Below are 72089 nucleotides of genomic sequence, written 5' to 3' on the forward strand. Positions count from 1 at the left end.
TATAACAGCAGGTTCTTGCATTTGGCTTATTTTAGGAAGCAATTGGCATTTAAAGGCATCTGTTGATTGAAATATCAGCTATCATTTGATTTTTACATATACCATGGGTATAATTCAGATTTCTTACCAGCTTTCATGCCTCTGGCAGACTTAGGCTAACATTTTACTTGAGTTAGCCCAGTATCCAAATTCTTTCCTCTATTGCTGGTCACTTCAAATTAGAATTAACTTATCACTATTTAACTTACTTATATTGTCCCTCAATTTTTCTTTTACTTCTGTATACCCGCTAGTACTTCCACTAGATAAGCAGACTCTTTTTAGTGTTCAGACATTAACACTTGGGATGGCACCAAATTTGATCCATGGTAAATAGTCATGATATAGCGTTTAAAGAATGATTAATAAACTGTATCCTACAGAGTGAAAAAGCATTCTCATAAATTTATGGATGTTCTGACCACTTGAGTAAATAAATTATTGAACTTATTATTAAATTCTATTCTGTGGATTTCATTAAACATCATTCACGAATAAAGAGATTTGCTATTTTCTTCATTCTATCTCACTTCCCAAAGTCTCAAACACTGTGGGCATTGTATGACAAGCATGAGGAATGAGTGAATAAATGAATGGTTTCCTTGTAACTGTTGTATGTTTTATATAAAATATCTTTTTGTATCAGATTATCTATTAAAAAATCCTTCATCGTAAAGTGTCCTTCTGGATGGTCAGAAACTCAGGTACACATACTTGCAAGGCAAGCACTTTACCTACTTAGCTAGGTTCCTAGCCCCGCTTTTGTTTTCTTTCTTTTTTTGATGTTGAAACTCTTGTAGAGCTTTCTGAATTTATGCTGCCATACAAGACACTTTATAATATTCTGGCCAGCTATAGGAGTGTTTGATTATACTCATTCTCAAAGTATTCTGCTTTTAACACCCAGAAAATGTTTATTTATTTTGCCTTCAAGATCCTTATTAGCACTTGTAGAAAGTCAAGATTTATTCATCAACACAATCCAAAGACTCCATTTACCAAATTTTTCTTCCTTACCTTAATGAAATTTGTCTGAAGGGCTTTAAAAATCATTATAGTTAGAAATATATTCAGGTCTGCTGTCTTGTAGATAGATGACCACATTATTACTTGTCCATCAAACATAAGTAGGGTTTTAATAATATAGACACTGCTACTAAAGATTCCAAACAGGAACATTTCCTTTAGAGGAAATTGCAATTCTAACCTCTCAATTCCCTTTGGAATCAATTAGCTGACATTTCCTGCACCATACAATTACTTCTTAGTTTAGGGAATAAGATGCAAGTCAATAGTCTTCAGAATATCTACCCCCCCCAAATGGCAAATGAAGATTAAGAATAGAAATAGGAAGATAAAATGATAGTGAATAAGCCAAAATGCCACCCTTATAAGGCTTACTCTCGTCTATCAATTCCATAGGACAATACCATTTGGGGAATTTTGTCCTCTGAGCTAACCTGATTTGGCACATTAATTAGCATAATCTTTATCACCTGCAAGAGATCCTCAAGATCAGGAGCACTTTGATGGCCCCTCCCAGAGGATAGGGTTAGGGAGAGTCATTAGAATTTCACCTTGAAAACAGACATTTCCTACCTTTTGCTCACTCCTCTCCAAGAGGCATGTAATCCTGTTCCAGCTGCTTGTAGCCTCAGGAGGTGCTAGAGGACTTAGAAAGTAGAAAGGCATCTGAAATGTGAAGCTTATAGGGAAGTCATAATACATATTGGGGTGAAACATTTGGATGATATGATTGGTTACTCACACTCTGATAAGTAACTCCTCACCAATGCTTCTGTAAATCAGCCCAGTGAAATCATTGGCAAGTCATGGTAAAAGTGGGTAAAGTTATTCCTATGGCCACGTTTTGGCATTGCAGTTGGAGTGAATAGACATTTTCTCTGAGAAAATTCACTTCAGATTCTTTGTTTCTTCATGTCTGCATCTATTTTTATATACACATTAGTTGGAATGGAAATTTAACAGTCTATCAATCAAGTTTTTAATCTAGCTGTCCATTACTATCATCTCTCTCTATTTCTATCTACTTATCTAGATGATATACAAAGATAAAATATAAAGAAATCTAAATTCATGTATATTTGTTGATACATATTGAAAAATAGATTCTGTTTTTGGTTCAACAAGAGAATCCAGAAACAACAAAATCATAAACAAAATACTAGTAAATATGTAAGAATGGATTTTCTGTATCAAGTTTTCTTATTTCTTCAGTGTCCCCAAATGAGTACAATATGTTAATATAGGTATCTCTGCCTATCTATCTTTGGAAGAACCATGGTACAGAGCAATTGCACATCATTCAGTCACTAGATCATTGTAGACTAAACAATACACTTTACAGTATACTCTTACTGTGTTCTCTTCTTGCTGAGAAAGCTACAGCAGTAACACTTCATATCTCAAATTGAACATTAAAGTGTTTTAAAAATACAGTTTGACTATTCAGACACTGTCACCATGAAGGGAACCTACACTTCACTGAATTAAATGTTAGCCCCAACAAAGATCCTTCCTTCCTTCCTTCCTTCCTTCCTTCCTTCCTTCCTTCCTTCCTTCCTTCCTTCCTTCCTTCCTTCCTTCCTTCCTTCCTTCCTTCCTTCCTTCCTTAAAATTTTTCTTAAAAATTTCCACCTCACTGAGCGGTGGTGGCACACGCCTTTAATCCCAGCACTCCGGAGGCAGATGCAGGCAGATCTCTGTGAGTTCGAGACCAGCCTGGTCTACAAGAACTAGTTCCAGGACAGGAACCAGAACCACAGAGAAACCCTGTCTCGAAAAACCAAAATAAAAAATTTCCACCTCCTCCCCTCCTCCCCTCCTCCCATTTCCCTCCCCCTCTCCCCCGCCCTTCTCCAGTCCAAAGAGCAGTCAGGGTTCCCTGCCCTGTGGGAAGTACAAGGTCCTCCCCCTTCCATCCAGGTCTAGGAAGGTGAGTATCCAAATAAACTAGGCTCCCACAAAGCCAGTCCATGCAGTAGAATCAAAACCCAGTGCCATTGTCCTTGGCTTCTCAGTCAGTCCTCATTGTCAGCCACATTCAGAGAGTCCGGTTTGATCACATGCTCCATCAGTCCCAGTCCAGCTGGCCTTGGTGAGCTCCCATTAGATCAGCCTCACCGTCTCAGTGGGTGGCACCCCTCGCTGGAGCATTGGGGTGGGAAAAGAAGGTAGAATGGAAGGAGAGGAGGAGTACATGAGGAAATGGGATGGTTGAGATGGGGGAAGGACAGAGAGGGAGAGCAAGGAAAGAGATATCTTGATTGAGGGAGTCATTATGGGGCTAGGCACTAAAGAGATTCCCAAGAATCCACAAGCATACTCTAAGCAATTGTGAAGGGGGTGCCGGAATTGGCCTTTCATTGTGATCAGATTGATGACAACCTTAATTGTCATCATAAAACCCTTCTTCCAGCAACTGATGGAATCAGAGGCAGAGATCCACAGCAAAGCTCTGGGCTGAGCACCCAAGGACCAGTTGAAGAGAGGGAGGCGCAATAATATGAGCAAAAGAGACAAGACCATGTTGGGGATACTGACTGAAACAGCTTACCCGAGCTAATGGGAGCTCATTGCCTCTGGACTGACAGTGGGGAAACCAGAATAGGACCAAACTAAGCTATCTGAATGTGGGTAACAGTTGTGTGGCTGGAGCAGTCTGTGGAGCCACTGACAGTGGGACCAGGATTTATCTCATCTGCTTGAGCTGGCTTTTTGGAGCCCATTCTCTTTGGACAGGTATAGTGGAGAGTGCCTTGGTCCTGATCAAGGTGTTGTGCTAGACTTTCTTGACTGCCCAGGGGAAGCCTTTCCCTCTCTGAAGAGTAAATGCGGTAGGGAGAAGGGAGTGGAGACTAGGATTGGTATGCAAAATGAGAAAAGATTGTTTTTTAAGAAATAAATTAATTAATTAAAAAATAAAAAATATGCTTTGTTATATTCAGAAAATTGTTTATAGATTTTATTTTCTCTATTTACCCCTACTTTGAAATGCTTTTTATAAAGTGTTTCATTTTTAATGACACGTATGTTTGTGTGTCTATGTGTAGGTCTCTTCTTACATTTGAGGGTAGATATAGAGGCCATAGGATCCCCTGGAACTAGAGTTATAGGCAGTTGTGCACTTCCCAATTTGGGTGCTGGGAAATGAATTTAGGTCATGTGCAAGAGCACTAAACGCTCTTAACCAACAAGTCATTTTCCCAACTTCCTATTTCCTCTGGTTTGATTAAACAAAAACATCATTTTTTTATTCTAAAATAGTAAACTCAAACCGATTTTCATGCTTGGTGGTTCTTATTGTAAGGTTAAAAGTGCAATACTAATAGGCAATAAGATCTATTTTACAGGAGTGTCTTGAAAATCGTATGCAATAAGATTTCCACTATGGATTCCACCTTTAGTGAACTGAAAGCATTTGAAAAATGATTGTACTTACATTGTTCAGAGTAAATTTTATGCACTAAATGAGTAAGCTTTGTTTTTGTCCTTATTTTATAGGAGAGTAATACAAAAACTATTTACATGACATTTCTATAATTGTTAGACATATATAATCTAGCAGTAACTTAAAATATTCAGGACTAGTAGACATATTTTATGCAAATATAATCTTATTTTGTATGAGAATTGACCTACAAATTTCCATATGGGTGGAGTCCTAGAAACTGAGAGTTGTGAACATGGCACATAATCTCAGAAGAAATCTTATCTCCAAGCAATTATATCTTGGCCATAAACAATGCTTGGTAAGCACAAGAGGAAGAATTTCTTACATTTTAAAAACAATGAAGTATTTTGTCCAATTTAGTGTTTTATAATTGTAGAGGCAAGGGGGAAGATGGTTTCTCAGTTAAAAAGCAATTTATTAGCAATGAAAAGGGTGCATGGATTTAGCATTCTAATTTCATCTAGAAAGATGAAATTATGAATGAAAATGTGGTAATTAGATTTTCTTAATTCACTACCTCAAAATTAATACATTAAAATTGAAAGAATCTAAATAAGGTCTACGCTTTAATTTAAAAAAAGAAATCAAAGAGATTACTTTTTATACCACTTGTTTTACTAATTAGTCAGGCAAAAGTCATAATTAGAATCTTAACAAACTAATTAAGAAAAAGTTCAATAGTCACAGAGAAGCAAATATTTAAAATAGCTTTACGGCCCAGACATGGGAAAGTGCAGTAGAGCTATTATTCCATCTACACATAGTGTCACTGAGAGTTGGCATCACTCCCTTGGAAAGCCATGTGAACCATAAAAACAAATATCTCCTTTGATGCAGCAATCCTATTTCTGGGAATTGGGCCAAAGTAAATAAAAGAAGCCAAATGCTGCTTGAACAAAAGAAAATTCAGTGTCTAATATTTTATTAAGTGTAAAACATGAGAAGATGATAAATATGCACAATTAGAAAACACACGACAGAGTTCTGACTGAATAGAATATTAGGCTATCATGGAAAGAAAATGGAAATGTTTAATATGTTTGATGCAGAACGCTCAGAAAGGTTGGGTGTTTCAAGTTCAAGATGACAGAAGACACGCAGTTATTGCCGTTGCTTCTAAAAACTCACTGGAAAGAATTACAAAAGAATTATTCATATAATATGACTGAAAAGGGAAAATAGGGCCAATAGCAAATCAGAAATATGATATGTATTTGAACTGTGGACAACATTTGGAGTGACATAAATAAAAGAGTGCTATCCACAGTTGGGTCTGCTTTTAGGAAATGGTATGCAAAGTTGTAAGAGCTACCACCTTCTGAAGTTTCCTAAAGTAAGCCTAATCAGTTTACACAAATAAAGGATAGTGAAAAACAAGACAGAGATCAGTATCAGATAGTGTAAAATGTCAGTCATTATGAAAGTCTATACACATATACAAAGAACAACATGCATTCATGCACACATGCACAATATAGAACATTGCTTTTCCGTGTGAGCTCTTTTCACAAGTTTAAATGTGGTGGTAACTGAACACAAGAAGTGTCAATATTGCCGCTATCTAGTGTTGTTACCAGGAGTCAAACCTTCCTCCTCTCATATGTGGAGACAGCATAGTGTTATTTCTTGCTTGCTTCCCAGTTGTGTATCGCAGGCTGACATTTCCAATTGCCAGAAGTTTCTGAATGGAGGAGAACTTACAGCCAGTTCATTTTCTCAGTCGAGACCGGGGGAAGGAAGACAACCATAGAGTTATAGAATACATTCTGAGTAACCTGTAATAGATGTGGTCCTTCATTCATACATGTGAGCAGGAAAATCAAAGTTCTTCCAGCAGCTATGGTGATACTGGAAGATTCCCCACCATACAAAGATGAAGAAACAGAAGGGGCTTAGTTCTCCTATTAGCACCAAAGAGAGAATGAAGACAGTGCTTCCATACACAGAAAGAAAACTGTAATTAAAATTGCTTCAAAATTACAACCCAATGCTTAGAATCTTTGTAAGTTTAAAAGTAGTCTTATATGTTTAATGTTTTAACTTATTGTGATGTGTTTTGTAATTTTTGTAATTGATGTCACTGCAATTAAACCACTTTTAGAGATGTATTGGAAAATCTTCAGTGGTGTTTGAAATCATGCTTCTACATAACATGCTGTAATGACTAGGATTGATTATCAACGTGACAAGAGCTAGAATCCCCTGGGAGACAAGTCAGGGCATGTTCTAGATATCGTCTAGATTTGGTTGAGATAAGAAGATTCCAACCTGAATGTGCATGACGCCATTGCATGGACTGGAGCATTGGAATTATTGGGAAGGTAAGCACAGCAGCCTTCACCTTACTCTGCTTTCTGGCCCTGGGTGCAATATGACACCTGCCTCACTTTCTTGCTCCCATTCCCTGGGAATAAAAATAAACTAGCCTGTCTTAAGTCGCTTTGGCAAATATTTTGTCATGGCAATGAGACAGCTATTAGTACACCTGTATTCCATGACTTTTATCCTTGTTCATTTACAGGTTAAAGAAATCTCAGAAGTAAACTGAAGTGTAAGTACACTTATCAAAGTTTGTGGGATGTAGTGAAAGCAGTGCTCAGATGGAAATTTTTAGTATGAATAATGTGTTAGAAAAGAAGACAGAGAGATAAGATCAATAATTTGTTTGCCTCAGTAAAGCATGAAAAAAAAACTAGAGCAAGCAGAAGAAAAAGAAAATAAGAACAAGGGTAATGGAATGGATAATATGATACTAACTCAGAAAATCAAAAGACTCAATATGACTCTGAAAATATTAATCGATATGATAAAATTTTAGCTATGTTAGCAAAGAAAAAATTAAGAGATTGTAGTTGGTTTATTATATTATTATTATTATTATTATTATTTTACTTTTGGGTGTTTGGGAGCCTGCCACCGAGTTCCCTAATAAATGCATGGAGACTTATTCTTACCTATGAATGACCAGCCTTAGCCTAACTTGTTTCTAGCCAGCTTTTCTGAATTCCTTTTGCCTCTAGATTATTTCCTATGTAATATATATATGTTTTCCTTTACCTCTTATTTCATCTCTGGTTGTGTGGCTGATTTCTGGTGCCCTCCTCTCCTCCTTTTCTTGATCTCCCCCCTCTCTCTTTCTCTCCTTTTATTTATTCTCTCTGCCTCCCAGCCCTTCCCATCCCTCTTCTACCTAGCTCTTGGCTGTTCTGTTCTTTATTGACCAATCAGGTGTTTTAGACAGGCAAAGTAACACAGTTTCACAGAGAAACAAATGTAACATTAAAAAATTCAGCACATCTTGCACCATTAACTAAATAGTCCACAGTACAAAAGGATGTAGCACATCTTTAAATAATAATCTACAACAAAAAATGATTCACACTTTTTGCATCAAAAATCCCCATCCTGAAAAATACCTGTGTCAGTCCCATGCAGGCCTAATACATGGGGAACTACTTAATCTTACTTCACATTGATATGGCATGTTTTGTTACTACTTACGGGAGACCTGCCTTTTCCTGAACAGAAATGGAGAGGGAGTGGATTAGGGGTAGGAATGGAAAGGGGTGGGAGAAGGAGAGGAGAGATTGGAAACTATGGCTATGATGTAAAATAAATAAGTAAATAAAGTTATTAAACAAAGAGAAAATGCCACTATGGGCCCATTATTTTTCAAAGGAAAGGGAGGGGTTCTTATGAAAAACATTCTGCCTAAAAATTTGATTACATTTATAAAAGAGATCATTTTGTTGAAAGAGAAACAATCTGAGTAGTCATAGTATCGATTGGAGAGTGATGTTGACAGTTAATCACACTCTAATCAATCAATATTATCTAATGATAAACAAAAGACTCTATTCTATCTTCATAGGAGTCTTCCAAGTAAAGCTTTTATTATGAAGATGTAAATTTCAATACATATAACTTCCTTTTTAAAAAAGAACCCAAATACCTCTTGAAATGTAGCTCTACTTTTAGTAACAATCTTACTTTTTTTCCTGTGAAAATTTTTGTTTCTTCTTGTCTTTCAAAGAAAGATTTCACTGAATTCAGAATTCTAGGCTGCCTCCACTGTTGAAAGACATCTCCATCTTCCTTATGCTATCTGAAGAGAAACTCAATGAAATTATTAGAATTTTCAGTTTACACACAAGGTTTCTGGCTTCCCTAGAAATTTCCTTCAATTTAACTTTGTTATATCTGACAATAGGTATATTTTGGTATCTGTTTGGTCTCAGGCTTCCTGACCCTCTGGCATACTGTCCTTCTGATGTCTGTTTTGTTTAGTTACATGTTTCTGCTTCCTTTGGTAACACCCCATATCCTGATTGTTTTAATGGTTATGTTTGGTAGGAAGGAATTCTATGTTTTAGAATCCAATGCTCAGGTATCAGTATTTAAGAGTTTGTGTGCTCTGCCTGGACTATGCCTTTGAAAACTGGGTCCTAAGAGCATTTCTGCTTTTAGAAAAGAAGCTTAGAAGTAGCAGAAGTAGATTTTTCTTTTTGGTTATATATGTTTCTGTCTGCTAATGTGTCAATGTATTGGGCTCAGCTCAAATTGTTTCTCGTAATGGCAGCATAGGAAAAAGTAATAGCTTCTCTAACTTACTTGAAAATGGCTACCGTTCTCTTCCTCGTACGAAAGCACGGCAGGGTAAGTGATTTTCTATAGCCTTTATTGTGAAAACCTTGGAAGCCTCTTCAAGTAAACTGCAGATCTCAAGAACACTGTTCCTTTGAAATATTGACTCTCTCGTACTTGTGCACACTGAGCATGCAGCTGCCTACCTATGATGAAGCAGGTCTTCCTACCTGCAGATCAGATCCCCCACCTCCTTTCTGCTGGTCATAAACTTCTGTTCTTAGACATTTGCTTCAGGAAGTTGTGATTCAGCATGTCTTCGCGCTCCATTTTCTTAGTCCCAATTTGCCATGTTAGACAGTTTCTGCTGGATCTAAAAGGAGAATTTAATTTCTGTCTCCTCCAGGTTTTATATCAGCTAGAGAAAAGAGACAAAATCAGCTTCCTTTTATTCCAGTCCAGAGAAATTCGTTGTTTAAAGTTTATAAGTCTCAATTAAAATGTATTTCAGAAAATCACATTAAAGGAATTGAAGAAAACATTAAGAAAATTGCTCATATTTTGGGCAAAATTTTAAAAGTCAGATTGTGACAAGGCACTATGTAAATAAATGGGGTAATAGAACAGTAGCTTAAAAGAGCCAAGAAAAGAGGAAATAAAAGCAAAGGTCACAATATAAAGTAGAATTTTCTAGAGTTAAAGAGAGACAATGGGCTTTGGAGTAAAACATCTTATTTAATGGTTGAAAACGAATAATCCAGAGATAGGTCATCTTAGATGTTAGCACACCATGGACAAAGGATTGGACTTCAAAACTTCTGAAGAGATAGAAGGTGAATTTTTTAGTAGCTTCAAAGGAAAATCAGATGGACAAATACTCTGGGTTTCTCAGCAGCAGTAAAGGACAGGTGGGAGACAGCAGGTCCTTGCATCAGAGTTTTGAATATAAATCAATGTACAATCTCAATGTGAGTCATATGGGACAGTAAGAGACACTAAATTTCATATGTGATTGCAAATGGACACGTCTGTTGTAAAAATGTCACAGCTTAAAAAAAAAAATCAGCCAGAATACAAAATGCCCGGAGATCAGAATGGGGGAAAGAAGAAAATGTATTGTACCCACTGAAGAAAATTAAATCAAGAAAATTGCATAAAACCCAAGTCATACAAAGCGAATTTGCCTTCATATCAATAGCTGAGCTTTAAAACGTCTATAGACTAACCCTGAGAGAATAAAAATAGTCCATCAATCAAGCTATCTAGAAATAAAGAGTAAATAAATGCGAAGACCTCACAGACAAGGCTTAAGTACTTAGTACCCAAGTGTGTAGCATATGATTCAAAAACAATTAGAGTAGGAAATAAAAAAGAACCAAAGAAATTAACGTGAGGCAAAGCCTCTGCAATAAATATAGTAGCACAAAATTACTGAGGAAGTGAAAGTACACAAAGTAACAAGTCTTTTTTGTTCCCCCAGCTCCCCACTTACTAATCATGAAAGCTCAGCACAGCTGTGTGGTGGTGGCCAATACCTTTAATCCCATAATCCCAGAATTTGGGAGGCAGAGTCAGGCGGATCTCTTGAGTTTGAGTTTGAGCCTACAAGAACTAGTTTCAAAACAAAACAAAACAAAAAGGCAAAAAAGAAAGAAAATAAAAGAACTAGTTCTAGGACAGGCTCCAAAACTACAGAAAAATCCTGCATTGAAAAACAAAAACAAAGACAAAAACAAAAAAAGAAAGAAAAAGAAAGCTCAGCCTAGAGCTTAGGCTTCTATCTAACTAGTTCTTATAACTTAAATTAACCCATTTCTATGAATCTACATTCTGCCACGTGGCTCTCCTCCAGCACATCCTGCCTGCTCTGTGTCTCTTGGAGTCTCCACCTTTCTTTTTCCCAGTGTCCTCTCTGTCCCCGGAAATCCTGTCTATACCTCCTGCCTAATTATTGACCATTCAGTTCTTTACGACACCAATCACAGCAACACATCTTCATGCAGTGTACAAATATTCAGTAACAATGCATTGATTTTCTTAATAAAGAGGAAAGGAAAAGGAGAGAGTGTCAGAATTTGCAAGACCGCTCATTAGGTAAAGGTGCTTTCAAAGAAGACTACCGACCTGAGATCCATCCCTGACAGACCCAGAGAGTGTAAAGCCATAAATAAAATTTCCAACTTATACTTTTTTCTGGTTTTCACAGTGGCACACACATATACATTATACATACATATATACTTGTAGTGGCATTTCATTTGTATTTTCATAAATAAAATTTGCCTGAAGATCTGAGAGTAAAACAGCCCCACTGGTCAGCCTTTAAGACCAGGCAGTGGTGACACACGCCTTTAATCCCAGTAGTCACACTACTTTGCAATAGAAACCAGGCAGTACACGCCTTTAATTCCAATGGTGAATGCTTTTAATCCCAGCCTTGGAGAGGATTATAAAATGGGAAGAGACAGCTCTCAGACACAGTTTTTCTGAGATTACTGGAGGCAGGATTGCCATTTTTGGACTGAGGTAGAGGTAAGAGCCAGTTGCTGGTTATTTTGCTTTTCTGACCTTCAGATTGAACCCCAATTCCTCTCTTTAAATTTTTATTAATCATGCTTCATATACTAAATAAATGAGTGGTAAAACAATAAGGCACATCAATGTATACAATTAAGTTAATCATAAAACAAATCAGAGATGTTATACACTAGTGCAAGATCTAGAAGACAGACTCACAAAGACAATGCTCTACATTTAGCAGAAATGATGGTTTTGAGAAAAATTAATAAGGGACAGAGAGCTTCATTGATGCCTGTTGATTAATATGTTTTTACAGTATTACCATAGACTTAGATAAACCTATTCTGATATGTATGTTGATGTTGTTAAGGTTGTGAAATTATTAGGTTATTCCAATTTCCTAGCTTGCTCTTCTGTGGTTTAGATAAAAATATAATTTTTAAGAAATGGCATTATAATTAAAAAGTGAACTGATTCCTCCAGACTTTAAAGTATTTGATAAGATTTAATTATCATGTGTGCAACAGCCACACCTGTTGTATCATGTGGATGCCAAGAAGCATCTTGAAAATGTGCAAATGAATCTGCTACCATGGTTTGACAGAGGCTGCTTTGAAGCTACAGGTGACATCATTTAGTTTTATGGTTGCTGCGGTGAAAGGTAGGGGCTTGGCTGTAGGTGGTCTGCTCCTGAGATGTTCTTCAGTGTTCACACTGTAATTAAACACCTCCTAATCCCATTCTCCACCACTGATGCTATCAAGCCAATATTGAGCAAATATAATTTTTATAACATGAAAAATACATTAGCATATATTTGACAAAAATAAAATGTTATTACTCTTTAGAAAGATCAAAAAGTACCTGCTAATGCATCTAATCTATATCATTTTATATCTGACTCCACAGAATTAAAGGATATAATGGATATAAAATGTAATATATAGGATATATATATGTACATATATGCACACACATATAGAGTGGAATAGAAAGGATACAATGGAAATGCAAATGGATAACTACCCCACCTATGCATATAGCCTCAATGAAATAAGGTGGCATTTGTCAAACAGAAAAATATTTTGAGACTTGGGATCTAAATCTTTATGTTTTCCTAACCATCTGTGCAGGATCAGAGAAAATAGCTTAGATCCATTCCTCTTGGGCAGCTCTCTAAGAAAGCTTCTGCAAATCCATGAGGCAGATCTCAAAATGGGGGCACCTGTGACTTCCTCTAAGCCGTGCTCTTGCATTTTCAGTGATGGGTTGCCTCCTACAGGAGGGGGATTTTACTCTGGTTACTGCCCCAGTGAATCTAGCACCTTCTCTCGATGTTGCCCCTCTAGTCAGTGGAATATGGGACAGGGTCCACCACTTAGTGTAAGCAGGTCAGCGACTACAGCGATTAGGACTTCACAGCTGTTCATTTATGAGATTCATTTTTCTGGATATGATGAAAAAGTAATCAGTGAATAAGAGCCCTTTTTACCCTTGTAGAGGACCTAGGTTGGACTCCTAGAACCCCAATCAGTTGGCTCACAACCACATGTAACTCCAGTTCTAGAAGATGTATCAGCTTCTGCTGGACATAGACAAGCAAGTACACAGACATACACACCGAATAAAAGGAATCCTGAAAGTCAGTCTTAAGTGAACAAAGTAAATTGAATTACTTCAGATAATATCCCTATGTAAACATATATTTGTAAAATTACTCTTCTTTTTATTTTTATTTTTTTTCTATTTTTTTGGCTCCCCGTCGGGGAATCGAACCCCGGTCTCCCGCGTGACAGGCGGGGATACTCACCACTATACAAACGAGGATGTAAAATTACTCTTAACTGTGAAATTCTACAGATAGTGACTTATTATTGTGATTAAAATCCACCACCTTATTAATAATGATATACAGATACCTTTATATCTATCATTTGCATATGATGTGCATATAATTTATATAAGGTTTTAGTTAAAAAACAGTAACAGGCTGTGCATTTCCCAGATTACATCTTCTGTCATTTTTAGTACAAGAAAAGAATTTTCCTTTTCTGTGAAATAGGAACAAAAATTATTGAGAGATAACTATTCACGGAGTGTGATCATATGGCATCCAATACACTCTTTCAGAGGAGACAGAACCAACATTGCTGTAATGTGGTGTCACATTTAGTCTCTGGTGCCTCGGATCACTTTTTTGTACTTGACTCTCATTTCCAGCATTAATTTCATGACAATTTTCCCAATTGTTTTCTTTATTTCCTTCACGTGTCCTACCCAAGAATCTCTCTTTCCTTCCTAGTTTCAGTGAAAGTTGTCCCTGCACTTGATTTATATAAATTTAACAGCTATAACTAAAAAAGCTAAACATTTGCATTCATATGGAAACTTCCATTGAAAATGTATACAAAATCCACCTTACTTGCTAATGGAGAGGTCTCGAGGTTGCAGGCTTTTTAAATTTTTTAAATGTATGAAATCCACAACTGAGACTGTTCAGTGGGTAAAGGCACAATCTGAATAATTTGGTTTCAACCTCAGAAAGCCCACCTAATAGAGGGTGAGAACTGAGTAATTCTCAGACGACCTTGTGTGCATAATGGAATACATCACCTGCACTCATACACACACATAAATCTCAAACAGCCACATGTGCACCATGGCATAAACCACCTGCACTCGCACACACATATGACATGCACGTGTGCATGTGCATACACACGCACACACACACACACATGAGATAGCCACATGTGCATACACCACCTGCACTCGCGCACACACATAACATGCACGTGTGCATGTGCACACACACGCACACACACACACACACACATGAGATAGCCACATGTGCATACACCACCTGCACTCGCGCACACACATAACATGCATGTGTGCACATGCACACACACATAACATGCACATGTGCATGTGCACACACACACTCACACACACGAGCTAGCCACATGTGCATACACCACCTGCACTCACACACACATAACACATATACACACCCCCAAAAACACACACCACATATAAATGCACACACTTACTGCTAGCAATAATAAACAAAATGAAATCTTTTTCTAAATGGAAAAAATCAGTCAATGCATTATTTGAAAATCTATTAAATTTTGCCTTCAGTTAGGTGATTAAGGTCATTTCAGACAAAGATTTTTAAAAATAGACTTTAAAAAAACCTCTTTAATCATTTCAATAAGTCATTTAAGATAAAAGCCTATTTTTTTTTATGTGGGAAGGAGCCTCTGAGATTGTAGTCTAAGAATAGAAACCCATGTTCATCTACATTTCTAAAATCTTACCCTACATGAGGAAGGAAGATCTTGCTCATCTACATCAACAGCCACATCAGTATAAAGTACGAATACTCAAGGAAACACGGAGACCCATTTCTGCTTTGCTATTTGGAAGATGCCATGGCACTAATAACGCAAAAATGCACCTCGTGAATAACTTAAATGAGAGATATGTCGTGAAATAAGGGATTGAGCATATAAGTCTGCACATAAATCATAACTACCGGTAACTCTAAAAGATCTGGAGATATCAGCAAGAGGAAATCACAAGTGGACAAGTGGATATAGGTAAATCTACTAATAAAATCTTTTAAAAAATGTTAAAATTTCATTTGTTATGTATTAAAGTTTTAATTGTCCACTACATTTTTCTTACAAGTCCTCATGCATAAGTTACACTTTAGAATCCTGTGATTACTTTAAATATATAAATATTCATTAATGTATTTGCATAAAGTGATAGTCACTATCCTCTCACCTACTATCAAGGCTTGGAATTGATTTTATTAGATATAAATGTGAAAGTGACAGTTATTTCAGTTATGCATTTTAAGGAGCATTCAGAATATGTGAAATGCATTCCTATTTTAAGAATGTCTCTGTTATGAAAGATGAGGCCATCTAATACAGCAAATACATGCAGGATTTGATTGCGAAATAGCTTAGAGCAGATATAGTTGCTTTCTGTGTTATCCCTAGAGAAATCTGTTTAGTAGTCTCTGATCTGAAGAGTTTGCCAGTTAATGTTTCCTCGCATGCAAAAACTGGTGTTATATCCACCTGGACAGGGCTCAAACCTGAACATATTTTCTATGAGTATAGGTACAGATACTTACACACATGTAAACTTGAATATGTATGTATTGCCGTCACAATGTGGCTAGTGCTGGACCAGTAAGGAGATGGAGCAGCTGAGTTCTCAGTGAACATTTCTATGCCTTATTCAAGCTTGGGGCTTCTCTATTCAGTCTTTCCACATGATCTAGTCTGGAATTCCTCAGAGCAAGGCATCAGTAGTGCTGTTCGACATGGCACAGTGCTCTGCAGATGATGCTGTGGAGAGCCAAGCCTCTTAGTAAAAGAACATCCTTATTTCAGGGATAGACAATTAATTGACCCATGTCTCAGCAGGAGGAGCGTTGAGGTCAACAATACACAGAAGCAGTTGGGATAACATACACGGCTGCAATTCTGTAGGAAATAATGAATGTCTCAGAATGAATCGTCAAAGTGAAATTATAAAGCTAAGAAAAGAACTTAATTTACCTAATATTTTTGTAAAATGCAATGTATAAAGTGTTTAAAGTAATTTAAATAAAATGCCGCAGAAGTAAATCAAGAAAGCAGCACACTGAAGAAGTGTTAACTAAGGAGTGAAACAAATTCAAATTAAGATATCCTACATGATTACTGCATAATCAAATGTTCATCTAAACCCACACTGGCTCTGGAAATGGAAGCTCACTGACTACAGGAAGATGTATTTTTTTTACCCCTTTCCTTTCATCATTTTGCTTCAGTGAACATAGCAAAGATTGATGCAATTTCTTTTAAGCATTAAAGTGACTGAGCTCAGTCATGACAATAATCCCTCTGGCATAGGCTCCGGGCTCTTCCTAAGTCCTGGTAGCACACAGTCACCCAGAAGAAAGACCATATGGCTATGTGTTATAATGTATCATGGTGTGTAGTCTTTTAAAACCTATGCAATGCAAATGGATAGAAATAGAAAACACTATCCTGAGTGAGGTAAGCCAGACCCCAAAAGATGAACATGGGATGTACTCACTCATAATTGGTTTCTAGCCATAAATAAAGGTCACTGAGTCTGTAATTTGTGATCCTAAAGAAGCTAAATAAGAAGGTGAACCCGAAGAGAAACATATAGTTACCCTCCTGGCTATGGGGAGTAGACAAGATTGCCGGGCAAAAAACTGGGATCTTGGGGGTGTGGCGGGATGGGGTTAAGGGGAGATGGGGAGAGAAAAGTGAGAAGGGGAGGATGGGGGGAACTTGGGGAAACAGGATGATTGGGATAAAGGAAGGTTGGATAGGGGAGCAGGAAAGCACATATCTTAGTTAAGGGAGCCACCTTAGGGTTGGCAAGAGTCTCAAACTTAGAGTGGCTCCCAGGTGCCCCGGGCAATGTCCCCAGTTAGTTCCTTGGGCAGCTGGGGATAGGGAACCTGAAATGACCCTATCCTATAGCCATACTGATGAATATCTTGCATATCACCATAGAACCTTCATCTGGCGATGGATGGAAATAGAGACAGAGACCCACACTGGAGCACTAGACTGAGCTCCCAAGGTCCCAATGAGGAGCAGAAGGAGGGAGAACATGAGCAAGGAAGTCAGGACCGCGAGGGGTGCACCCACCCACTGAGACAGTGGAGCTGATCTACTGGGAGCTCACCAAGGCCAGCTAATCTGTGACTGAAAAAGCAAGGGATAAAACCGGAATCTCTGAACATGGCAGACAATGAGGGCTGATGAGAAGCCAAAGACAATGGTATAAGGTTTTGATCCTACTTCATGTTCTGGCTTTGTGGGAGCCTAACCAGTTTGGATGTTCACCTTCCTAGACCTGGATGGAGGGGGGAGGACCTTGGATTTTCCACTGGGCAGGGAACCCTGACTGCTCTTTGGACTGGAGAGGGAGGAGGAGAAAAGTGGGGGGAGGGGGAGGGAAATGGGAGGCTGGGAGGAGGCGGAAATTTTTTTTCTTTTCAATAAAAAAATAAAAAAATATAAATAAATTTCACCAGTTTAAAACTGTCAAAAAAAAAAAAAAAACCTATGCAAACACAACCCATGCAAGTGATTCCACCATTCTGTAGTCACGAGCAAGAAGATCGGCGAGAAACCATTCTTCTCAGAATTTTTAATCCAATAACTACACTTCATGTTTGAAGTGTTCAGATTAATTGACTCTTCTTCAAAGAGAGTAAAAGGAATATTTATCCAAACCACCATTATGTGTTAGTTCAGACATATTGAGAACAGAGTAGATTGTAATGTCTTGGACCAGTCTTATAACAGCAGGTTATAATAAATCTGGTCAACTAATACCAACTGATCAGACAATAACAATGCTTGCTTACTTATGTCACTAAACACTAAAGATTAGTATATCCAGATATACAGCTAATACTATCTTAACCAATTTTGAATCTTCAATATCTAAAGTATTTCACTAACGTCACTAATGTGTGATGTTTGGGTTAGAATTCTGTGCCAGCAGCTCTCTGAAGGATTTTCCTGAGCAATCTTTGGTTCTCCAGGGCAACATTTCACAAACTGGTATGGCCAGAAGCTCCTCCCACACGTATTAGCGGGTGCATCCCAGTGGTGTCCTTACTCGTGAAATTTCATTTCCACAGAGAGAAATCATCACATCTCTGAAGAAGTTATAAAGCACATCCAGATACTAAAACTGATGATCGGATTTAAGAGGAAGAAATATGTTTATGACTTAAGAAGAAATTTCAACGTTTCATATCCTCTTTATTTTATTTGGTATTTTTGGTGGTGTTGGGGAAGTGGAATGTCTTTTTATTCAGTTGTCTTTTCTACCTTTTGTTTCCCAGCTTGAAGAAACTGAGTTTTAGATACATGATTTCAAACCCTAATACTCTCCTCTAAAGCTGAATCCAAGAACCGACAGAAATAGCTCAGCTGGTTAAGTGCTTGCCTTGATCCACTCTGAGCTTTATTCCCACCCTCGGTTGTTTGATTAAGAAAATGGGGAGTGGTAATGTGCATTTGTGACCTTATTATTGTGGAAGAAGAGATATGTGTATCTGAAAGCTGTGGCCAGTCAGCCTGAGCTGCTTGATGAACTCCAGGTAGGCCAATGAGAGATCCTGTCTCTGAAACAAAACAAACAAATAATACTAATTCAAAAAACAAAACAACAACAAAATAGATGGATAGCACCTAAGGAATGACGCTCAAGGTTGTACTCTGGCCTCCATGTACACACCCACCTACCCATCCACACACCCACACTGAGAAAGAGGGGGGGAGGGAGGGAGGGAGGGAAGGGGATAGGGATAGGGAGGGAGAGAGAGGAGAGAGAGAGAGAGAGAGAGAGAGAGAGAGAGAGAACTCAGCAGTGAGGTCAGTATCACATGCCCAAGTCTGTTTGCAGAAATTGTGAGTCCTGGGAAGGCATCAACTTCACAAGGATAATTTCCCTATATACTGAGATCTCAAGAACAATCGCAGTGGGTTTTTGATCCTACTGCACGTACTGGCTTTGGGGGAGCCTAGGCAGTTTGGATGCTCACCTTAGGAGACCTGGATAGAGGTGGGCGGTCCTTGGGCTTCCACAGGTCAGGGAACCCTGATTGCTCTTCCAGCAGATGAGGGAGGGTGACTTGATCGGGGGAGGGGGAGGGAAATGGGAGGCGGTTGCGGGGAGGAGGCAGAAACCCTTAATAAATAAATAAATTAAAAAAAATAAAAAAAACAATAAAAAGGAGCGAATATTGCAAAAAAAAAAAAAAGAATGGAGACAACCAAAGACACCACGATGCTAGTGTTGTTTTGCTATCCTTTAATGGACAGATTTGCCCACAAATAGCAATGAAAAAGAAAAAACATCTTGGCCTCTAGTGACTTGAGCTTAGTAAGTTACAATGGGATCATTTCAGTGGGTAAAGAATAAAGTGAATTAAAAACAAGAAAACAGCTACAGTAGAAACAATGTAACACCACATTTATTTTGACACTTTAACCTTAACAGGAAAAGGTCTAGGGGCAAAACCTGACTGCAGAACTGAAAGATGGAGCTGCCATATGTTTCGCAGATCTGTCCAGAAACTGAAATAGCTACTCCACTACCCTTAGGTCTGATAGGACCTAGACCAAGTAACCAATAGAGAAACAACAGGAAAACAAAATGTTGTTATCTTAACCACACACTTTATGTGGTGGAAAGATGGTTCCATTTACTTTCATTTTTGGTAATATATATTTAATAATATGTCCTTCCCATTATACAAATTCTCCTTTGGCAGGTGCTCTATGAAAAATTCCAAAAATAAAAAGGAAAATACTTGTTTATGGGCTCAGATGATCTACACTTCAAATTCGGATCCTTCATGACTTTCCTTCGTATGTCTGGGAAAGCCCTGACCAGTGTCAACTTTAGGGACTCAGTTTCACCAGCAGGGCATAAAGACACTCTCCAATGCCTTGTAGTCTCATAAGTCTGCAGTTTCAGGAACTGTTCTGAAAGCCTGGTCAATTGCATGAAGGTCTTTAAAAAGGAAAAATAAACATTCTTTTACAAAATTGGGTAAAATTTATAGAAAGGATAAATTCCTGTCTCACATTGGCAATGTTCCAAGTAATCTTTTACTTCTTAATCTCAATTTACATTTTAGTGGTCTCTGGTAGAAATTTCATTTGATTACACGCTGTAGAGCATCTAGCTGTGTGAATATCTATACGATTCAAACATTTCACTTCCATATTCAAACTTGTTCCACAGTGTCTTCCAGAGGTTTGCACTAATTGTCATTGTGACTTTACTAAGTAGCAAAACCACTGAACCGAAATGTGATCTGTTCTTTCCTTAATCTGATATAATATAAATCTTAGAATAAATGCCTAGAGTAGTTAAGAGCTATTTAATGCAAATCAATACAATTTTAAACGACATTTTAATAGACATGTGTATGAACTCTTTTTATTATTTTTTTCTATCCGCAACTTCCAGTAAGAGTTCTTAGATATGATATTTGATATTTTCTCATGCTATGTTAGTGTACCTGATGGTTTCCAAATAAGTAATAACACCGGAAAGATGGAGATGACTCCATGAACTCACCTGTAACATCAATTCTGTATCTTGTTTGTGTAAATATTCATATCTTTTTCTATAAAGGACAAAGAATATATTCTCCCAAGTCTATCAGTGTTTTGTCTCCAAGTTCAAATGGCGATGAGACCCTTTTGATCTTACCTAGTTTACTTCGCCACAGTACTTGAGTCAGCTTGTTCTGTGAAGTCAGAACAGATTTTACAAGATGATTTTATGTGCTAAAATGCCATAACATGTAATTAATGAAAGATGTGATAACTGACTGAAAGATAGAAAAATACAGTAAGGAAATTACAGTTTAATAAAATAAAGTTTTACATTAGTATAGAAACATTGGGTTTTACACTGAAAGAAAGTTAAATTTAGTGACTCTATTACATAGCAGTTTTGATATGAGTCACTTCCTTTCCATGAAAGCAACCCAAACCCTAACTTCCTATGTTGGTGTATAATTTGCATCCACCAGCATATTTCAGATCTCAATTCTATACATCTTTGTTCCAGAGAGAGAGAGAGAGAGAGAGAGAGAGAGAGAGAGAGAGAGAGACAGAGAGAGACAGAGAGAGAGAGAGACAGAGAGAGAGAGAGACAGAGAAAATAATCTATCATCTCAGGGTACATTTGGACTTTCAGAGGAATCTTAACTAATTCTAAGAATGAAAACGAGCACTAAACACCAAGCAAGCAACACTGGTCAGAAAGACTTCCCTTTCAGAAATGGAATGAGATCTCAGCTATGCTCTATAGATACCATGAAAAGGAAAGTTAAAAAGCACTTTCCTTTAGCAGAGTAGAATAACTTGCCTTTAACTGAGGACACCACACACACACACACACACGACAGGAAGACTTCTTTGTTTTGGTTTCATAATGACGTACAATAACCTTGTATAATTTTAATAACATAGCTCACTTTGGATCTGAAAGAAAAAGGAGCAAACTATTGTCACTGTTTTTAAATTCTAGATTCTTTTTCAGTCTTAATAACATGATTTTTTCTGACATTTTAATTTCTTCCAAATATTTATCACAATTTCTAATTCTGATTGATTCCTTTGTTCTGATGAAGGATCCTAGTGTGTGAAGACATCCCCACAGCTTTGGCCTTTCTCACTTGCTTGGTATTTCATCATTCTACCTCCTGACCTGGAAAGAATGGACTGGTAAAAAATAAACTGTGACATCACAACTTGTAGCATCCCCTCACTTCCAAAGAATATGAGGGAACAGAATGTAAATGGAAAATTTTGGACATTGAAGTCACACTTTGAGATAAGAGGTCGCAAGAAAAGTAAGAACAAGCAATGTCTTGGGAGGCAGGATCAGTGAGCTCATGGCAGAAACCTTAATCTGGGGGAAATTATAGTGTATAAGTCAGAAAAGTTCTTGAGAAGTAAAAAAAAAGCAACTGTCAAATAAAGACTGGAAATTCTGGGTGATCTTGTGCACTAGAAAAGAGCAGTTTGGGTGGATTGTTCATTGGGATAATGGGAAAATGTGGTATGAAAAGGCTGAACAGAGAGTATAAAGAGAAGCCAGACAAAGGCATAGACTATGAACAATTGTAAAAATAAATCCTAGCTGATCTGAAAAGTAGGTTCACAAACTTAATGACCAAGGCGATATAAAGAGGATATTTATTTTGCTGTAGTAATGACTGGGTACAGAGATAAAGTATAATGAGAAGAGAGAAAATGGAAACTTTCAGGAACTTTTGAACGTGAGAGAGGAGGTGAGAAGCACAAATTAGCAGACTGACTGAGATGACCTAGAAACAGGTGACTGATTAACAAAGAAGGATAAACAAGAACCAATAGTGGGTGGCTTGGGATAGTGGCAGAGAGGTAATCATGATATGTGCAAGTTCTCCTCTGCTTCCTCCAGTTTCAACGTAACAGAAGGTGCTATTGCTAACCAAGGATGAAAAGAAGGGCAGAAAATATTAGGGAGATTTGTGTTGAGAAGGGAAAGTGGGTAGTCGGTATGTAGAGCACAATTTTTCCAACTGTGGGGTCATGTACTTCAATGTGGGACTTGAAGAGAAACTGGCAACGGTAATGACTTCTTATTGTTGACAACAAAATTTAATTAAAAGCAAACACTTAAGTAATCGCATGTCTTTCTGGGAGGTCTCATTGGTACTCCACTGCTGTCTTTGCTCCTGAAAATACAGCATGGGCAATTTGCACAGTGTATGTGGTGTTACCATCCTAACCTGGATCATCCCAGCTCAGATTCAAGACAGTCATCTGTCATGAATTGCAGTTTTGAAAAATTGTTTTCACTATCCATGCAAAGCTTTATGCCATTAGAAAAACCATATTTGATTAAGAGAAAAAAGTTTATTGATTATTTTCTATTATTATTCTTTAGCATGTAAGGATTTGTAAGTCTTTGTTAGGATGTGTAATTTCTTTCATTTGTCTTTTTTAAATTAATTTTATTGAGCTATACATTTTTCTCTTCTCTCATCCCTTCCTCTCCCTTCCCCTTTAGCCCTCTCCCATAGTGTCTATGCTCCCAATTTACTCAGGAGATCTTGTCTTTTTCTACTTTCCATGTAGATTAGATCTATGTATGACTCTCTTAGGGTCCTCATTGTTTTTGGGTTCTCTGGGATTGTGATTTGTAGGCTGGTTTTCTTTGCTTTATGTTTAAAAACCACTTTTGAGTGAGTACATATGATAATTGTCTTTCTGTGTCTGAGTTATCTCACTCAATATAATGTTTTCTAGCTCCATTCATTTGCAAATTTCAAGATATCATTACTTTACTGTGTAGTACTCAATTGTGTAAATGTACCACATTTTTCTTATCCATTGTTTAGTTGATAGGCATTTAGGTTGCTTCCGGGTTCCTGCTATGACAAACACTATTGCTATGAGCAGAATTAAACACGTGTCCTTGTGGTGGTACGACTGTGCATCCTTTGGATATATACCCAAAAGTGGTACTGCTGGGTCTTGAGGAAGGTTGTTTCCTAATATTCTGAGAAATCACCATACTGAGATCCAAAGAGGGTGTACCAGCTTGCACTCCCACCAGCAATGCAAGAATGTTCCCTTTACCCCACAACCTCTACAGCGTAAGTAGAAGAATGAAAATAGATCAATATCTATCACCATTCACAAAACTCAAGTCTAGATGGATCAAAGACCTCAACATAAAGCCAGCCACACTGAACCTCATAGAAGAGAAAGTTGCAAGGAGGTTGCTTGTTTGCCCAGACTGCCCAGAACTGAAATAATCACACAGAAACTGTATTAATTAAATCACTGGTTGGCCCATTAGTTCTAGTTTCTTATTGGATAACTCTTACATCTTAATTTAGCCAATTTCTAGTAATCTGTGTGTCGCAACTTGGCTGTGGCTTACTGGCTAAAGTTCTGGTGTCTGTCTCCAGCAGGGGCTACTTGCCTTCTCTCTGGCTCTGTCTCCTTTCTCCCAGCATTCCTTTTAGTTTGTCCTACCTAGCTCAGTTCCCCCATAGCTCTGCTATAGGCCCAAAGCAGTTCCATTATTAACTAATGCTATTCACAGCATACAGAGGGGAATCACACTTCATACAAATGAACGCATTGGCACAGAAGACTACTTCCTAAATATAACCCCAGCAGCATAGACGCTTAGAGAAACAATTAATAAATGGGACTTCTTGAAACCGAAAAGCTTCTCTAAAGCAAAAGACATGGTCAACAAGACAAAACAGCAGCTTATAGAATAGGAAAAGCTCTTCACCATCCCCACATCAGACAGAAGTCTGACATCCAAAATATACAAAGAACTCAAGAAATTGGTGATCAATAGAACAAATAATCCAATTTTACAAATGGAGTACAGAGCTAAACAGAGAACTTTCAACAGAGGAGTCTAAAATGGCTAAAAGACACTTAAGTAAATGCTCAACATCCTTAGCCATCAGAGAAATGCAAATCAAAACAACAGTGAGATTCCATCTTCCAGCTGTAAAGAATGGCCAAGATAAAAAACAAGGATGTTTAATTTTTAAAATTGCTTTTAGAGTTGCTGACCTCACTTTCAGACACATATAAATCATTCGATGAATCCTGGCTTCTAATTAAGACAGAAATTCCAACCATTTTTGAAATGACTCTAAACATATGTTTATTTGCCATTTTGTTTCTATATACAAAGTGAGATACTCAACAATGGCCTTTATAAAACCATAATTTCAATCAGCACAGAAAGTAATAAAGTATTCATCCAAATACTTTTCAGTATCAAGTATTCATCCAAAATTCCATCCCTTACGTAAATATAAATAAGCACAAATATCTCACTACTATATAAATTTGATTTTGCCAAAGGAGTTCCCTTAAAATAAATTCCAATTTATTATCAGCCAAATTATATTAAAATGCCAATTATATAGATAGATACACACATGTACATTCAAACACACACAGAGTGTATATCTATTTAAGCAAAACCAACTAGATTTTGAAAGACAAGTACTGAACTTTCCTCATATGTGACATCTACATAAAGGACGTTAAAGTAAAAAGAAACTATTTGGAAAGAGTAAGGTGGCAAGAATGATGATGGGGGAAAGGGAGGGCAATGGGATGAATGTGATAAAATACATCCTGTGCACATATGAACTATCAATATGAAATACATACAAATATGTATAATTAATACATGTTAATGATAAAGTGAAAAGGTTTAAAAAGCGACATGGATGAAATAGAAATCACAGAGAGAGAAACCAGATAATTCAGCATCTTAGTTGTGAGCTCAGAAGCATATATGTGATGACATAAACCTTACTGAAGAGGACTGTCTCACAGTCCACAATTTTTTTTTTTGGAGAAAGGAGAAAATAGAGTAGTTTTATTTAATTTCAAAAATAAATTATTTTATTAAAAAATGGTCTTTTTTATAAAAACCAAATACTAACTAAAAAGAAACAAGTTTATATATATATATATATATATATATATATATATATTAATGATTTCTGTTTCCTCCCCACTACTGCCTCCCATTTCCCTCCCCCTCCCCCAACCAACTCCCCCTCTCTCATCAGCCCAAAGAGCAGTCAGTGTTCCCTGCCCTGTGGGGAGTCCAAGGACCTCCCACCTCCTTCCACGTCTAGTAAGGTGAACATCCAAACAGCCTAGGCTCCCACAAAACGTAGAAAGCTCAGTCCACAATTAAATAAAAAGCAAAATATCTGGAAATAGAACATTTACTATAAGTGCCTAAGTTTCCCATGCCATAGAAGCTTCCATTCATGCCTCAGTGAACCTTTTTTGCTCCTCAGTTCAAGGCCACCATTTTCTTCAAGGATATGTGCTGTTTAAACAGTTCAAGCATTGTTTATTTCAGTTCACCTTGAGGTCACCTCTGTCATGGAGAAGAGTAAAGAACCTGGTTAATAATTACACAGAGCAAAGAGAATCTGGTTCTACCTCCATCAGGTACTGAACAAAGGCTCTATGATGACACTTAGGGTAGTCACCAATCTGATTAAAGAAGAAGGCTAGTTCAGACACCCTCTGTGCTATTGCTAGAAGTCTTAGCTGGGGTCATTTTTCTGAATTCCTGGGAGTTCCTGGTACCAGGTTTCTGCCCAACCCCATAATGGCCACCTATCAAGCTATATCTTTCTTTATTCTCCCTCTTCTTCCTGCCCCCAACTTGACCATCCGGATCCCTCATATTCCCACCCCTACCTCCTCCCTTCTACTGTCCACCTCAGTTTACCTAGGATTATTTCCTCTTCCCAGGGAGATCCTTATATCCCTCTTAGACTTCTCCTTGTTAACTAGTTTCTCTGGGGATGAGACCTGTAGCCTGGTTATCCCTTGCTTTTCATCTAATATCTATTTATGAGTGAATACACACAGTGTTTGTCTTTCTGGGTTGGGTTACTTCACTCAGGATGATTTTTTTTTCTAGTTCCATCCATTTTCCTGTAAATTTCATGATGTCATTGTTTCTTTCTGCTGAGTAATACTCCATTGTGTAGATTTTCAACATTTTCTTTACCTATTCCTTGGTGAAGGGGAATCTAGGTTGCTTCCAGTTTCTGGCTAATACAAACAATGCTGCTATGAACATAGTTGAGCAAGTGTCCTTGTCATATGATTGAGCATTCTTTGGGTATATGCCCAAGAGTGGTATCACTCGGTCATGAGGTAGATTATTTCCCAATTTTCTGAGAAACCACCATAATAATTTTTAAAGTGGCTGTACAAGTTTGCATTCTTACCATGTGTGGAGGAGTTTTTCTTTATTCCACATCTTCTCCAATAGAGGCTGTCCTTAGTGTTTTTGATTTTGGCCATTCTGACAGGTGTAAGATGGTATCTCAGAGTCATTTTGTTTTTCATTTCCTTAATATCTAAAGACTTTGAATACTTTTTAAAGTGTATCTCACCCACTGGAGATTCTTCTGTTGAGAGTTCTTTTTTTAAGTCTGTACTCCATTCTTTAATCAAGGAGTCTTCCTTGAGTACTGCAGAGATCCACAGCCAAACACTATGCCAAGTTCCGGGAATCCAGTTGAAGAGATGGCGGAGGGATTTTATGAGCGGGGGGTGGGAGGGGGGAGATGGGGAGGAGCTGTTCAAGATGATGTTTGACCACCCACAGATATAGCTGACCTGAGCTTGTGAGAGCTCAAGGACTCCCAAGAGACAGCTAGGGAGCTGGCATGGAACCAACCTAGGTCCTCCGCATCTGGGTGACAATTCCATAGTTTGATCTTTTATGGGCCCCTAGCAGTGGGACCAGGGCTGTCCCTGATGCATCAGATGGCTCTTTGGAACTATTTGGAATTGTTCAGCAGCCTTGATGCTGGGTGGGGCAGGGGGGAGAGTTTGGTCCTGCTTCAACTTGATATGCCCTGTCTTATTGGTTCCCATGGGAGGCCTTACCCCATCTGAATGGAGCTGGAGGAGGAGTGTATAACAGGGTCAAAGAGAAGTCAGGAGAAGGAATTGGAGGAGAGAGCAGAGGGAAAACTGTGGTTGGTCTATAAAATAAAAAAAAGGATGAATAAAATTAGAGAATCTGGTTATATAAAAGTCCACATCACCTGGGACATGGAATCATGTCTCTCATTACCAAATATAGATATTAATATATTTTTCTTAGATACAGAAATGCAAATTGAGGAGAGGATTTTTAAAATAATAATTTTCTTCTCTTATAGTGTAATATAAAACTACTATATCATAGTAAATGGCCAGGTTGTCTGCTCAGATCATTAGAGAGCGAGGGCTTGGGTGTTAGGTACTATGCTTTAATCACGGTTGTCTCCAGAATATGACCCCTTGACTCAAACATACACAACTTATTTAACCATAATAACTCCAGATCAGTTACAAATGTAAATGGAAAACTACAGAACCTCTCAAGGAAAAAAAAATCAACATTAGCCTGTCCTTGATGCAAGTAAAGTGTTTATTAAAAAGGACCACCAAAGCACTGAGTCTAAAAGAAAAATTTCACAAATTGAATTCAGTGAAATAAAAAATTTACAAAAAATATCCACTAATAGCAAAAATGACAGTAGGAAGTAAGGACAATGGGAAACAGTAGTTCACTTTATACTGTTCCAAAGGCTGATACACAAATAATATAGAAAGAACTCCTGAACAATATAAAAGATGGGTTTTCAAAAAAAAAATAAATACAGTTCAAAAGACAGCATTGGTACTTCAGAAGAGTATATACACCAACAAACATATGAAACACTTCCATCTCATTAGGATAAATACAACTTAACTTCATGGTATAATTCTATTGTACTCTAATTGAAATTACTTAATAACTTCAAAAGTGAGAAATAAAGAACCATGTTCAACTCAAACTTTTAGCTCTTGATAGTGGTAGACATTTCAACCATTTTGCTTTTGGTTTCTTCTGAAAAGGAATGGACAGAGGCTCAATGGTTAAGAACAATTATTGTTCTTGCATAGGGCCTTTGTTTGGTTGCCAGCACTGACTTCAGGGTTCTCTAAACCACTTGTAACTCCAGCACTTATACATGTGACACGCCCTCTTCTGGTCTGTTTCAGAGACTTCATTCATATGCACATACTCCCTACACACACAGACACCAATTTTAAGCATAAAATAAACATAAATAGAAATTAAGTAAACAAATCAAATTTCAACAATTTAAATAAAACAGAAATTAAATAAACTAGAACATATGTACTCAGTATTACTTTTAGCAACTGACCACATCAAAACTGATCCAAATACACAACCCAAAATATGCACAAGAAATGTTACTTTCTGTACTTCAAAACATCACTGAAACTATTCGCCTTCAATAGGAAATAAGTTTGTAGAATTATTTCTAAATATGGGAATTACAATGCAATGGGCAATCAACTTAAACGTGTATTATATTGAAAAACAAACAACCAGCAAACAAAATATCACAATTGGATATGGGAATTGTTCTCCTAAATAATAGTGCTGTAGACATTCCGTAGGACTCTGGAGAGTCACCGTGAAGGCTCCAGTGATCACTAGATTCTTCTGAACTCTTTTGGCATTGTCTTAGCAGTATTTCTTCACAGTGGATCATAAAATATGATCTCACTCTTTCTATGACTGTTATAAAAACTGACATTAAAAGACTCCAGTGATACAGTAAATGAACTCAATTCTTAAAGGCTGAACATGAGCTGTAATAGGGTCACGACTTTGTAGTATTTACCAGTCACTGCACACCTAAGCTATTATTAATTTGCTAAGGACTTAGAAATTTCAAGTAAGAAAAAATACTCTATAAGCCTGTTCTTTTCTTAATCATATTAGATTAATATGCTGTGACATATTACTAGATAAGTTTAATGCAGGTGTATGGATTAAAGATACTAGAGAGCTTTCGTGACACAGCCATTGACGAATGATGTGTAAGTTTTAGTTTTCACAAGCAATTAATCTGCTATCCTGCAGTTAAAATTAATTACTGCACTTTGAGTTACATGGCTGGCTCGATTATGTCCAGCATTAACATACTACATTCGCAAAATTGTAACTAAAACAATGCAATATTTTTAATACATAATAATATAAAGAACAAAGACCAAGTCAGAATTCTATGTCTTGCCTACTTTACAATCAGACTTTTCTAGGTGTTTTTATTTTAGTTTAGTGCAATTTAGAGTTTATTTCAGTTCTAGGAATCACAAATATTGTGCTATTCAAAGCCTATACCACCTTTCTGGAATAAATTCCATGCTTAGCATGAAGCTCTAAATTTGATCTCCATCAATTACAAGCAAGCAATTAAATCAAATAAGTAAAGCTATTAAAATAATTGTTGTCACTGGTGTGTAATCGGTTAGTCATATTCTAACATAAAGGGACCAAGTATGTATGTCCCTAGATTATGACTACAATTGTTACCATGATTAATCATAAACATTGTGTTCAGATTTCTCTTTCTTTTTCACAAATTCTCAGGAGAGATAGAATGGAAACTACTGGATCAAACAAAATTAGTAGAAAATGTCTAAAATTTGAGGATTGAATTGGAGCCTGGAAATTCTCTATTCGGTCACTTTCATTGGATGGCTCACTTGAACTAATTCAGAGAGATGGATAACATTTATCTTTCTCTCCAGAGGCAAGGTTTTCATAAATTGTACATACTCAATAATTTTTACCCTGTCTTTCTGTAAGAATATGATAGGGTTTTTTAGAGCCCTTCCCTTTAAGGAACATTTTCTTTTTTCAATTATTTTTGTTATTAAATTAATTTTTCAAAACACTTTTTTCTCATACCTATTCAGTGATGTGTCAGAGTATGAGATTTCCATCAAATCAGCATCCGAAAGAACCAGCACCATAAGCACTTTCATTGACAAAGTGCCTATTTGGTTGTTTTAGTCCTCTACACTTATATCTCATTAAGATACTTTATTACTCTGCCTCTAGTAGATCAACAATAGAGGCTGAATTTGTCTGAAGTCAACATCTAGAAAGGTCTAAGATTAAGAGAGGAAAATTTAGGAAGAGAACTTTTGCTATACAAACACGTCTCTGACTTGCATGAAACACATTTATTAATACAAAATAACCGTTATTTTCTTTTTGTCTGTGGCTAGACAATTTTATATTTGATCACTTAGTTTTGAACACAAGCTCAGGGTCCTGAATGCACACCAAATATCTCCATGCTGCAACTGGCTCCCATCCATGACTGCTGGTACTTGTATCATGAACCAGTATTTAGAAATAAATAAAAAGTGAGGGAAGTTGGAATGTAGTATTGAGTGGTATTTTTCTAAAACCTGAGGGCCAAAAAAAGGCAATAAATAGGTGGATCTGTAGATTGGTAATTCAGAAGTAGTATGAATTGACATTCTCTCTTTTTCATTAGCTTTCATTGCTTTAGAGCTGCAAGTTGACTTTCCTTTTGCTTCTTTGTCTACTAATTGTCTGTTCAACATTCTTTGATTATGTTATTTAATAATTTCTGTGGTTAGCATTCCATTAAGCTTTTCTTTATGATTTCCATCTTTCTCCTGAAATTCCTTACACTACACAAACTCTCCCTATGCATTGTAATTTAAAGCACTAACCTCAAACTCTACTTAATGTTGCATCTACAGAAAAAAGAAACATCTGCAGAGAAAGACAGTACAAATATGGAATGTAAAAAGGAAAACACACAGAGGAAAACAATAAAGTGGAAATTATTTCAATATTCCCAGGACTCCAGGCTGATAACCACTGTCTTTAATAAAGAAGAATTACATCATATCTTCAAGTTTTTTGTTTTTTTTTTGTTTTGTTTAAGCAGAGGAGTAGAAGATGTTTTATTATGTTCATTCCTTTGAACTACTATTACCCTCAAGATAATTGAGTCAAAAATAGTATTTGGTTCTCTGAACTCCAGCTAATGTTTCTTCATTGGTTTCTGCATCTGTCCCCATCAAATGCTGGGAGAAGCCTCTTCATAACAGTTGGGCTAGGCACCAACCTATGAGAATAGCAGAGTATTATTAGGAATCATTTCATTGACTTTTTTTTGATAGTCATGTTTGATTCTATACCAGGTCTCTGGGCTATTCTGCCTCTGGGTCCTGGCTTGCAGAAAACAGGGGAGGAAGGACTGTAGGAGTCGGAGGTCAAGGACACCACAAGAAAATTCACAGAACAAACACAGAACCAGCTAACATGGATTCACTGGGGCTCGTAGTGACTGAACCCACAACCAGGAACCTGCATGAGACTGACCTTGGCCCTCAGCATATATGTTACTGTTCTGTAAAATGGTCTACTTCTGAGATTCCTAACAGTGAGAGCCGGAACTGTTTGGCTCTGATGCCTGCTTTTGACACCAATTCTTCCTACTATATTGCCTCATTCAGCCTTAAAAGAAGAGGAGGTCTTTAGTCTTAGTGCAACTTGATAAACTTTGTCTAACTGATATCCTTGGGATGCCTGCTTGTATCTGAAGAGAAACAGTGGAAGAGTGGATGGACAGGGGGTGAGGAGGGGAAGAGGGATTCAGAATAGTGGAGGGAAAACCTTGGTTGGAATGTAAAAACAATCAAACAAAATAAATAAGTAAAGTGTCATTTGGTGATGATACATACTGATCACTTAACTCTTCAGATAACCTGTCAGTGTGGGAGGTTTTGTCCATCCATTGAGAAGTTAGGCTGTACTTGTTTGAATATATTATTTCTGTTTTGTTGTTGTTGTTGTTATTTTGTTTAGTTTTGTTGCTGTTTGCTTTTTTTTTTATTTTGCTTTGGGTTTTTTTTTTCCTTGCTTCTCCCTTCCCTCCTTTCTTCCTTCTTTTCCTTTTTTCAAGACAGACTATCACTATGTAGCTCTGACTGTCCTGGAACTAACTATGTAGATCAGGCTGGCCTCAAACTCAGAGAGAACCACCTACCTCTTCCTTCCAAGCATTTGCATTAAAGGTTTGCACCTGTACTCCAGGTTTGGCATGGATTAATGTATTACTTGCTATGGTTTTAAATTTCCTCTTAAGGTGTCTTGGTCTTAGAGTGACACTAGAGTGGTAGCATATTTTTCATATCCTTGCTCTACTTTGTTAAAAATTCTTATATCTATGAGCTACAGATGAAACACACCTATGTGTTCTGGCCTATTCCAGTGATAGGCAGTTCTCTACATCGTCCTCTGTGTTTGCTGGGCTGGCAGAGAAATTGTACAAGAAGAGAACTCTCCATGGTCCTGTTCCAGCCACAGTCTGTGATAGGTTCGGTGTCTCAGAGAACAGAATTTCTCAATCCTTCTGTCCATTTTTCTCATGATATTTTACATAGCCTTGCATCTTTGGAAGATGGTGTATGAAAAGGAAATGATTGCTCATTTTTTTCAGTAGTAGGAGACACTTAGTAGACCAATACAGGATTCTCAACCCCTCCATCAGAGTTGTTAATTTTTTTTTGAGAAATTCATGTATGAGTATTGTATTTATGTCATTCCTCTCTGTTTTCTCCCTCCAATTTTTCTACATGCACCGGCCACTTTTCAAATTCATGGCCTCTTCTTTCTAATAATCTATCTATCTATCTATCTATCTATCTATCTATCTATCTATCTATCTATTTACCTATCTATCTACCTACCTACATTATATTGCTGAGCTCAATTACTGTTAATCACATGTATGTGTGTCTAGAACTGGCTGTTTGGGATTGGATAATCTAGCATTGGACCAATCCTTGGAGAAGATTGATTCTCCATCTTTCAGCAGCCATTATTGCCTGTAGCTCTTCTTTATTGGTGGGGTCTTGTAAAATTTCCTTCATCCACTTTCATGTGTCAAAGTGTACTGACATTTTTAAGGTTTTGTCTAGGCACCCGCAGTATTAGTATTTCATGTTCCTATGTCATATATTGAAGATGCTATTGTATATTAGACATCATGGCACTCTGGTTCTTGCTATCTTTCTACCATTTTTCTATGACACACTCTGAGCCCCTAGATGCAGAGTTTGTGTGGTAGATGTATCAGTTCTAGACAGGTGAAAGTCTTTATCATTTGCTCTCTCAACTACATCTGTATCTGTGCTTGGTGGGTTCCAACCATTGCCATCAGTCTTTGCATGTCTAGTCTTCCCCTCTGTCTACCACCTGTGGAGTATCTTAAAGAAGCAACTGCATATAGTAGAAACTTCCCTGTGACTTTGGATTTGATGGATTATTTTCTCACAGACCCATCATTGTGGCATGTTTCAGCTGTCCTCTTAGGTACTGAGATGACATCTGACCCCTCTCTAGTCCATGCCTCAGTCACTGTGCCGCCTCTTCTTTCTTAAGATTTCAAAGAATTTTCCTGATGTGTTATCTCAGCTCTCAAAGAAAAGAGTATTATTTATTTATGGGAGTAACTATTTTCCTCCTTTCTTTATCTTAGGTGGAAGTAGAAGTTGTTATAAACAGCATTTAAATTAGAATTTCTCACCTCAAAAATGCAAACTTGAACTGGCCACTCGAACCTGCACTGAATCTTTTACTTTTTAAAAGTTTTCTTCCATTGCACACAGTTTTACATAAGTCTATGAATGTGTTCTTAAAATGCATTGATTCTAAAAAATAGATATTATGATTTACATTTCAATTGCTAATTTAAGAGAGCGTGTAATTTCTATATGTTAGCTAGCAATAGTCATTTTTTTTCCTGCCCACTGAGTATGAAATGAGTCCATTGTCACTGCAATCTATGTCTCTCTTGTAAGCATGAACATTTTGTTAAACATTCTATAATCATTTAGCGTTGCACTACAGCAAATTTCTTCTTTTTATTTTGCTCATCTCTACATTTGATTGTATGTTCTCTCCAGGTGAATCTGAAAAATCTTTATTTGATTTTCTACTAGCACATCTTTTCAAAATAATTGCCTTTCTACTTGCCTGTGATACATTTTGTCATGTAAATATAATCTTTATATATAAGGTTAATTTTGTGCATATTTTCTTTATAGCTTCTGAGATTCAAATTTTTGCTAAGTGGGATTCTCTAATTCTTATACTTGTGGTTGTCTAAAGTTATGCAAAACACAGCAACATTAAAACAGCTCTAATGGTTTAGGTAATTACGCAACCCGTAATTGGAGTACCTCATAAATTATTAGATACTGCACATCACCTGGTTCAATGACTTGCGCATGAACTTCATAGAATTTTACCTATGGATATGAATAGATGCAGCAATGTCCATAGAACTCAAAGAATGTCTAACCTAGGTCTACCAAAATGACATCTAGTCACCTTTTGGGAATAGAGATGTAGCTCTCAAGTCCTTTGTGATTGTGTCTCCTTTCAGATTCTCTTTCAAAATGATGTTATCATATAATTTTAATTTCAAATACTTAATCATTTTGTAGCTATTTTTGTGGGTATAGTATCTATATTACATATCTCTAAAGATAAGTGTCTATGTCTACATTTTGTTGTTCTGATAATTCTTTTTGCTCACTTAATAGAAATACTGTCTTTGTTATATATTGACATAACATATTTTCATTTTTATAGTACTAGGGATTGAACCCTGGGCAGTGAATATATTAGGTTAAGCATTGTACCACTTACAGATATCCCTAGGATCTCTCCCTCCTTATATATTTTGAGGTACAGTATCTTCATGTTTCCCAGTTACATTAATCCCATAACTATGGCTTAAAGTAACTATGTAGTTAAGACAGGCTTTGAGCTTGTGAATCTCCTGCCTCAGCTATGGCTGCAGGCATACATTAACATCTCCATGCCAACACCATGTTTATTTTTATGTCTTCATATTTCTTCTGATATCTGGTAAGTCAAGTCAACTATTCTCTAGTTTTAATATTGAAAAGATTTTATTTACTAGATAACAGAATTTTTCTTGGCTATTTGTTTACATAATTTTTATTATTAAATTTATTTTTTAAAAAAATCTTTTTTTTTTCATTTTACCTACCTATCCCAGTTCCCACTCCCTCCTCTTTCCCTCCCCAATCCCCATTCACTCTTCAGAGAGGGTAGGGCTTTCTAAGTACAATCAACAAAATCTGACACATCACTGTGAGGCAGAAATGAGCCTCCTCCCACTATATATAGGCTGAGCAAGGTATCCCTCCAAAAAGAATGGGCTCCAAAATGCCAGTTCAAGCACTAGGAATGAATCCCGGTCCCAATGCCAGTGGCCACACAGACTGCCCAAGCCATACAACTGTCACCCATATTTACTGGGCCTAGTATGGTCCTATGCAGGTTCCTAGACAAATCATTTAGATGAAATTCAATATATTATTTCACACATTAGAATTTTATATGTTGTATTTACAAACCTTACCCTTCTTTCAATTGTTCCATTGAAATATGTTATATTCCTTCACAAACAGTATTTTTCTCTGAATATAAAGTTTTCTTTATGTAAAATCAATACCTAAAAGCCTTATACCAAAAGTATAAATTTATTTTTCATTTTATTCTATTTTTTTCATTATTAAGATGAAACCATCATGTTTCATGAATTTACCTTCTATCTATTCACTTTAATAAATCTTCTTGCTAATACCAGTTGTTTATAGCTCCAAGAGTTTTTTAGTTAGAAACTTACGTCCTGAAAAGGAGATATTTTTATCTTCTGAGAACTTTGCCCAATTTATTAAATTATGTATCTCATTACAAGGACTTAATTGTTGAAAGCCTTATTAAATTAAAATGTAAAAGTACGAGTACATATCCAGTTTCTGATTTCAATTAAAGCAGATTTTTCATTTTAGCATGTAGAATAGTAATCACCATAGCAGTACAGAATATTCATTTTTTTAAAAAGAAAACTTTAAGAAAGAATGTCTAATGAGAATTATATCAAACATTGTTCTTGATAAACTTTTATATCAGATCAATGTTTAGGCTTACATAATGAATTTTTCGTTACCAAATAATGATGAATCTTCCTTCCTACTCCATGCCTACATCTGTTCTATTGAAGACGGAGAAAAGAATTAACAAATATTGGCTAAATTTTAAAATCTTTACACCAATCATATTTTCACAGTCCTTTCCTTTTTGCACTCTATCTTAAACACATGTCTATATTTAATACACAATATAGATTTCTATATTAAACTTGTAAACACATCATATATGCATACATATACACATATATATGAATTATATATGTATATATAATGCATTTCTCTCTCTGTGTGTGTGTGTGTGTGTGTGTGTGTGTGTGTGTGTGTGTGTGTGTGTGTGTTTTCGGCATTTTCCAAATTTCCCAGCACTTTCCATTTAACCATTTTAATAAAAGCACGTGAACTCTTTTGTTGGTTATTACAGAACTCTCCAATTTGGTTTCCTTCATGTCCATCTTAATGCGTTTGTCAGACTGATACACTCAGACAGAAATTAAATAATGACAGCTCTTTGTTGGAAACGCTGCAACTGGTCCTTCACAGGCAGATTCATTGTTTTGCTCAGTTCCCCGAATAATCTAGACACTATTGTCTTTCTGACTATCTATTGCCCTATCTTCTGGTCTTGTTTTGACCCAGGTACATTGTCCTTTGTGTTACTTCTCAACATTCTTCACTGCCTTTCCCATGTACCTGGAATGGTCTCTCATGTTATAAACACACACACACACACACACACACACACACACACACACCCCTGTTGTTCAGACTACTCTTTCATTTTCCAGTTTCTCAGATCTGAACAATCACACAGGATTCATAGCTAACTAACTCTTTCATCTTAAATTAACCCATTTTTATTTGTCTGTGCATTGCCATGAGGCTATGGCTTACCCGTAAAGGTTCTGGTCGTCTGTTTCCTTTTGTAGCTACATGGTGTCCCATTGAAACTGCCTACTTTCTTTCTATTTTTCTCTTCAGATTTTCTGCCTGGCTTTTCCCTGCAAGGCATTGACCAAAACAGCTTTATCCATTAACCAATGGTAATAAAGCATATTTACAACATACAGAGAGCAAGTTCACATTGTCTCCCCTTTTCTTTTTAATTAAAATGGAAGGTTTTTAACTTTAACATAGCAAAATTACATATAATAAAACAGGTATTAAGAATTATAGTTGCAACATTTATATCTAATTTATCTTTTATCATAACTAAACAAACTGTAACTATCTGCTTTCAATTCTTCAACTCCTCAAAGACCCCAGAAGGATATAATATTACCTAAGTAAACAGGAGGTATATTGTAAGCAACTTCCAAAACTCTAGAATTGACAGAGATATCTTTTTCTATTCATTTTTATTGATTTTTTAATGAGCTCTATGTTTATCTGTGCTCTCCTCGCTGCCTTTCCTCTCCCCCTCAGCCCTCTCCCAAGGTTCCCATGGTCCTGCTCCCAATTTTCAGGAGATCTTGTCTTTTTCTACTCCTCATGTAGATTAGATCTATGTATGTCTTTCTTAGGGTCCTCATTGTTGTCTATGTTATCTGGTATTGTGATTTATGGACTGGTTTTCTTTGCTTTATGTTTACAAACTACGTATGAGTGAATACATGGGCCACGATCAGAAACACTGATGACAACTTATACTGGAGAGGTTGTGGAGTAAAGGGAACACTCCTGCATTGCTGGTGGGAATGCAAGCTGGTACAGCCCCTTTGGATGTCAGTATGGCAATTTCTCTGAAAATTAGGAAAAAACCTTCCTCAAGATCCATTAATACCACTTTTGGGTATATATCCAAAGGATGCTCAATTGTGCCACAAGGACATGTGCTCAACTATGTTCATTGCAACATTTTTTTTTGTTATAGCTAGAACCTGTAACAACCTAAATGCCCCTCGACCAAAGAATGGATAAGGAAAATGTGGTACATTTACACAATGGAGTACTACACAGCAGAAAAAAAGGCATCTTGAATTTTGCAGGCAAATGGATGGAGCTAGAAAACATCATTTTGAGAGTGAAGTAACCTTGACAGAGACATCTTTTTGTTTTTTTTTTTTGAGACAGGGTTTTTCTGTAGCTTTGAAGCCTGTCCTGGAACTAGCTCTTGTAGACCAAGATGGCCTCGAACTCACAAATATCTGCCTGCCTCTGCCTCCCCAGTGCTGGGATTAAAGGCATGAGCCACCATTGCCAGGCTTGATAGCTATATCTTGCTGCCTGGACAATCACCCAAAGTTCTTCCGTAAAGTTGGGGCATCTTCATTCAGCCTACAGTACCATAATATCTGGTAGACTTTTCAGTGATATAGGAAATTTGAAGATCTTTTCTGCCTTGTCCTTGCAATTTCTTCTGTGTACTGAAAAATATCTGGCAGTTCTTTCATGGAACAGGAATCCCGAAGGACCATCTCACCTTCTTTTGACAAGTTCAGCAGTCATTTTCTATGGGTCCTGAATGTTCAGTTTGTATATCAAATAGTCCAGGCAAGAGCTGCCTCTTGATCAAATGGCTAGCAAACTTTGTAAGGAACCTCTTCAATGCCCATCATCCTCTTGTCGAAGATTGGTGGTGCCAGAAGCAGACACCTCTCATTGTCGATAAAAGTCTAAATTCTTAAAACATTTTAAACACCATTTTTATAACTCTTGCATCTTAAATTAGCTAATTTCTATTAATCTGTGTATTGCCACAAGGCTTTGGCTTACCAGTAAAGGTTCTGGGCTTCTGTCTCCTTCAGCAGCTACATGGCATCCCCTTGACCCCACCTACTTTCTCTCTATGTCTCTGTTCAGATTTCTTGCCTCACTTTGCTCTGCTACGCCATTATCAAAACTGCTTTATTCATTAACCAAAAGTAGTAAAACATATTCATAGCATACATATGGGAATCCCATATCACACAGCAAAGTAATCTTTTCCACTCTGTGAAATCTGCACTAAAACCACTCAAGACACACCTCTGAGAAAAGATATGCACAATTTAAAGTAGCTAATTTCCCTCTTAGCACCTGTTTATACCTCTGTTCAATTTTATTTCTTCCATTTATCATTTATTTTATTCATCATATGTCAAGTGTATATTTACTTCGTTTTCGCACATATTCATCATGATAGACAGAAAGTTTCATGGGGGTTTGGGGAAGTACTTTGGTTTTTACTTTAATTCTGTTATTTTGACACAGACTAATTCATTGAACATGTAAGTTAAGAGATAAAGGAATCATAGTTTTAATATAATTCCTCTCATTTTAATAAATTTTCATCTTTGATCATAAACATCCTTTATAATCTTTTATTTTTCTATTTAGAATGTTATATTGCATTTTAAAAATGAACTTGAGAAGGCTTTTATCTTTCTTTCCTCTTAAGGCTGGAAATAATTTAACTTTGAACAGCTCTCTTTCTTAAAGGTTATATAAAATGCACGTTACATAAGCCTCAGCTGGGTAGCCATCTGTTCTCACTGCCTTTTCAATGATAGATCTTTAAGCATCTTTTTCTAAACTCTTTTATGGTAACTGGTGTATTTAAGTTTCCCCTTCTTCTTGGGTGAATTTTGGCAATACATAGTTGGCTGGGAAATAATCCATTTCCTCTAAACTTTCAAATGTCTTGTCAGAAAGTTTTGTATATATTTTTGTGACTGCTTCAATCACTTCAAAATTTATGCTTATTTCTCATTTCTATTTCTGACTTTATGTTTTAAAAATCATTTCGTTTTCTTAAACAAGCTCACATGTTCTTAGTATTGTATTATTAAATTTAATTTTATTAGGATGAGTTCAATAAAAGTACAAAATAAGTAAGTGAATAAAGAAGCAGTGCACTGTTGGTGTAGTCATAAAATCTTATCCCACAGAGGAAAACAGTATGATTGTGCCTCAAAAACTTGAAAATAGAGCTGTCATATGATCCAGAGATTTCAGTTCTCAATGTGTACAGTCTTTCAGAAATCTTTTTTTTTATAAATTATTTATAGCTGTGTTGATAGCAGATTATCTCAACAATTAAAACATGGAATATACCCAAATATTTACTGGGTAATAAACAGATAAGCAAAATATAGTGCTCACACAGAGAATGGAAAATTATTTAGCTAGATAAAGTATTTCTGATATTTGCCACAGTGTGTGTTTACTTTGAGAACATCATGTTGAATAAAATAAGACAGTAATAAAGCAACAAATACTATTTGTTTTAGTCAGTATCATCAGTGTGACAAAACACCATTATAGTGTAACTGTTCAATATTTCAGAATTTTGAATATGGTCATTTAATTGAGTGATGAGGCAGGGAATACATAAAAAGGAACAGAGCTGCATGCTCTGTTATAGAAGAGGAAAAGAGAAGGCAGGGAAGAGAGAAGTGATGATGGAAGAAAAAAGATGGAAAGAAAAAGGAGAAGGGAAAGAAGAAGAGAAATGGAGAAATTAGGAAGAAGAAATGAGGAGGAAAAGAGGAGGAGAGGAAGGTGGCTAGAGGTGAGAGACACAAAGATGGAGACAGCTGGAAGAACCTTTAAAAGCACATCCTTAGCAAATACGCTCATTAATTAGGTCCCACATTCTTCTAGCCCATTCTTTTGGTCTTTTCTACCAGTGCTCTCATATCCAATGGCCTTTAAACCATGCCACTAGCTGCTGACCAAGGTGTTAGCAACTAAGATGTTAGGAACATCATTTTAGGTTCAGGGTATACTCCACATTAAGTTTATTAAAGTAAGCTTAATTTTGTTTTATTTACTTATATTTGCATAGTTTGGTTCACATGACAATAGGACGTCCCTCTTCTTTAACTTTTAAAGAAGTTTTTAATTTTAAAATTGGTCATTCCTAGTCCTTTTTAAAACTTTTACTTGTATTTAAAAAATACTTATCATCCACCCTAAACATTACTTTGTATTTATTTATTACTTTTTCATATGGTATTTTAAGGCTGATGTTGACACTATTTTCTAGGTAATTGAGGACTTCCAACATTGTCTTTTACTCTGAAAGATGCTCAGTTAGTCTCACATGTGGTCTAGGGATATTATTGCAGTTTGTAAAAGACCTTCTTCACCATATAGACCTGGGGTGTTAAAATGTCTTGTGTCATTGTCCACTGGGATCTGTATTTTTTATATTACAACTTATTCTGTCAATGAGTTATATTTAAAGACCTTTTCAGAACTCCCCCCTTTTCTTTTTTTTGAAATTTATCTTTATTTTGACCTATCAATATTTTATTAAACCAATTCAAGTGACAGATCTTTGCAGTGTATAAGAGTGTGATCCCACAACCCACTAGGCTTTTCTCTTGTACTTCGCTCTGCATCATTTTTGTTCACTTTGCCTTATGTGGCTCATTACCCCATGATTATCCCAGTTTTAAGTTATAATTAACAAACTTGAAAATAATAGTGTAGAGAAACAGTCTCTTTAATATGATTAGAACTGAGCACTATTAACTGTTTTAGCACTCATAATTTCTTAATTAATTCATCATGGAAAAATCTATATTGCTTCATGTTGACTAGATCACAGTCCCTGAAATAGTGGGATAAATTCTGAGAGTGAGTGAGGGAAGAAAGGAGGGAGGGAAGGAGGAAGGGGGAGGGAGGGAGGGAAGAAGAGAGAGAGAGAGAGAGAGAGAGAGAGAGAGAGAGAGAGAGAGAGAGAGAGAGAGAGAGAGAGAATGAGAAAGCATGCTTCCTTATGGGAACTGGTTTCTATAACATAGATGTATAGTTTTCAACTGTTTAAAGAGAGACCAAAGACACAAATAATTAAAGACAGCTGCCTTCTGAAAGAGTGATGCATTTGGAGTCTGTAGTACTCAAGGGCACATTGAGTCTATGCTGAGCTCTGAACTTCTGCTCCGATATCTTGAAGATGAGTAGCCTGCGGTGGGCTCAGGAGATGTGCTTGCCTTACCACAGTACTTTCACCTGACTGCGAGGCCTCTCCACTTCCTTCCTCAAAATCTCCGCATTCTATCTCTGCCCCCCTAATTCTCCTTTTCACAGTGAAAGGGCATGTTTTTGTTGGTACTGGAAGGAGCAAGGTAGTCTTCAACCTTTGAGAAAGGCCTGCTATGTGGGAAATTTCTGGAGTGGATCTTCCACAGCAATACGGAGCCAGTCCTCACTCCAGCCCCCACAGCGCAGGGAACAAAAGCATTTGGGGAAGCTTCTCTGTAGAAGGCAGGCGATTCTTAACTGGCTGTTTTCTATGGATCCATTTCTGTTTCTATCCAGACGTTCCACGGAATTGGAGTGGCACATTTCTGAATACAGTAGGCAGCTCAGACTTCACTTGCCTGCAATTTGTTTCCTCTTTTTGTCCTTCTGACGAGAGCCGGCAGGTCTGATTCTGAGAATAGAAAACCTGGAACGGGTCTAGAGTTTCTTGGGTGTGGGCCCAGGGCTGTTGTAATATTTCCAAAGGAAGAGATAACTACGAGGGGCATATTACACGGTTACTAACTGAGAAAAGGGCATTCATTTTATGTGGAAATATGGCAGAAGATGTATTTCATGGACACACTCTAAAATATGGCTTAAAACTATTTTCTAGGGAGGCTGGATACTTGTGAGAAACAGGGAGACAGAGAGCAGAGAAGTGATTTGTTTGTAAGGTCCTTCTGAAGGTCATGAGCACACTTTGATGTGGGTGAGAAGGAGGTAGGGCAGTAGACATAGACCTTGCCTGAGTTTGCCCTGTGGGAAAACTGCTCATGTTCCCAAATGAGAATTTGCACTTTTAATGAATGGCATGTCACTAGATGAAAAGGACACAGACAAGGTACACGTGATGGCTTAAAGCAGCACACTGAGCAACTCTTAGCAGCACAGAGGAAAAGGGAGGGCAATCCTGAGGGGTTGTTTGGACATTTTGTTTTGTTTTATTCTGCAGAAAACACCCTTCAAAATATCCATGTGATTCATCTTTGGAGTGATATAAACATTCTAAAGCTAAAATTGTATTACTGAAACAGACATGTATGTAGTGATACTGACAAATTATGAGAATAAAGGTTGGAAATATTATTCTCTATTCCTCTGGCTAATACTGTCTACTCTGATTATTTTTAAACTCCTTTTTGTATCTTGTACTTAAATTAAATAGAAAAAAATAAATATGAAAAATAACCAGCATTTTATATTCAGTAAGCAGTCCACGAGACACTGGTGCTTTACTGTGGTTACTTGTGAATTATGTAGGATAATTCTTACAATATTTGCCTATACATTATTGTAAGAGTCATTTTACTGTTGCTGTGATAAAGCAACTCAATAAAGAGTTTATTTTGGCTTATTGTTCCAGAGGTCCAGTGTCCATAATGACAGAGAAGATAGAATATGACAGGAGAAGCAGGGAACTGTCCATAGGGCACATAGCTACTCTAGAGAAGGAGAGGGGGAGGGAGGGAAAGGGGAGGGGAGACAGTTAGATAGACAGACAGACAGACAGACAGACAGACAGACAGACAGACAGACAGATAGATAGATAGATAGATAGATAGATAGATAGATAGATAAAACAGGAATTGGGGCAAGGATATAAACACTCAAGGTCTACACCCAGTGGTACCTGTAAACTTTACTTCCTCCTACAAGGCTACACCTCCTAAATGCTCTATAACCTTTCCAAACCAAGGACCAAGTGTTCAAACACTTGAACCTATAAGTGAAAATTCTTCAAATTCAAACCACCACAACAATCAAAACTAATCCGGTCAAAAGACTGTAGATAACCTTAGGAACTCACAAACCATTCATCTTGTGGGATTTTAGGTTTCCCTGTGGCAGCCTAAGCCATGAGAGTATTTTAAAATGGGTATGAATTAAGAGCTGTCAGTTCTTCTGTGTGTGTTGGCTTTGAACTAACCCACTAGGTCTGTCACTAACAGAGACATGAAACAATACATTTTTTTTCACTGTTCTTGTGGATTAAGATGTGGATGGGTCTGGTGTTACTGGGGTTCATCTTTACTTTTGATAGCTATTATCCCCTGGTGCCCCTATGTGTACCTTCTAAGTCTCTTATTAATGTAAGGGCATTAATAAGATAGAATTAGGGCCTTGTCCTTATTACTCATTCAGCAAATATATCTTTTTTGAAGGTCTTAACCTACATCGACACTGGGTTGTTAACCTTAAAGGTGTAAAATTGGGAGGAAAACAAATCCATACAATAACAATATTTACTATTTTGAATAACCATTTTGCCTGATTCTAAACAAAATTCCATCATGGACAAACATTGTAATATAGTTTAGTTCTTGGTTAAATCTGTATTTATTTGGTAATACACATTGACTATATTAGAATTGTAGAAGCCTATAAAGAAAAGTAATTATTGTTTGTCCACAAATCATTTTACTCAATATCATTTTCATTAATCCTTTGAGCATTCCAAAGCTGGTACTCTTATCCTAATTTGGGAATTCACTGGGTTTGTTGTACTTGTTGTTTATGATGCCTCTCAGAACATCATTGCCTTAGCATCACTTCAAATCTACGCATGTAATGTTGCACATCTCGGCTGTAGCTAGAAGAGTAAACGTTGATGTTTTCAATGGAGATTATCAAGGGGATATGTATCCCCCACAATCTTTGGTCATTCTTAGCACCTCATGTGCATTCTCATAGTGTTTGCTTTGCTATAGTTGATGCTATGCTAATTTGTGGCATCTCTTACAATATACTTATTATTGCATGGTATTTGCACTTAGGATGAATTACCATCGTTATGTTCAATGTCCCAGTGAGTGTCACTGTCCTCACTTTTATATCCTTACATTTACTGGACTACTGAACATAATACTTAGAAATTAGTCTTTGTCTCAAATACAAGCAGAGAAAAGATAGCATGTTCATGGTTGTTTAAATAAATATCAACTGGCTGAACTTGTTTCCTAATCAAAATTACTTCATTGAAGTTTTTCTTGGAAAAATCTAATGACAACAATACTTTTCAAAACCTATGGTGAATATAAATGATATATTTTTAGAACATATCACTAGAAGTAAACAACTGGTGATGCTTCCTTCAATATCATACATAAGTACATGTTTACATGTAAAATTTAAATATACCACGTATATTTTTATTATATTAGTATATAGTTAAATATAGATATGTAAATGTATATGTATTTTTAAATTATAATATATGCATATGTCTGTGCTTGAGTGTGTGTATGTGTGCATGAATGTAGGAGTCTGCAGAGGCCAAAAGAGGGTATCAAATGCCCCGGAAGCATGAGTCAAAGATCATGTGCTCTCTTTCCCTCTAAGCACACACAGCAGTCCCTGCCTTACATCTTAAGAGAATTTCTTAGTTTATAGAAAAAGTTGTGAAGAAAGTGTATAATATTCGCATGTATAACTTCTTCTATATCACCAACCAAGGGCGTCCTTTTCTTGCACTTTCAAACTAATTTTTAAATGAAGTCTTGGTTTTGTTGTGGCATTTTCCTACCCACAATCCCAATGTTTACCTCTGTCCTGCTTTGGGTGCCCCATTCCTTGGTACCAGCGAGGTTCCCTTCTGCTTTCTTATTGCTTCTATTACTTTCTCTTCCTCCCCATTATAATTTCTTTTCTAGGTTCATGTTCTAAACATACATACATACATATAAACAAATACACACACATGTATAATTCTTATAGAAGAAATAAAATGGCCTACAAATTCATGGAAACTGTTCAACATATAGTCATCAAAAATGGGAAACTTTAAATTTCTTTGAGGTTTTATGTCACCCAAGTGGAACAGACAGCACCGAGTTTAAAAAAAAAAAAAAACAAACAAGGAGCCATCATGGGAATTGGGGGGGGGGGGGTTGCTTCTCTGGTGGCAATAGAAACTTGTATACTCACTATGATAATCAGAATGAAGGGTCCTCTAACAATCTTAAAATAGAACTGCTACATGACCTAACTATACCATTCTTGGCTACATACCCAAAGGACTCGAAATTAACATACCAAAGGTATATTCTATGTATGTTACTTCACTAACCATAGTTGCCAAGAAATGGAAAAATACGCTGTGGTATATATAAATGTAATTTTTTTCATATGTAAATGAAAGAGCATGAAGCTCTAAAGAAAAATAAAAACATAAGGTTTGGAGGAAAATGGGTGAAACTCACAATCATATTAGCAATCATATTAACAATGATAATCATATCAATAGTCTGACTTACAAACTTACTGAATGCTTTCTCTTATAAGAGGAATATAGATTTAAAATTATGAGTTTGTGTGTGTTTGTGCAGTTTTTATGATTTTAAATGTCTTTCATTACTACCTTATATTTGTTACAATTAACTTCCCAATGTGATGCATTCTTGCTAATCAAAATCATAATTGTTAAATATCACAACCCACTCTGTCTATTGTGTGGTTTTATAAATGTTAAAAACGAGCACATTGTATCCACCCTTATTGTGACAAATAGGTATCCTTACCTTGAACCTAGTCTTAGCAAGAAAGTATCCAATTTTTCACTAAAAATACTGATGACAGCTTTGGAGTTTTGTGTCAGGTTGAGGAATCTCTGCTCTATTTCAAGGTGGTTGCATTTATGTGTGTATCATGAATGGACATTGCACTTTATTAATGTTTTCCTGCACACAGCTTTATCTCTTTTTCTTTAGCCGTATAGAAGGGTAGATTGAACCATTTGCACCTGAAATGCCGAGTCAGACTTGCATAATAGAGATAAGTTTTAATTGTTTACTTTAAGTAAAAATGACCCAAAATTTCCAAAATAAACAAGCAATGTAGCCATATACTAAGCCACATATTTTAACTGTGCTGGCTTAGTTCATAGGCTGCACTTCTGAACCTCTTTAACTGTAGACTGGGATTCTTCATATACCCTCGCTTTCTGCAGGTTGAGGCTAAAATTCTATCCTGTGACCTCTGAGAGTTGTTCATTTCAATTTCTAGGTGTTCATTGTCCTGAGAATGGGTGTAATAACTTCCCAGCACTGTCCATGCCAGACAGGGATTCTCCTGATTGTGTCTCGTAAATAGTTTGTAAAGATGTCTAACACAATAGCATCGTTCAGTTTGTTCATAGCGTCACAACATTGTATAAATTCTACCTGCAAATAAAATCACACACAGTTGAAACTTACAAGCAGAACCTCTGAGGTCATGGTACACCGTAATAAGCCTATTTATGACCGAAGACCAACATGAGAAGGCAAATTAGGTAAATCTTATATTTTGATTTTTGTGTATATGCAAGTCTATTCATGTGTTTATGGGTGCACATGTGTTCATTAGGAGGCCAGAGCACAACCTTGGGTGTATTGGCAGGATACAAGATTAACTAAAAAATAATAAATAAAATTAATACCCCTGCTATGTACAAATGAGAAAAAAAATCAGAGAAACATTACATTATACAATAGTCACAAGTAATAAAAAGTATCTTGGGGTAACTCTACCCAAACATGTGAAAGACCTGTATGACAAGAACTTTAAAACATTCTTGTATGGATACTGGCATAAAATTCAGGACCTCACTCTTACGAGAGAAGGACATTATGGACTGACTGAGCTATTTCAACTATTAATGTTTTCTAAAACTTTGTAATAAAAATTTCAATTATTTCTCAATAAAGAACTGCTAGCAAATGGTGCATTTACTTTTTCCTTTTATAGCACATGTGTCTTAAATTTGAACAACTTATTTAGTTTATTGTAGAAGAAAAGTTTTCTTGAATTCTCTATTATGCATCAGCTGTCACCTGATTACTTCATATGTAACTCAGGTCAGTACTGTGCAAAGGACTAATCTCTTCATCTATACAATTATAAGTGTTAAAAAAAAATGCCTGCATTGAAACTCTGCCACACTGCAGTCTCAGAAATCTACTGTTGTTTTATTTTATTTGGAGTATCTTTACCTAGAAAGAAAAAATGATACGTTTTATATATTACTTAAAAATATTTACAGACACATCATTTCACATAGACTATTATACTTATTAAACTCAACTTTGCAAACATTGGCACTCACTCTTGCAATGAACAACCCCATTTTTTGGCCTACAACATCATCTGTAATATGCTGACACTTAGGAACATTCTATACTAAAGGCAACATGGTTTATAAGAACCTAGGTATTTCCAGATTGCAAATGTCCTGTGACATTTAACTTTTCTCCCATTCACAATGGAAACATGGAAAGCTCACTTCCTAAACCTTGCTTTGGATAGGATCTTACTATAAAGGGAGATTATGATAGGGACGTTGCTACAGTGATCTTTTGTCAGGCATGTCTGTGCTTATTAATAAAGAAGAGCATATTTAGAGAAATGTAACTAAGTTGCCAGGTTGGAATCGACATCTCAGCCTTCCCTTCCTTGGAGGTTTCACTTTGATGCTGCCATACATTGTATAAACTTCACAAACCACTGACTCCTTTCTGATTTATCTGATATTGCTCTTGATAGCTTTATTAGCATACTACCCAAAACATTTCTTTGCTTGTTCCAAAGCTTTTAATAGACATTATTACTTTATAATATATTGATTAGATTTCAATATCTACTTAGAGAATGGACATTAACAAATAAGAGTAATGATAGGATAGATTTCTGTGTGCTTCAGACTAAGAACATGCCTCTTGGCATACATGTGCATATACACATGTCTTTGTTGGTGCATATGTGTTCTCAGGCTCTAACCTGTCCTGCCTCAGTGTGATATCTCTGCAGATCCTCAATCTTCTGGTTTACTCTAGCTTCAATAGATAATATTCTAACTGGTATGTGTGTGTGTGTGTGAGAGAGAGAGAGAGAGAGAGAGAGAGAGAGAGAGAGAGAGACAGAGACAGAGAGAGACAGAGAGAGACAGAGAGAGAGAGAGAGAGAGAGAGAGAGAGAGAGAGAGAGAGAGAGAGAGAGAGAGAGAGCGAGCAGGTAAATATGGGCCAATGGACAATTTTTGAGAATCTGTTTCCTCTTCCTTTACCTTTGACGAAGGGTCTTCCCTTCTTGGCTTCCCTGCTTCTTGCCTGTTCTGTCTCTGTTTTTCCTCTAAGAGTAGGAGGGTTGGAATTACTGACCCTCTCCCAGCACTTCCAGTTTGGGTGTGGTATGTGAGGACAGAACTCAGGCCTTCAGTTCTGCTGGAATGTATTTTAACCACTGGGTCATCTTCCCCTTCTGAACACAAAGTTTTGTTCTTGTCATTCATTTAAGCATGTATTTAGATTTAACATGTATCCTACCATTTACATAGCAGTTTTGGGTATGATTAAAGCACATGATTATGTGTCTGTCCAGTTCTCTTCCTTTCAAAGATAATATCCCATTGAAATATCTTTGCTCATTTTGTGGTGACTTTTAGAATATCCAGGTTAATCTAGTTAAATTCTGTGACTATGCATTGATAGGCACATGCAATCCTGCTAATACGAAAAAGATGAGGTTTTACTGTATTTTATTCTAAACAACTCCCACACACTGCCACTGATATATAATCAAAAATAAAAGATTCATCTTTATTCAATAAAGTTTGATTTTTCAAAAATATTTATTAACAATTGGGCCTTTGCAAGTTTTAGGAAAATGTTTCAATTACTATAGCCTCAAAAGGACTAGATAGTTTAAGATATTTCTATATATTTGCCAATCCATTTGGATTGGATGCTAATTGATTTTATTTTGTTATTTCCATTTTTTTAGCTGTTTCACAAACTATTTGGCTACTCACTTTTGCTTTTCTCTGAAATGTCTCTTCTTTGGACTTGTCCATTTTCCTATTGAATTATTGAACTTGTCTCCTTAATTTGTCAGAAACCTATTACTAAACAGACTGATATTTTGTACAGGTCTTCGGAACACCTATCTCTTGCTTTATGTTTATTTCTTCTCACAGTTTTTATGATATTTCAATTCCAATTTGAAATATAGTTCAAATTAATATTTTAGCACAACGGATTGTAGTTTAATATATTTCCTTTATGACTTATGAATTTTCATGTACTTCTAAAAATCATTTCTTGTTCTGTGAGCCTGAAGAACACAAAGCTATTTTTATACAGTTTTCTAAAATCTCTAAATGTGTCTTTGACATTTGTGTCTTAATGCGTGTGATATAGTAACCTAATTTTATGTTCTGAAAACTCTAGCCAGTTTTGCTGACTTATAAAACATGCTCGTTTACTTTCATGTATAATTTTTTCTTCAAGTTATATATTGATATATATGTACATTAATTTCATAGTTCTATATTATTCTCTAATTATCAACATTTTTCTTTCTTTATATACTGTGGTATCTTCTTATTTTCTATTCTCTTATCCTTACTCGTTGACCCTTATTTATGGTTAGAAACCAATTATGAGTGAGTACATCCCATGTTCATCTTTTTGGGTCTGGGTTACCTCACTCAGGATAGTGTTTTCTATTTCCATCCATTTGCATGCAAAATTCGAGAAGTCATTGTTTTTTTACCGCAGCGTAGTACTCTAATGTGTATATATTCCACACTTTCTTCATCCATTCTTCCAATGAAGGGCATCTAGGTTGTTTCCAGGTTCTGGCTTATACAAATAATAGTGCTATGAACATGGTTGAACAAATGCTCTTGTCATATGATAGGGCATCTCTTGGGTATATTCCGAGGAGTGGTATTGCTGGGTCCAAGGGTAGGTTGATGCCGAATTTCCTGAGAAACCGAAACACTGATTTCCAAAGTGGTTGCACAAGATTGCATTCCCACCAGCAATGGATGAGGGTAGCCCTTCCTCCACAGCCTCTCCAGCAAAGGCTATCATTGGAGTTTTTGACTTTAGCCATTCTGACAGGTGTAAGATGATATCTCAAAGTTGTTTTGATTTGCATTTCCCTGATAGCTAAGGAGGTTGAGCATGACCTTAAGTGTATTTTGGCCATTTGAACTTCTTCTGTTGAGAATTCTCTGTTCAGTTCAGTGCCCCATTTTGTAATTAGGTTAATTAGCATTTTAAAGTCTAGTTTCCTGAGTTCTTTATATATTTTGGATATCAGACCTTTGTCTGTTGCGGGGTTGGTGAAGATCTTCTTCCACTCAGTAGGTTGCCTTTGTGTCTTAGTGACAGTGTCCTTTGCTTTACAGAAGCTTCTCAGTTTTAGTAGGTCCCATTTATTCAATGTTGCCCTTAATGTCTGTGCTGCTGGGGTTACACATAGGAAGCGATCTCCTGTGCCCATCTGTTGTAGGGTACTTCCCACTTTCTCTTCTATCAGGTTCAATGTGTTCTGACTGATATTGAGGTCTTTAATCTATTTGGACTTGAGTTTTGTGCATGGTGATAGATATGGGTCTATTTTCATTCTTCTACAGGTTGACATCCAGTTATGCCAGCATCATTTGTTGAAGATTCTTTCTTTCTTCCATTGTATACTTTTAGCTCCTTTATCGAAAATGAGGTGTTCATAGGTTTGTGGGTTAAAATTCGGGTTATTTGGTCATTTTTAAAAATTGTTTTTCTCTACTTGTGAGAAAATATACTTTTAGTTAATACATATGATGTTGTATTACATATGTTTGCGTTTGCATAATATTTGCCTATTTTTATAGAATAAGTTTTGATTTAAGTAAATGTTGCATATTTTATTTGTGTTATTTTAGGTGTAAAAGTGCTTGCATGCCTGTGGTACCATGTGGATACCTGGTGCCTGTGGAGGTCAGAAATGGGCATTGAAAACTGTGGAACTATAATTATGAATGGTTGTCAGCTACCATGTAGATGTTGGAAGCCAAGCTCATGGTCTCTGCAAAAGTAAGTGCCCTTAACTGGTGGTTCATCTTTCCAGCTCTTGTATAAGTAACATTTTTAGCTTGTGCTGTTCTTACCCTTTTTCCTTCACTAAGTACTCTATTTTCCAGATTGGTCCATGCAGCTCTATAGACATGATTTGTTGGTTTTGGTTTGAGTAAGATTCTTCAATGCATTTCCTCATGTCTATCTCTCTCATGAAAATAGGGAGACACATCCAATTCCTGACCCACAGATAATGCTACAATGGACATTCCAGTACCTGTTTCCTTAGGGACTTAGAATCAACGAGGAAGACTGAATAATCAAAAAGAGTATATATATTTAGTTTGACCATGATGCCAGAATATTCTCTAAAGCAGTTGTCACAGTTCTCAACCCTACTAATAGCAAATAGTGGGAGTGGTGGTGAGGCTTTCTCTCTCCCCAACGTACTGAAACTGGCATTGATTTTTTTCTGTAAGATTAGCAATAATTTTTTTTCTGATTCCCAAGGCCCCCATCTTTTTGGCAGAGTCTTTTACTCTGTGTGTCTGCTGCCTGTGCATGATTCCTCACTCCCAATAAACATCTTTCTTCAAAGAGTAGCTGTATAGAACATGATGCCATAGTGTTGTAATCAGCAACATTCTAGTAAAGCATTTCTTTACTGTTTTGGTTTTCAGTTCCCGAGTTGCTCTTGCATACTTGTGATGGCTAACTTTGATTCACTAGTTGATTATCTTACTTTATAACACTCTGTGTAACTTCATCTAGCCTTCCTGGACGATTACTATTGTTCACTTCTGGGTGGATATCAAGACAACTGGTCCCTAAACACCAAGACTTACTGACTGAAATAATCTTTCAGTGAAATCATTGTATAAAGATGTTATTGGGGAAGGTGTGAAGGGAAAAGACAGAGGTTACTGAGCAGTTGTCTCTTACCTCATATGGCTTGTGCCTATATCCCCTTCCTGTTTCCTGTCTACCATGACGCAAACACCTCTATTTCACAATACATTTCTCACATGATGATCTGACACCTGTGAGCCCATAAACAATCAAATTCTCATCCCTTTAATTTATATCTTTTAGATATTTTGACACAGTGGTGAAGAAGAATAATATAGTACCTTTACAGGCACATACGTGTGAACAAGTACACACACACACACACACACACACACACACACAGAATACATTTTACACTGCAGTTCCTTTTGTGTTCATTTTTAGAAATTCCAAGTATTATAAGATTAACTTAATTTTAATACTTTATTAATATAGATTGAATATGTAGAATATATTTCATTATAAAATTCTCATAATTTATCCAGAATTTAACCACATTCACTCCCTGCTACTCTCTCTTGCTCCTTCACACATCTGCTCGTGAATTGCCTCCCTCTTCCCAACTATTTCAAATTTTTTTATTTAAGTTCATTTTTAGGACGCATTTTTATTTTTTTACTTAATAGAAATATAGCCTAATTTTTATTATCTGCTAAATTTCTTCAGTGTTCTTAACTTAAAAGAATACAATATAGTAAATATATGATATTTCAACAGAGTGGGAAGAGTGATATGAGCAAACCCCATTACTCCCTAGATTCTAGGCAAGCCCTTGACTATTGGATTAGACCTGCAGTCTTTGCTGCTTTTAAAGCACTTGTTTTCTGGTCCTAACAAATATAATAGTTATTATTTCTTCTGTATTTTAAGCATTTTAAAATGTCTTCCAATTTGTTTTTAGTTAAGTATTTTCTCTTCGGATTATTTCCTTTTTTCCTTTTTATTAAAAATAGATTAGTTTCTCTACAGTATAGTCTGATAGCTTCCCCCTCCCTTTGCTCCTCTCAGTTCCTTGTCTCTGGTCCAGGTCCAACCCCTTTCTGTTTTTCATTAGAAAAGAACAGTCATCCTTTTACTTACAGAAGCTTTTCAGTTTCATGATGTCACATTTATTAATTGTTGATCTTAGAGCCTGTGCTATGGTGTTCTATTCAGGAAGTTGTTTTTTATCTACTTGGACTTGAGTTTTGTGCAGGGTGATAGATATGGATCTATTTGCATTATTCCACATGCCAATATACAGTTAAAACAGCACAATTTGTTGAAGATGCTTTCCTTTTTCCATTATGTATTCTGCCTTCATTATCAAAAATCAGGTGTCCATAGGTGTGTGGATTTGCATCTATATCTTTGATTCAATTTAATTGATCAACTTATCTTTTTCATGTCAATACCATGAGGTTTTATTACCAGTGCTCTGAAGTAGAACTTGAAATCAGGCATAGTAATATCATTTCTTGTATAGAATTGTTTTTAGATATATTATTTTTATTGTTTTCCTGCATTAAGTTGAATATTTTTCATTCAAGGTCTGTGAAGAATTGTGTTGGAATTTCGATGGGAATCGCACTAAATATGTAGATTGCTTTTGGTAAGATAGTTATGTTAATCTTACTATGTTAATCTTACTGATCCATGGGCATGGGAGGTCTTTCCATCTTCTGATATCTTCCAATTTCTTTTTTCAAAGACTTGTTACACACGTCTAGCACTTGGTTGATTATGGTTACTCCAAAGTATATTTTATTAGCTATGTGCAGGGTGCTATTTGACTAATTTCTTTCTCAGAAAATTTGTCATTTGTATGCAAGACACTCTGCTGTTTTTGAGGTAGTCTTGTATTCATCCACTCAAATCATTGAAGATGTTTATGAACTATAGAAGTTCCCTGTAGAAATTTTTGGGTTCACTTATGTATACTATCATATCATCTATGAATAACTGACTTCTTCATTTCCAATTTGTATTTCCTTAACCTACTTTAGTTTTCTTATTGCTTTAGCCAGAACTTCAAGTACTATATTAAATAGATATGGAGAGAGTGGACAGGCTTGTTTTGTTCCTGATTTTAGTTGAATTACTTTGAGTTTAAATGGGAAGGGATTTTCACCAACTCCATATCTCACAGAGAGATAATAACCAAAATATAAAGAACCCAAGAAACTAGACAGAAAAACAAATAAGCCAATTAAAAATGGGATATAGATCTAAACAGAGGATTCTCTCAAGAGATAACCATGCTACAATCCACAGAAACAGAGAGCTTAGAGAACAAGGAGGTCTCAAGGTCAGATAAAAGGATCTCCCTGTGAAGGGGAAATAAAATAATTTTTTCAGATGGACTTGGAGTGGATGAGGATGGTAATAAGAGGGATCAGGTGAGGGAACTGGAGGAAGAGAGTGTACAAGAAGAGACACTAGACAACTGGAATGGGGGTTATTTGGGGGACAACGTAGAAGCTTATTGCAGTGGAAACTCCTTGGAATCTACAAGAGTGACCCCAGCTAAGACTCCTAGCAATGAGGGATATAGAGGCTGAACCTGCCGTCTTCTGTAACCAACTAAGGTTCTAGTAGAGAAACTGGAACAACATCCCAGTCATAAAACCAATAATTTGTCCTGCCTGCAAGATGTGCAGGGGGAAATAAGAAACAACCATTGTGAGAATGGACAAGCAATGATTGGTTCAACTTGAGAGACCTGTCGTGAGAGGGAGCCCACGCCTGACACTGGCTGGAGGGCCAGGAAGCAAGGGCTGGGAAGCCTGAAGACCTAGGATAGAACCAAATGTGACAGGTAAAATAAATCAATGAAAAAAATACAATTTATGAGGAGTGGATGGGGGTTTGGGTGGGGGAGTGAGGTGGGGAGTGGGAAGAGGGTTGGGAGGTGGAACTGTGGTTATAAGCAAAATGAAAAAAAAAATCTTTTAAATAAAAAAAATAATGTCAATGAAATGATTTGTAATGATGTTCTGCTCTACATCTAGACAAGAGCCTAGCACAATCATCGCCAGAGAAAATTCATCCAGCAACTTATAGCAAGTGCAAAGACCCACAGCCAAACATAGCTCAGGGAATCTTATGGAAGAGGTAGAGATAGAATTGTAAGAGTCAGAGAAGTCAAGGTTATCACAAGAAAGCTGCCCACAGAATTACCCAATTAGTCCTCATTGAGGCTCACAGAGACTGAGGAACCTATATGGGTCTGACCAAGGCCTCTGAATATATGTTATGGTTGTGCAGCTTGGTATTCTCATGAGACTCCAAACCATGGGAGCAGGGGCTGTCTCTGACCTGATTTCTTTGGTACCAGATGTATCACTTTCTTACATGCAACTTTCAATGTGCTGGCATCTTGAGTCCACAGCTCGAAAATCTTCTGGAGCAGACATAGAGAACGACAACACTGTCTCTAATCAATGTTGCAAAATCTGCTCTATTTTTTGATTCTTGCCATCATCCTCTACGCTATAGGTTCAGTAAGCGGTTGTAGCCTGAAGGGGCTATAGGTAGTTGGTAACCTCCGGGGTAGGGAGAATCCTTGTTTGAGAGTATGGCCACTGATTTTTCATGCACCACGCTCCAATCCAAGTACATAAGGGCAGCACTAATTAGATTTACTGGGTTATCAATCTTATAAGAAGACATGAAGGTGCAAGAAGATTTGTTTTTGGAAAACGAGGGGAGGTAGATGGAGAAAATGGGAGATGGATAGGATAATATTTCTATGCATTTATGTGTACATATCTATTTTAAGCAACAAACAAAAATCATTACAAAAATAAGTAATACTGTCAGTTGCACACGCTTCTGTTGTTAAGTAATCCTGCCTTGATTTGGTATGTCATCTTTTCCATTTAATTTAACAACTGGTACACATTTTCTGAAAGCTCTAAAGGAAAGATGAATATCTCATTCATATTGATTTGTGTTCTCCTTTCAGAAACTACCACCTAACTCTATGCCTATGCACTTGCTCAGTCTCTATAAAAGATTGTCTTAAATCTTCTAAGTGTTCGTGAGAAAATTAGTCCTCATCTTAAAGCTTCACTATGTACACAAAGTCCATGTACCCTCCTAATTAAACATTTTAGTCAGTTAAAGACAATCTTCATTTTAATAATTTTATTAGTTTTCTAAAAATACACTGAAAAGATTAATTGTATTAATAATTACAAAGCTGAACATTTTTTTCAGCAGTTGCCGTTCCATCATATTTCACTTTCTCATAGCAGTGTGTGTGAAGAGTAAAAGCAATGCATTTGTCTATAAGCTGATTTGTAGCTTTACAAAGAATAGGTTTAGAAAACACTGAAATTATTTTATTTGCCAAATTCAAAATAAGTTTCAGTTTACAGAAAACAAATTCAACAAATTTTCTGCAATAAAAATTAATCTTCATTTTCTTTCATCCACACTAGAAATGACGAGCAAGGCTGTGAACTGAGACAAAGCAGCTTCAGGTGCAGGGATGTGTCGCTCCAGGTTGAGGACTCTGAACAGTGGATATGGCCCTGCCAACCATCTCATCATTCTGTCTCATCTAGCCCTCCCCGCCTCACCAGATCTGGAAGATGAGCAGCTCTTTCTGTTGAGTTGGTTCATATTCCTCAGAAAAACTTTTTCTTCTCTTCCTTCCTTATCTTTGCCTACAGCAGAAGTTCTCCCTCATAAGAGTTCTCTGAGTTTCTTTGCTTATTTATGTATTTTAAAATTACTATTTATTTATTATGTTAGAGGTAATTGTGTGTGTATGCATGTGAGTATATGCATGAACCATAGCAGATATGTTGAAGTCAGAAGACAACTTACTGAATCTGGTTCTCTCATTCTATCATGTGGTACCTAGGAAATGAACTCAAGTCATCAGGCTTGGCGGCAAGCTCTTGTACCCACTAATCCATATCCTAGGCCCCCTTTTTTTTCTCTTACTTGGAGAGCAAAGCAAAATACATCACAAAGCAGAACTATCTCAAAGCTAGGATTCTGCATTTAGGACATTATTGGATTTGGTTTCACCCAATTTACATGGTCATTGTGAGTGACCTTTAAGTACACATGTTTCAAATCTGAAGGGAATTTGAACTCCAAGTTAAGCTGTAGATCATCTATAGGTCATGCAGAATCAGGACCTAAGTCCCTGGGGGTGGGGTGAGCAGCATAGGATGAATGGTGGGTAAGAAATATTTTAAATGAAAAGGAAGGCTCAGTTTCAGTGTCAACAAACATGAGTAGAATGGAAATAGATCTGTGGATTGGTGATATCAGAAGGCATGTGCCAAGTGAACAGGTAACTGTGCAGGAGAGAGAGGAAAGAAGGGAGGGGGGAGAGAGAGAGAGAGAGAGAGAGAGAGAGAGAGAGAGAGAGAGAGAGAGAGAGAGAGAGAGAGAGAGAGATTCAGCTTTTAAATGCCCAGAAAAACACACAAAGAACTTGAGGGCTTTTAGGAGAGTTGTGAGATCTTCTTTCCCTGCTGAGCTATGAGCTGTTTTCTCCTTGCATTCTCACTAATGAGCCTTTCTCAAGGAAGACACTTCCTGGCTGCCTTCCAAAGGCTTTGTCACAGAAGTGTCTTTGCTTATTCCTTTTGGAAAAGCCAGAGCCCAAGCTGAAGTTCTATGCGTTTTGTTAGAACTTTAGAAAGATTACATTCACACTTAATTAGCTCATTTGGAAAATATTGATCGGAACATCCCATTTTCTAAAAATTACTTTTCAATTAGCACTCCAATCACCATATTATTAACTTCATCTCCATAAAATTAGGTGGTCTCTATTAGGCTTTACATTAGGAGAGATGTCAGTTTGATTGCTTTAAAAAAGTGAGTTGCAATTTCATATCAGACTGTGAACCATATGTGGATTGATGAACATTCTCAAGTCACCGTACTTTAAAATGCAACCAAACAGGTAATTATCATATACCATCAAATGTAATTATATATGTTAATCTCCATAACATCCTACAAGTTAATACCACATATTAGCACTTAATCATATAGCTTAAATGGGACCATGATGCATTTTTATGAACTTTCTAATCTGCATCAGTAAGGAATACATGGAGCTAGGTAGAGGGAGGGGTACACATGAATGCCTAAGTGAAAGAAGATAGAATCTTGAAATCCTTAGCACTCAGAAAGAATTTTCCAGTTCCAGAGCCTCAGCTTGTCCTACGAGGTACTACCAGGAGAAATCAGTGTCATTTCAATAGCGTACTTGAAAGGCTCTCTGCATTGCCACGACAAGAGACTTTCTTACGTCTAAGCTGTTATCTTCTTCCCCTTCTTCTCCACTATTAAAGAACACAATTAACTAAAATTATAGGCAGCGTTTTCTTAAGTTGATTTTTTTCTTTTTATCTCTGATAGTATGCTAATACAAACCCATACCCACATATGCCTTCTTGAGGCCTGAAATTCTGCCACTCCATGTGCAAATTATCTTGAACAACATTTACCCAAGTGTTCACTGGGTTTTTGCCACTTCCATTGGACTGTGTGATGTATAATATAAGCTGGTGAAATTAAGAGCATTCCCAAATCTCTTCTCCTATTCATATGGAAAAGCTACTGCCTGTGTCATTAATTATTCAAAGAAAGTTTGCTATTTTACACCAGGAGAAGGAACAGCTTAGATACATAAGGACACCCCAGCTGAAACTATACCTTAGCAACTGAAAAGGTTCTATTAGTAAATAGGTAGGAAAAAATTGGTGGTAGAGAAAAGTGCTGTGTAAGGAAGCTAGACTGGGCTCCCTAGGTCCAGTTGAGGAGAAGAAGGAGGGAGAAGTTGACTAAGGGAGTCAGGACCACGAGGGGTTGATCCACTCACTGAGACAGTGTGGCTGTTCTAATGGGAGCTCACCAAATCCAGCTGGACCAGGACTGAACGAGCATGTGATCAAACCTGACTCTCTGAATGTGGCTGACAATGGGGGCTGACTGAGACACCATTGATAAAGACACTGGGACTTGTTTCTACTGCATGTACTGGCACTAGGGGACCCTAATCTATTTGGATGCACAGCTTCCTAGGCCTGGATGAAGGGAGGGGGCCTTGGATTTCCCACAGGGTAGGGTTCCCTGAAGTCTCTTTAGGAGGGACGGGAGGGGGAAAGGTCAGTGGGAGAGTGGAAGGGGAATGGGAGGAGGGGAGGAAGTGTAAATTTTTGAATGAAAAAATAAAAAAAAAGAAGACATAATAACTGGGAAATTCCTACTGTATAGAGTACTGTACTAAAGGTTCACCCCAATAATAACACTTAATTTCTGTCTATAAAAAGAAAAGGGATTAGTGGGGAAAAAGAGAGAAGGAAAGGAGTGGACATGGACAGGAGAAGAGGAAACAAAAGGGAGGAAGAAGAGGGGAGAGGAGAAGCAAAGCAATCTGTCCTTGACTTACAGATATGAATCTCAGTTTTCCTAAACTCAATGACTTCAATTATGAGAAGTTGTAATGTGGTCACATTATTTAAGATTCTAAAGTCCTCTTTTATCTCTTAAAAAGGAAGTGGCATCTTATTTCTAAGTGTGTTGGAGTGTTTCAATTTTATTGAGCCGATTAAATCTCTGAGATTATGTTTTAGTAGGTGTGTAGTGATCAAGCAATCAGGAGGAATGAGGGAGAAAAGTTACAAAGAAATTTATCAGAAAGGAACTTTGACCTTGAGGAAAGAGTGGAATTTTAACAGAGGGTGATGAGAAACATTTCTACTCAACAACTTAAGCATGCCCATGGGAATAACTAGGCACTTAGGGCATCAGCTTAAGACTGGTTTTCTTGTAATGTTGCATAAGACCATGACTATATTTTTAATTAAAGGTTAGGTGTCAAAAAGGTTTGGTTGATTCTGCATACTTCCCTTTTGAGCTGTAACATTTTAAATCATAATAGCAGTCAAGGAACAGCAAAGAATCCTCCCAAGGTGTGGCTGCATGCTCAAACAGATTGCTTCTGTAACAGGTTTGATCAGTTCATTCACTGTGCTCCTCCCAGAAATTCTGCAGTCTTTGAAACAATTAAAAAATAAAACACACCCATATCAGAGAAAGACTCTTCCCCATCTGAAGGACAAGCTTCTAGCACACATATGTGTAACTGTGTTCTAACTGATCTGGTCATTGCTGACTAATTCATTTAAGGATGCCTCTCCCCAAGATGTGCTACCTCATTTTCATGCCTCCAGATTTGGAATGGAAGCTTCTAGACTGCAGTCAATATCACTGAGAATTAGAGTTCTTATAACAGGAAAGCACATTGGTCACAATTAGGTGGTCAGATTCTGCTGTATAAAATAGCAGGACAGCTGAGGAAAGGGGGAAGAAAACAGGGAGGGGGAAAGAAAGGAGAGATAGGAGGAAGAAAAATGAAAGACAAGAAAGAGGGAACCATCTAAACAAATACTATAGATGGAAGAGAAACCCAGACTCAGGGCTCCCTCAGATTCCTTGGACCCTTGAGTATGCCCCTCCACATGCAGCTGACAGGACAATTATGGATTATTCTTATCTCTTCAACCTCTCTAACTGATCCTTGCAACAACACTCCTGTGCTACAGTTGAAGATTATATTCTATAGTTTAAGTTTTTAATTAAACTAAGTTGATCTTGTGTTTGTGTCTGTATCTCTCTGTCCTCTTCTCTGTTCTTGTCATGTGGGGAAAAAATTCATCTCTTTGCCACAAGTGTCCTTACAGATGACTCAAGAGCCTCCTAGATTTTGGGTGAGAAATGAGTGCAGCAATATGTAAAACACCACAACTAAACATTGAGTCATCTCCTATAAAATATCTGTGTTCTTTCTTCTAATTGTGGAACTCTCACCTGCAGGTGGACCTGTGTCAATTCCTTGCTAGTATGCAGGCTACTGAAAATCCTGTTTTACTTGGGGAATAAAAAATGAAGAGGGTTCTATTTTACTGTGACATTTTTTTTTCTTGTAGGGCCAGAGCATTTTTAAGGTCTTTTGCCCTAGGAGATACAAGTAGCAAAACCTGTGTTGGATGCTTAGATAACTTGAATGAAGGACCTATTCAATGTCTTCTCTGGCTTACACTATACTGGTGATACATTAACAAAATAAACCCTATTTTGTTGTTCTGTCCTATGGTTTGAGAATAACAGGCCTCTGACAGTTGTATGTGTTTGTACACTTGGTTCACAGACAATGGTATTATTTGACAGGGTTGTTGAGTTTTGACCAGGTGAGGAGTGGTTGGAATAAATAGGTTGCTGAGAATCAAGCCTTGAATGTTATGGCCTGCTGGGCTTTTGACCCTAATTTTGTTCTCTACTTTCTAGTTCACAGAGGTGTACGCAAATAGCCTTTTGCTTCCCCCAAAGCAGATTCTGACACCACACTGCCATCCCATAATGTGCTCTCCAAACAGGAGTCAAAATAATCCTTCCTCGTTTAAGTTTCTCCTTGTCAGGAATCTAGTGAATGCAGCAATGGAGATGACAGCTCCAAGATGAGGTTTTGGAGTTGTTCACTAGCTCATGATCCTCTCAAGTGTCAAGAAACAAATGTGACGCTTCCAATCCTTCCTCCAGGCTTAGGTAGGACAAGCATTTGATTAATAAATGAAACCACAAAGCATGTTTGACAACCTTGTATCCATGTATACCATGCTTTCCTTCTTAGCGCAGAGTAAATACAATGAGAAGAAGACGGACCTGTGCTGAAGATGAAGGCTCTGGGTGTCAATCATTCTATTTCCTCCCATTCTTGGCATGATAGGGAGTCTATCTACAAGATTTAACTTTAGAAATCTAACCTGCACTTGGATTAAAGTACCTGTATTGCGGAATTGTAACAATCAAGTATTGGAGTACATGGGACATTAAGATATTTTGAAGGCTCACCTAGTAGAAGCTATTGTCAGCAGATAGACTAATGGTAGCTGTGAAATATTCTTCCTGGTATGGGCACTTGGGCATTAATTCTGATGTGATCCCTTGAGACTTTTTGCCTTTTCTCAAATATATTGCTGGGTGGGCAGGTTCTCAACATAGTAACTTGAACACTGGGTTTTTGTTACTACTACTTTCCATGTTTTGCTCATATGTATGTCTATCTGACCTAGAAGAGAGAAGTCCAGGGAAAGCAAGGGAGGATTGACACCTTGGTAACCCACTGCAGAGACTAGCAGAGTCTTGCCTAAGGAAAGACTCATTTTTAAGCACTCATTAGGCAACAAAGCATATCTAGCTCATAAACAGATTTGTTTTTAATTCCTGTGCTTGTTTTGTGGTATTTTTCACAGCTTGAGTTAAGCTACTTCATGTTGCTTTACTAGGGCAAGGCAGTAAAGCAAACTGGTCTAGCTTGCTTTGTAACCTGCTTCTCAGGTTCCTCACTACATACCATTTCTGAATATTTACAGAGAGAAATTACAAGTTTTATTGGGTGTGCTGAGAAAAAATGATAAGAATCTGTCTAGAGTGTAGCAAGCTATCAGGAGAGTGACAAATGTCCCATGGCTGTAATTTAACTGAAGGTCCTTGGCAAAGGTTGACTTTGAGCCTGGCTGGCACCCTAGATTTTAGTGTCTTAGTGGGTGAGGCAGCACGCCTGGAAGTGTGACTGGACTTGTTACCAGAAGAAAGGCTTTATTTATTCAGTAAAACCTTTGCTTCTTTTTATTTCTGAAACTGGAAGAATGATAGGGTATTGTGTTGACTCAGCTAGTTGCAGAGCTGAGTGGGTTAATTACAAAGTCCGAGTGTAAGTTCAACAGGCGTCAACATGCAATGAGAGAAATATGAGCTTGAGTTGGAAGGAGTTTGTGCACACAATTTCAACCAGTGCCTCTTAAATTCTGAAGACTCTGGAATCAGTAGCGAAAGTAGGGTCCCGTAGGTGTAAACAGGGAAATTGAAGGACAGTCATGCCAAAGCAGAAGCAGTCTCTTTACAGACACCCGAACTCTGCAGACTTGTCTCTATATTTCTATATTATCTCATAGGACTCCTGCTTTATTTTATTTTGTTTTGTTGTTGTTACTATTATTGCTTAAATGTCTAAACTGTTTTATTTATAAGTTGAATGTTAACTAGAAGTATTATTTTTAGAAATGTATTCTTATCTTACTCCAAAGATGTGAAGGTACTTTTTGCAATGGTACATGACTTCCTAAAATTCTCTAAGTCTAGCAAATCACTGTCTCTTTCACCACGGCTTTTAAATGTCAATTTTGAGATATTGTGTGGGAAGTTTTGAATAACGCTACACCTGAGGAGTAGCTTCCTGGAAACAGCCTGATTTTTGTCAAAGCTTTTTATTCCTTCCCCAGAAATTGTATCATTTGCAAATTTTTCCAATACACCTCATTAGTTAAATCAATCAAATACGTTAAGGTTCAGGATGTTCCCCACATGGTAATAGCTGGCCACATTGGATACAAGGCAGAATGTCTCATGCCTTGGTGTTGTGTAAAGCTTCGCTACATTCTGTTGCCAGACTGTTAGCAGAGACTGAAGGTGGACTTGACAGATACTATGGCAGAATGAGTCTTGTTGAGAGGAAACCACATTTTCAGAGGATCTCAGGGATACTCATGCAGATCAGAAGTCTCACCTGGATAAAAACAACTCACTTTTCCTGTCCCCATTCTGATTAGAGAAAGGAGTAGAAGAAAACTGTCCTATAGTTGCAACATCACAGATGTGACATCACATGAGTTTGTGTGCTTAGCTTGTAGACAGATATGCTACCTTAGATGCTTTCAGTCCAGGGTTGGATGCATGTAGGCTCCTTGAGGTTTATCTTTCAGTACTGTGTGAGAGCCATTTGGTAGAGAACTCAGTCTAGGGAATTACAGTCTGATCAACCTTGATCTTGACTTCGATTATTTTATTTCTTCTGTGACTTCAGGAACATTTCATAACTTCTCTGAGCCTAATTTATATTTTGTAAATCAGGATTTATTATAATTCTTAATTTTTGAGAAGTGAGAAGCTTAAATAACGTAAATAATAAACAGGGTGAACAAACACAAAACTCTTTCTTGACCCCTTGTCTCCAATGCCCTTTCCACTCTCATCATCATTCCCATGAAATCTCCTTGGAATATTGTCTGAAAAATTTCTTCCCAACTTAGTCACTTCTCCTCATTTCCCCACTGCAGTTCACAATTGTCATTGTTTTTTGGGTTTGTTTTTCAAGGCCTCTCTTATTCATCCATCCCCAAACCTTCTCCAAGCATCTCATGATGGAATAGATCTCCGCAAGAGTTAAGAGAGCCCTTTCACACTGTGCTCGTGGCCTGCATGACCACCTCACGCTGCTCCATAGCCTCCCTTTACTGTCACAGGAGTGAGTCCCTACATCTCACCATGTTATGATTTTTCATTTCCAAAGCTACGTCTTTTAATTCTTCCTCTTCAAAGGTAGAATCAATTCTAAAAGGAACACCTAAAGACAAATGAATTTCTGGAGCTATTTTAGCTTTTACAAATAAGAGTTGAATATCGGCTCCATCATGGCAATCAGTCAATATTATGTGAGAGTTATGAAGGGAGGTCCTGCTGTTTCAAAGCTTGCATGGTTGCAGTTAAGAAGTCCAAAGCCATTCATGTCTTTGATCTACTAAATACAATCTGGTTTTAATCTGTCAGACCCTCCCTTTGTACACACTATGCTGAAACTTCTCAGCAGAATTATTTGCTGTAATTCTATTTCCATCTCTTGCTGTGAGCTCTCATTGAGTCTCCCTCTCTTCTTTTTTTTTTTATAGAAATCCTTCAGCTATAGGAAACATGATTGAAGTGGTACTTTGATGATTTCTTACTCAGAATTATCTCCTTTTTTCCCCTCTTGTCTCTTTGTTAACTAAAAATTAGCCACTCATGATTCCTTCAACTTTTAAAAATGTTTTCCTAATGTTTTTCTTTTTCTTTTCTTTTTTCGTTTTTGTTTGTTTCTTCTTTGGCTAGCTGTTCTTGGAGGGTTCCTCAATATGAATTCCAGACATTCTCTTAGTGATCTGTTTTATATCCTGCACATAATTCAAAGTACTATTTTTAATCTCTAGATATTTAATATTTGCTCATATACCATGTGTTCTGGCTTCCCAGATACAATCTAAGCTTCAGTCTCTAAGAATATTAGAATGTTTCGTTTACACATATGGGAATCTTATTGTCTTTACACAGATTCTGTTTCTTCCAAGTGCACTTTGTTTTGTTTGTTGCTGTTTGCTTTTGTCTTGGTGTGAAAAGTTTTCGTGTTAGAAATTCTCATATGTCCAGTGGCTCCTTGCTTTCTGACATTAATTCTATAAATAATTGGCTAGTAATTTTCCCACCACTAGGCTTAAAGTCAATTTCTCTAGGTCGGTCGTTACTCACATTATATTTGATTTGAAGATTTTTAAAAATGCCAGTGTTTAGTTTGTGTTATATTTTTAATTATGGGTTTATATCTTTAGCATATGTTTATAATTGTTTTGTTTAACTTAGATGGGAGAAAAAGGAGAAGACTATGTTATTTCTATTATTTTCACCTGTCAGTCTCTGCCTTGTGTTTAGTAACTTGTATTCCTGATAGATTGTCTGGGCAAGGTTCCAAGCAACTTCTCAATACAATAGTCCTCATCTGCTACACCCCCAGACCACTCCCTTGTACATGCTTCTTCGAGCACTACTGCCCTAACTTTTTTGAAGCACTGTTCTTTAAACAGTGTTCCTTATGATTACCTGATGAGCTCTCAGCCCGTGCTCGGCAGTTCTTCAAGCTGCTGTTATTACCAAATTGAGCACCTAGACACCAGGCACATTCCAGATAGAGGAGAGTCTTGGATTACGTAGATTTGTGCCATGTTGAGAACATCTTCCTTCCCTTCCCAACTATTTGTGTAGATGGAGAGAGATCAGGTTCCATGCTCTGTCATCCATTCCTCTGATCTAATGGACAGACATCCTTATACTGTGGAGTCACTAGCTAAAAAGAAAGCTGTAGATTCAAATGTGTTTTTTTTTAAAAAGCAATTATCACTGTGTTTTGTTTTTATCTGTATGTTGGTTGTAAACTCCAATAAATTGCTTTGTGTATTTTACATCTATTATGGAATTTGTTCAGGACTGACTTTATGAAAGCAGCAAACCTGTGACACACTTTCCTTTTACTAAGATCTCCAGTGTTTGTATTGCACGTGGGTAGCCTACAATTACACCATAATACATTGTCCATCACTAAGCTTTTGTATTCACTAACACATACAAATACATTATTTTATTTTAATTTATCCTAAAAGGGGAACTTTCCAATTCTCACAGAGAAATCATTATTTTGAGATAAGTAATAAAAATTATACGAATATAAGGAAACAACCATGTTTGAATTGTTTAACTTGTGCCAGCTTGATGCTTTGTTCCAAATAACAACCTACTGAAAATAAAATCAAAATATTTAGTTAGTTCTACTTATCTTTTTTTTTTAACTTTGAAGATGGTCCTTAGCCTGAAAAGATGGCTCTGCAGTTAGGAACAGGTACTGTTCTTACTGAGGATCCAAGTTCATTCCCTAGTGCCTTTGAAGGGCTTATAATCAACTATATAATTCGATATCCAGCTCTTGTCTCCTCCAGTGCTCAAAAGTATATGGCATATACCTTTACACATATTCACACACTAAAGAGTGCCTGGTAATGACCTGCCTCCCTTTGACTGTGCATACATACATACAGACAGTAAAAAATAATAAAATGATTTCTAAAAACGTAAGGTTCACTCTTTCTTGTATCTTCTTCTTTTCCTTTTTTTTTTAAACCTTAGGTCATATTCTCATAGGTCTAGTATAACCTTCTGTATGCAAATGCTTAATATAAGGTTATAAGAAAGTATCTGTTTACATATATTGTTTTCATGAATCTTATTCATTGCCTACATTTGGGATCTTTACAGTCTAGAGAGCTTTCATTTTGAATATCATTAAAATTTGCTATTATTTTTATCTCATTAGGTCATTGCCATGATATTCTGGGGAAAAAGATCATTTACAGTGGGAACAATTTTTATCACGACAAAAGCCACTTTCTAACCATAAGTAGAACAAGAATTGAAATTCAGTTCTTTCTGATCCAGGACTGGCATTCATATGCAGACTCCAAAGGCAAACCCTCTTCACACTCATTCTGTTGTGTCGATCATCCCCTTATCCTTGGTGCTTTACTCTATTACTAAGTTTGGGAAATATTGGTCTGGTTTAATAGGTCAGCTATGATTATTACACAGAATTTTCTGCTAATCTGAATTGCAACTTAACTCATGGGAGAAAAAAAGGCAGAAAATAGGGAGGTCTGACCTGGAAAGGAATATGTGTCAGCCTATATAGTGGGTCCCAGGTTCTCCTATGCTGTCAATGTGATGTTGGATACATGTCCAGCCATATTCTACTCCAGTGGGATGAATTGAATGAGAAAGGGAATATGGCTAGGGAGAAACAAAGAAGAAATCCAAGACAGGCTCTTAGGACTGAAAGACTGGCTGATGATTCAGAAGCAAAATTTCAAAGTAGGAAGAAGATTAAACCAATATGCAGCCAAAAGGGAGAGCCCCTGTAACCCCAAATTCAAAGAGCAGTGGTATCATGTACATTTTCATTGTTCTTCTCCTTGCTGTTTTTAAAAGCTGTAAAGACCACACAAGGGCTGGTGGACCAAAGAGTTTCTATTCTCAAAGGGAGAGAGAACAGGCTTGGCTTTGCTAGTTCTTTACTGCACAGATCAAAGATTCCAAGAACAACTGGCCAGCAGAGAAATGCAATGTGCTTTAATACATTTGTTTCTTAAAACCCGGCAGATTAAAGTAAATGGTGAACTGAAATTAGCTATAAAAAATGTTAAAAGGAGATCCATTGCAAATAGTCTGTTAAAAAAAAAGATTTTAAAAAGAAGCCAATGGAATGGTTTAAAAAAAGAAAGTCTAGAAGGAAGGGTTATGCAGTGGCCTGCCTCTCTTTGACTGTGCACAGATAAGTGTGAGTGTGTGAAAATGTGTGCTTGTGCTCACCTCAACATGAACTTATGCATATTGAATTAGCCAGTGTTCAAAGTCAACCAAAATGGGACAGAACATAACCAAACCTACTGTATGATATTAAGAAAAGGTTTGATCCAGTTGCCTAGTGTTTAGCTCTAAGAGGCAAATTTCAGCATTCTTTGCCAAGAACAGTTAATCCCTTAAAATTCAATTTAATACATATTAGTTCTATGGCTATGCTTGTGTCTGCATGTATATTGTTTTATGGGAGTTTGGGAGAATTGTCCCAGATCTGTGGCAAATTGTTCCACATTTTCACATTTAAGACCAAGTATCTCATGGTCTTCTGTGAAAACAGCTGTCTTAAAAAGTGAAGCAGAGCTGTCTGAAAATAAGGATATTCTTACAAATCATAGTGATCACTCTATTTTCTTTTGAAAAAAAAAATCACTCTCTGCAGTCTCTCTCTTTTAATACTGTCTGAGCTCATTCTTCCAGTTAATGTTATAGAATTGGTACAGTATTTTCTATGGGATAACCCCACAGTAAGAATTTCTTGGTCATCCTTTCTGCTGACAGCATAGTTTGAATGAGCCTGGGTAGAGATATCCATCCAATTCATGTGAATGGCTCAGCCACTGCCTCACAGTTCCTCAACTCTCATTTATTACTGATATTGTGAATATTTTCTTACACATTAATAAAGTCACTTAAAATCCCACAAATCCACCACATGTTGTGAATTATTCCAAAACCTGGGACTTATTATTTTTTAAGTAAATAAAGAGAAATTGATCATATCATGCACTGCCAGTTTTGAAGTGAAAATATAGTTTGTATTTTTTTTGGCTGGTGAAATATATATATATATATATATATATATATATATATATATATATATATATATGTGTGTGTGTGTGTGTGTGTGTGTGTGTTTCTGAGTGTGTGTGTATATATATATACATATACATATATATATGTAATTGTAGTTAACAAGAGTTGGATGTCCTAGGATATGAGTACATCTTTCCTGATTAAGAAAAACATTTTTTTCATGGTGGGGGAAAGAGTATCCATGATATTTAAACTTGTGAAGAATAGAAACAAACATGACATTTAGAAATATTCCATACCAATGAAATACAAATGCCATAAATGTTTAAATAATGCTGACAGTTTTAATAGTCACATACCAAAAACTGCTGCTTGTGGTGACAGTACTCACTTATATAAATAACTCTGCATTATAGAGACAATCAAAGCATATTTGTAGCTCCTATTGTCTTCAATGCACAGTTTATCCTACATTGTACAGTCAAAGTAAACGTGGCATCAGTTTTGGTTCAGAAGAAGTCAGTATGTTGTGTAAATTTAAAAATAATTTAGAAGATAATGCCAAGAAATTTTATTTTTAAATGAATTGCAAAGCAGTCAGTATAAGCTGGCATTGCCATATAAAACCTGACAGAACCCTGGGCGCTAAGGAGTCTTACTGTTGTTTCCTTCCTGGATTTGGAAGGCATTTAAAAATGTATTTCATACATTCACGAGAGGCATTGATTTAGTTTAAAAGGCATGCACAGGGAAAGGACAGTTTTGGATTGATACTGTGCACCCTCCATATGCATGCATGTTCCTCAAGGTGTGGCTTAAATATTTATCTTTCAAATGTAAGTAAGAAATTAATTGACTCCTCACTTAATTGCTGACTCTTAGACCTGTCATCATTCAGATCTTTTATTTGGCAAGTTAGTGCAAGACTTGAGGAACATTAGCATTGCTGTGCTAGAGGCTTTTGTTGATCTGATTTGTCTGCCCTTTTTCTTTTTTTGAACTTTTGATTCAAACTGATTTGTTTATCTGAGTCTTGACTACTGTTTCCTGTTTGTCTACAGATTAATTAGTGCTTATGAGAGAATTTGTGTAATATAAAACTCTGTTGCCGTGGATGGATGTAAATTCTACATTATACTTAGAGCCTCATCTCCATGACATTTCAAAGGTCTTTTGAAATTACTTATATCTTTTAAAATAAAATCCACTTGAGTAGTAGGTTAAACTGGGCTCTAAAATTATAAAGAAAAGTGGTGAAATACATTTTTCTTTAATCTTTGAACCAGAATTGCATAAGAACAGATGTCCAAGAGAACAAAAGTGAAGAAATAGGAACCAATTCAAGCTTAATTTTCTGTTAAATATATGATTCATCTTATCCCCAACTAAAGAAAACTAAGGACCAATCTGGCAAAAGGGAAGCCCAGAGCAGGCAGTCTGTGAGAGCTCAGCCTTGAAATAAGTCATCAAGGGTAACGGGAAGAACAAATCCATACACATATGTCCACTAAATGTGAATCTTCAGAAAAAGGCTTTATTCTAGACTGGACAAAATTGACTGAGATGTTTGGCCCCAGATACTTCTTAGCAAACCTGGAATGATCAACTTAAAAGTCACTCTTCAGCCCACCCTTACCAGGTGCCATGGCTACAGGTGGTCCGGTAAGCATGAGAAAACAGTAGTTTGAAAGAGAGGAAGCTCCCTTTTTTTTGGATTGTTTTCTCCTTTGTTGCCTAAAATTAGCAGCAATTTAATGTGACTGTCTGTTTTGGGAGTTAGTGCACAAGGGTCTTTGGGAATGCTGATTTAGAAGCAGATGGGCTTTCTGTCCAACTTTCTTCCCTTTCCTGTTATTCTGAAAGCCATTCCAGATCGTGGGAGTCCCCGAGAAGAGGCAGTTTCAGAGTTCTGCTGGGATTACATTTCTAAATTGTAATGCTATGAAAATAGTCACTGTCAAAGGCTTTTGTTCTACTAAATAACATAACTAATTT

The 72089-nt window shown here is 36.8% G+C and overlaps 1 non-coding gene across 1 annotated transcript; it reads right to left on the minus strand.

The window, feature by feature from the left end:
• Window positions 1-13372: 13372 nt before the first annotated feature.
• On the minus strand, window positions 13373-13444 carry Trnad-guc (transfer RNA aspartic acid (anticodon GUC)). Its single transcript has one exon. It is a non-coding gene; the product is annotated as a tRNA-Asp (tRNA).
• Between the last annotated feature and the right edge of the window lie 58645 nt (window positions 13445-72089).

The sequence above is a fragment of the Microtus pennsylvanicus genome, chromosome 4 (assembly GCF_037038515.1).
Source record: "Microtus pennsylvanicus isolate mMicPen1 chromosome 4, mMicPen1.hap1, whole genome shotgun sequence".
In the NCBI taxonomy this organism is placed as follows: domain Eukaryota; kingdom Metazoa; phylum Chordata; class Mammalia; order Rodentia; family Cricetidae; genus Microtus; species Microtus pennsylvanicus.